Source organism: Ursus maritimus, unplaced genomic scaffold (assembly GCF_017311325.1).
Source record: "Ursus maritimus isolate PB19 unplaced genomic scaffold, ASM1731132v1 scaffold_7, whole genome shotgun sequence".
Lineage (NCBI taxonomy): Eukaryota > Metazoa > Chordata > Mammalia > Carnivora > Ursidae > Ursus > Ursus maritimus.
This window is the reverse complement of record NW_024426885.1, coordinates 5,058,546-5,130,305: the sequence shown is the minus strand read 5'-3', so window position 1 is coordinate 5,130,305 and position 71,760 is coordinate 5,058,546. Positions and strand designations below refer to the sequence as shown.

At 47.2% G+C, this 71,760-nt stretch overlaps 1 protein-coding gene and 1 long non-coding RNA gene across 2 annotated transcripts in view; both read left to right on the top strand.

Moving 5' to 3' along the window:
• The window catches only part of DOCK1 (dedicator of cytokinesis 1), a 495,125-nt gene extending 491,633 nt beyond the window's left edge, over positions 1–3,492 (top strand). The window contains 1 exon segment of the mRNA XM_040623969.1: positions 2,328–3,492. Coding sequence (XP_040479903.1) covers positions 2,328–2,423 — 96 coding nt within the window. The 3' untranslated portion in view covers positions 2,424–3,492.
• Positions 3,493–24,890: 21,398 nt separating this feature from the next.
• Positions 24,891–33,385, top strand: LOC121101194. The gene is made up of 3 exons (XR_005833120.1): positions 24,891–25,009; positions 31,772–31,854; positions 32,586–33,385. It is a non-coding gene; the product is annotated as an uncharacterized LOC121101194 (long non-coding RNA).
• The last annotated feature ends 38,375 nt before the right edge of the window (positions 33,386–71,760 follow it).

Genomic DNA, 71,760 nt, shown 5'->3' with positions numbered 1-71,760 from the left:
ACTTTTAACTCTAAGTCAGAAGGAAAGAGGCCCAGGGAGTCGAGTGAGCATTGATTGGTTGGGGTGTTGTTTTCCTAACAGCTTAGTTAACCGATCACACCTTTGTTTTCATACCTTTATTTAATTGGAAAAGCAGGAATGTCCCTCGGGTCTCCCTACACCAATGAACTGAAAATTCTGAACTTGGAAATATGACCAAATCTATTTTGTTACAGACCCATGCAGGGGCAACATTTTCCCATGTCCAGTGCTGTTGCTACATCGTTTGAAGTGACTGATGCCACGTACTCTTGGGTCAGGAAGGAACACGTGCGAGCCTTGGCTCCCTTTATAAACGGGTTATGAATTCGATTAGATTCATTACCCAAGTATCGTTGCTGTTTGTTTCTTGTTTGATNTCCCTACAGCACGAGAGTGAGTTCCGGTGACACGCCTGTGGATTAGTGTGTCATAATCAGTTGGAGGCAGTGGTGTTTGCAGGGTGTTCCCTTCTGCAGGCGGTGCGGGCTGTTGTAGGAGAATGACGGCTCGTCTGTCTCGGGTGGGGTGGGGTCGATATCTCCTGTCCCTGTCATTGATCCGACCTCGGGCTTGTGGTCAACCTTGTCTCTGGTTGTCGCCACTTTAAGCTGTCATTTCTAACCAGATGGCTCTTACAAGCAGTGATCTGACCTGTCATTTTGCTTCATAGCGATAAACCCCCCATCTTCCTCTCTGGCACAAAGGGGCGTCTGCAGCACTGGGCCCGCATCTGACGGTGTTAGCCTGGCTCGCTCTGACCCACCACTGTGGCTTTGCACGTGGACAGAAGCAATCATTTTATCACATCTCGAAATAGGTGTTTGCTTTTGTCTGTTTTTAACTGTTCTTACCGACCTTGAGACGACTCAGAGTCTGTTCCTCTACTTCATTTCTTATCATGTCTCAATGTCAGTACCTCAGTTCTCTGTTTTCCTATTTATTCTCTTCTGTGTGCTAGGCACTAGGGCGTCTTAGCATTTCCTTGTCTGCGAACCGGGAGGAAATCTGGTCACCAGGGGAGAGACTGCTGCGTCACCGTTCTGTCCTTGAAACTTCTTCCCTCACGTTGCGTTACACGTGAGCCTTCACGTCTGCTTGTCTCTTCATCCGTCCGTTCATCGGTGCTCCATTTACTCACCACGTTCATTCATTCGTCCACTCGCTCACTCATTCACTTACTTGATCGGCCCACGCACATTTACAGAGCATCTCCTGCGAGGCAGGTGTCTGTGATGGGCGGGGTTGCCAAAGGCTGCCCTCCGTCCCTCCCGCCCTGGCAGGTCCATTTAGCAGGGGTCTTCCTATCACCTTGGCAATGGTCAAATCATTTGCAGGACTCTAAGGGCAAACGATGGCCCACGGACCAAGTACAGCCTGCTGCCTTTTCTTTTCTTCTTTTCCAGAGAGACAGAGTGTGTGGCGAGAGGGCAGAGGGAGAGGGGGAGAGAGAATCCCAAGCCGACTCCCCACTGAGCACAGAGCCCAAAGTGGCTCAATCTCATGACCGTGAGATCATGACCTGAGCCGAAATCAAGAGTCAGACGCCTAACCGAATGAGCCATCCAGGCGCCCTGACCCACTACCTTTTTTTGTAAATAGTTTCGTTGAGACACAGCTGCGTTCCTTCTGTGTATATAATGTGTTTCCCTCACAAAGAGCTCACACATTTCCCTGCTGTTGCTCGCCCCCCCTCAGTCTGCAGTTTGGGAAGAGACTGCACAACAAACTGCATTTAAACAGGTCCCTGGGGTAGGGGGATCACAGGTACCCAGCTAACTCTCTTTCGTGAGGTTTTTCTAGTTCCGAGGACAAGGGAGGGCTTCTCGCCCACCCCTGGAGAGCCTGTCCAAGGCCCTGTTTGTCCCCGGACGGTTGAGGGACATCTTCAGGGGGCACGAGCCAAGGCCCGTGGATCCTCACCGAGGAGCTCTCAGCAGGGACAGCGCCAGGCGCCGGGGTGGCCCTGGGTCTGCTCTGCCCCGTACCCTGGCTCTTCACCATTTAAACTGTCCAGTTCTGAAACCAGTCCGTTTCCGGGGGCCCCGGGGTCACAAGCACCTGGAATTAAAGCCGCCGCACCAAGAGCAGTGCTTTCCCTTCTCGAGGGCTGTGCAGACGTCTCAGGCGCTTTGTGAAAAGCAGCCTATCGGAGATGCCAGAAAGGCCCGTCGCCACCAGCTGCCCAGCCCCGGGTCACGCAGAGAGGGCCCCCGCCCCCGGGGGTGCAGAGTCACTTTGCGTGCCCGCCGCTCAGGCCCCACCTGGTGCACGTCAGTAACGTGACGTCTGCCTTCTGTCTCTTCTAGCATGTGCCGCCCCCGCTGCCCAGCAAAACCCCGCCTCCGCCCCCCCCAAAGACAACACGCAAGCAGACGTCGGTGGACTCCGGCATCGTGCAGTGAGGGCCGCAGGCCCGCGCCGAGAGCCAGCCGCCGCCCGCCCCCTCCGCGTCTCCTCCCGCGTCTGCTGGTTACTCGTGGGGCCTGTGGTGTCGGACACGCAGTGCAGTTGCTTGTCCTGAAAAGGAGTTTCTTTCCAGCTGCGGCGTGAGTGGCCTTGCTTATTGGGGAGCAAGGTGCATGTGGGTCTGGAACGTACTGTTATGCTCATCAAAAGTGGGGGTTTCTGACTGTGTCTGTCTTGAGAGAGCCCGAGTCTTGCCCGAAAGCCCTCCGTTTGTGCCGAATGACACGTGAGCAGGGAACACGGTGGACCGGGGTTGGCGCTGTCGGAGGGGAGAGGCCATCGCCCGTGAGACCGTGTAGCGAGTGAGCGCTCGTCTTCTCCCGAGGCTGACCCCCAGCGGACCCCCACGGGTGTTTTCACAGCCCTCCTCCTGCGGGTGTGACTGTGTGGTCAAGCGTATCTTCAACCTGTGTCGGGCAGTAAGGCCAACCCTTTCAGGGAAGTTCCTGATTTCCTTTGGTATAATTTAAAATAGGATTATTTCTCAGATAACTGCACAGTTACTAATTTATGGAGTGGAAACACCATTAGAAATCCTGGATCAAGTGGGAAAGCAAATACAAATATAGGAAGATCCGTTTTCTTTCTTTTTAAAAAGAGAAGGCCTTTGGGCGGAGACGGTTTTCATGGGGCGAGTTCCTTCTGTCCTCGTTCTGTACAGAAGTTTGTATATATCATGGTTCCTAGAACTCAAGTTTTAAATGTTTTTGATCCTTCCGTTTATTGTAACAGACATCTGCAAATGATTCTCCATATGTGTTCCTAATTTTTAACTGCTGGAAGTGTAAAAAACACGAATTAAATTTTGTTGATTTTTTTTCCCTAAGCTCCAAAGTCCTGCCAGTGTTGGTGGACGATGATTAAGAAAACAAAACAACTAACTTGTATAACCTAATATCTTTATTCTGTCATCTGTATTTTTTTATCCGCAGTAATCATGATATTTTTCTAGTAGGCTCAAAAGTCATTCATTGACAGCAAAAAATAAAAAGCCATTTAAAAAGACTCAGTGTCTGAACACTACCGTTTTTATCCCTTGACGTAAAAATATATATGTATAAATGCCATTGTTGTCCTCTTTCTTAAAGAGCTTTGTGACTTGCGTTTCTGTATGTGTGTATCTGCCTTCGTCACCTCTGTGGTCTCTCACTTGGGACCCAGATCGACAGCGCCTGTGTCGCTCCGTGTGTCTGCACGTCCTTGCAGAGAGCGCAGGGCAGGGCCTAGCTTGCTGACGCTGTCTCCCCTCGGCCCAACCCGGCTCTCTGGCTGCACGTCCTTTCTGCCCCTGCAGCCTTTCAGCTGCTGACTTGAGAGAGGGTTTTGTTTAGTGCGATGCGTCATTCAGCGTCAGACTCCAGAGCTCTGTGGGTCTCAGGTGCGAGAAACAAAGGCGGCAGTGAGTTCCTCTTTCCATGTACAGCACACTTCTCTGCTCCTTCCAGACATGTCCCTGTTGCAACCACGGGATGTGCCGCCCTACAGCCCCGTTAACCAGACCTCCAGGAAACCTGCTGCAGAACCCAGGAAACTCAGGATCCTTCTCTCCCGCGCCATCACTGCCCCCCCACCCCGTTTATTCGGCCTTACTATAAATATCCAGTCCACCACCTGGAAATGTGAGACTCATGTGAATATAGAATGTTTTCCTTTGTGAACTCTTACTCTTTAACTGAGAGAAATATTCCTCCTCCGTTGAGTATATTGGAAACTGCATACCGTCCAGGACCCTAAAAGAAGTGCATTGGGCATTCCAACCTGGGAGAGGAGAGCTCGGGAGAGGCCAGGCCCTGGCGGTGGGTCCTTGTCGGGTAGCCAGCATTGCACACTGCAGAAGCTGTTGCCCCAAATCGTAAAAAGAGTTCCTGGCCCCACAAAAAAAATTGTTATTTTTCTTCTAGAATGGCATCTGGGTTCCAGCTCTCTCCCTGCACAGCCTCCTCCTGAAAGTCTTCCTGGATAATACCCAGACTTCACACTTCAGGGGACACCCCCCCCCGCTAGATGCTCCCCAACTGCTGGGAATCCCACACTGGGGTCCAGAGCTGGAAAATATGCAGACCCAAGATGTCTTCACCTTTCCAGTCAAGGGCTGGACTGCAAAACTCTAGTCAAGAAAGAGCTAACTCCTGTGTCAAGTGTCTTCTCAAGACACTCCTGGGATGAGGTCAAGGGGCACTGCTTGCCTATCTAGATGCAATGATAGATGTTTTGCTCAGGAAAAATCATATATATGGATATATTTCTCAACCTTTCTTTCATCATTAGCTTCCCAGGAGCCTTTTTAGATATTTTTTCCTAATCTTTTCCCCATCAAGAAATGTTAGCAGTACAGGTACACTATGAATGTATTTTATGTACGTTATGTGTATCTGTGCTTTTTACACAAGCAATGTAAGATTTTTTTGTTCCCTGAGCACCGATTTTCACCCCCTTAGAGGTGATATTGCCTCGTTGAGAGTGCATGCTCTAAAACAGAAATGGTGAGGATCTTATGTTCTATTTTTGCTTTGGGTGCCAGGAAGCTCAAAGCCAAACTTAGCTCTCACACATTCAGCTACATTTTGGTTTTATCCTCCTGCCTTCCAAAATGCTCTCCAGTCTATTACAAATCCATCTTTATTTAACCCTATTTAACTTTATTTTATTTTTAACTACCCAGTTTAATATATATTTTCCTCAAATCTTTGTTAAAAGAAGATAGCTCATGAGCTGTATTTTACAAGTGTAGAAGTCTTTTTCTTTTTTAAAAACCACCCTTGGTGCTTGAAGAGTGCTGGCTAGTATTTTAAGAAATTCATTTTTAATCAATGTTAGATTACTCTTTCTTGTGGGGATTTGATCATTTCACGTCCTTACTGATTTCTGCGGCTCTGATTCTTTTATGGTGTCGGGCATTACAGTCCACGTCCCCCGGAGTCTTGGCTGGCATCATGAATTTTGGCTCTCGTGTTTTTGTTCTCTGATTACTTTTTAGCATTTTGCTTACTTTTTAAGGGTTTTCTCAGGACTTTTTTTTTTTTTTTTTCCAATCTGCCCTCTGAATTGAACGTCTACTGTTTAGGTGGTGATGCCTCCGAAAAGCCTAACAGGGAACCTGATGAGGCAATAACCCTTTGCACCCGAATAAGCCAAACTGGGGCTCCTCGTTTGTCTCCCACGAGCACAGAGAAGCCTGTGCTCCCTCCGCGTCCGGTGACGGCCTGAACGCAGCAGCCGGGCGTGAGAGGGGAGCAGGGACTGTGTGGGGCGTGATGCACATCAAAGCTCTTTTTGCCGATACTGGTGGGTCCAGTTCAGCCCAGAGCAAAAGACTTGGGATCATTAATCTTACGTGTCAGCTTGGCCAAGCTATAGCGTCCAGTGAGTCAAACACTCATCTAGCTATTGGGGTGAAGGCATTTGGAAGATGCGGTTCACATCTACAGTCGGTTGACTTGAAGTAAAGGAAATCACCCTCAATGATGTGGGTGGGCCTCATCCAATCAGTTGAAGTCTTTAAGAGCAAGACTTGAGGTTTCCTGGAGAAGAAATTCTGCCTTAAGGCTACGGTGTGAAAACCCTGCCTGAGCTTCCAGCCTGTGCTGTGACAGTGGGATTTGCCAGTCTAGAATCACATGTGCCAATTCCTTTAAATCTCTCAATCTCTGTGTACACATATCTCCTCTTGGTTCAGTTTCTATGAAGAACTGTGATACAAGAGTTTTAGGACATATTCAAAGCAAAAATGTTCGCACAAAAGACAAGAGGGGGAGCACAGCAAATTTCCTCTAGGAAAGTGGTATTCTGACCGACAGAGGTGGCTTTAGAGTAGAAATTCCTGGATAGACGCCCAGAGTCTAGAGACCCCTGACGGTCCCTTTAGCTTCTCCAGTTCATCAGTCCAATGATAGTAATACCAGTTGCCCACATTGTCCTTTGTGTCCTGAGGCTGGAGTTCCCAGTGGCTTCCTCCACGGGTCTGGCACTGGGGCTGCCTCTCTCTTTCTAACTCTCTTTCTCTGTGTCCGTCTGTTTGTCCCAACCCCACTGCACTGTCTTTTGTCCTCTAGGGCCATTTTATCTGTAGGAGGAGACTGCATGGCCAAGTTTCTCCCTGTTTAAACTCTGCACAGAATGTACCTTCGTGAAGCCATTGTGAGGTTGTCATGTGACCTTCCCTGTGGCCCGGCAGCAGTGCTGGGTGCCCGTCCTCTAAGCCCACCCATTCGGGTTCTGCACTTTCCCTCTGAGTCCCAGCCTCTTCCTTTGAATCCCAGCCTCTCCTGGGCTCCCGGAGGCCAGTTCTGCCTGACCCTCTGCAGGTCAGCTGTGGAGCTGGGCGGTGCTAGAAATGGCCTCCCACAGCAGCCCTGCTTCCGTTGCATGGTCTTCTCTTCACTACCTTTGCAATGTCTGAAGTCTCCACGATGTGTCCTGTAATCCAGCCATCTTGCTGCCCTTTCTGACCCCAGGAACGAATCCCATCCCTCTTTCCAGCCTCGGCAGCGTTTCCACATCTCCCTGGTTTCCTGTTAGTTTAGTTCACTTATGGCCGCCCATCTAGCTGTTGCTACTAATGTTTATTTTCAGTATCGGGAAGTGCTGGATTTCATCTGCTGTTTGTCCCTTCTCTTCTCTTAACTGGGTGTGCCATTTTATATTCATTTGGATGGTGTCTCTAGCGATATGCCACGTACTTTGTCAGGCACAGTGGTGGATAGTGATGGAGCATGAGGAACACGGGAGCACGTTGGAGCATAAGGAGCATGGTGGAGCAGGAAGAGCATGTTGGAGCATAGGGAGCATGATGGAGCGTGAAGAATATAAGGAGAGCATGGTGGAGCATGAAGAGCATGGTGGAGCATGACGGAGTGTGGTAGAGCATGATGGAGCATGATGGAGCTTGATGGACCATGGTGGAGCATGATGGACCATGGTGGAGCTTGGTGGAGCATGGTGGAGCTTGGTGGAGCATGATGGACCATGGTGGAGCATGGTGGAGCATGGTGGAGCTTGGTGGAGCATGGTGGAGCTTGGTGGAGCATGAAGAGCATGATGGAGCTTGGTGGAGCATGGTGGAGCTTGGTGGAGCATGAAGAGCATGGTGGAGCATGAAGAGCATGGTGGAGCATGGTAGAGCTTGGTGGAGCATGGTGGAGCATGACGGAGCATGGTGGAGCATGATGGCGCATGACGGAGCATGGCTGATGGAAGCCGATGTGGGTGGTGTGAGCCAGGGCTGCGGTGTGTTGAGCGGACTTGCCAGCCACTCCAGAGCACATGCGGGACCATGGTGGCCTGGGCATGTCAGGGACAGTGAGTGTTCCAGCGCACATGGATCCCATATCCCTGGAGGACCTGCGGTGAAGGGGCCCCTGGCCAGACTTCTGCTCGTCAGCAGTGTCCGAACAACCCTCAGCTGCACTTCCAGGAAAGGGTCTCTGGGCCGTGGCCCCACTCGCTCTGTGGGCTTTGATTAGCCTTCAGGCGGAGCCACAGCCTCGAAGCAGCAGGACCATCTTGCTTCCTGGCACCGCTCCCCCATCACCAAGCGGACTCGCTCCTCATCACGGACTGTTTGGGGGCACAGACGCCTTCTTCGGATCTTCCACTAATTTCACAGCTCAGAAAGTAAAGCTCAGCTCCTCTTTCTCTTCTTTCCCCTTGCCTTCCTTCCTGAACAGTTGAGCCCTAAGGCAAGCCTCCATGCTGGAGAAGGGGCTGGGGAGTCACGGAGCCAAATGCAGCAGGAGGGAGACACGACCCGCTTTCCCCTGGGTGAGGGGCAAGGGGGAGCGCTGTCCTTGTGAAGGACGGAAGCGAGCTGGCAGGTGTGGCTGCGGGGGCTCCCGAAATGCACCCCATTAGATGAAGCGGATGGCCACGCTTCACCGTAGCAGGGGGTTTGGGTCTGTGTCGCCAGGAGAGTCCGTGATGTTCTCACTGGGGGGAACAGGGAGAGAGAGAGAGAGACACCCCCGGGAGGGGTCAGCAAGCATGAAGCCAGATCAGGCAGGAGCAGCCAGCAGCCGGCTTTCTCCCGTGCTGCCCTGACCTTGAGAGATGACGCTTACGTCAGCCAGGGCTGGTGGCGTCCTTCATCCCACCCAGATCATGACGGGTCATAGCCGTCGCATACGGTACCCAGCTGTGCCAGGGCGGCATGGAAACCACCCGTGGAAATGGCCAGGAGTCTAGAAGCCGCTCTGGAAGATTCTGCGTTGCGGCGCCTTGAGTCCTCAGCCGCTATGCACAAGTGCAGAGACTGGGGAGGTAAAAATAATCAGTTTTGGAAAAGGAATAGTTGCGAATTAGCATAAATTATACTATTTAAAAATACTTGTTAACAGTTAATTTAGCATTATCAACACTTGCGCTGGAGAGGAGGGCACTTCATATCGAATAAGGAGCTACCTGCGAAAGGCAGGGTTATTTTTAAGCCCCTGCATATTTGGGCTTTCTCCGCGGGGAGCAGACGACCTCCATGGGCGTTCACTGCCTCGCGAAAGCTCTTTCACATGAAAAGCAAATTTTGGAAAGGGAAGCAATTATAATGGAAAAGCAACATCGGAATCATCCCTCAGTTTTTCAGAAATGTTGGGGAAATGAATGTTCTTCTCTACAAAGGAAGGCCGTAGTTTTCAGCCTGGGAGGGAAGAGGCTGCTGCCTCTGGTTGCCAGCCTGGAGGCCGAGTGGGTAGAAGAGACTGGTGGCTGCAGCTTTTCCTCCTTTGACCACCTCTTGGATAAGGCCACCTCGGGGGAGGAAGTCCCAGGAGAAACTGCGGCGACTGGAGGCAAGGACTGTTTGGGCCTCCTTGCTGGGACGAGAGACGGCTTGCCTGGAATGATGGAGGACGTTGGGTGGTCTGGGAACCATCCCAGGCCGGCGCCCAGCAGCTCGGGGTTAGGCATGTGTCGGCAGAGCTGGAACGGGACATCCGGAGCCCTGGAATCTTCGAACCTTGAGGACCCTCTCTAAGATGCCTTGCTCCTGGTCCGCTCCTGCTCCCGGGGAGCACTGCCATCAGGAGAAATGGAACTGGGGGCCCCCACAACTGGCACAGGCTCGTGTTTTGCAAAAGTAGAAAAGAAATTCTAGAATTTGGTCTCAGTAAAGACCCTTAGAGCTCCTATGACTCAATCTCAGCTTTGAGATTCTTCACTTGTTGGAATGCTTTCTGTAAGCCTGGCAGGTGCAGAGCATGGGGCTGGAGCACAGAATGGTCATGAGATTGACCAACATCACACAGCAGGCTTGCTGTCTGGGACTCGCTTTGGATTAGAAATGGACAGTTTATGTGGAGAAAGGGGATCCCTCCTACATTGTTGGTGGGAATGCAAGTTGGTACAGCCACTTTGGAAAACAGTGTGGAGTTCCCTTAAAAAGTTAAAAATTGAGCTACCCTATGATCCAGCAATTGCATTACTGGGTATTTACCCCAAAGACACGGATGTAGTGAAGAGAAGGGCCATATGCACCCCAATGTTCATAGCAGCATTGTCCACAATAGCTAAATTGTAGAAGGAGCCAAGATGCCCTTCAACAGATGACTGGATTAGGAAGATGTGGTCCATATATATAATGGAATATTACTCAGCCATCAAAAAGAATGATTTCTCAACATTTGCTGCAACATGGACGGGAGTAGAGGAGATAATGCTAAGCGAAATAAGTCAAGCAGAGAAAGAAAATTATCATATGGTTTCACTCATTTATGGAACATAAGAAGTAGGAAGATCGGTAGAAGAAAGGGAAGAAGAAAGGGGGGGTAATCAGAAGGGGGAATGAAGCATGAGAGACTATGGACTCTGAGAAACAAACTGAGGGCTTCAGAGGGGAGGGGGTGGGGGACTGGGATAGGCCGGCGATGGGTAGTGAGGAGGGCACGTATTGCATGGTGCACTGGGTGTTATATGCAACTAATGAATCATGGAACTTTACATCAAAAACTAGGGATGTACTGTATGGTGACTAATATAATATAATAAAAAATTATTATAAAAAAAAAAGAAATGGACAATTTAGGAGGCATCTCTTATGTCTTTCTTAAGGCTCCAAGCCTTCGCAGACGCATGTTGAGCACAACTCAGTACCAAAACTCGGCAGCCGATCGTGCTGCTTTCTGGGGCCACTGCGTTTTTCTCTGTGCAGTAGGACAAAACGGCCCACGGGGCTGGGGTTGCTTTTCTAACAACGGTGCTATTAGGAGCCAGAGTTGTGGCTCCCAGAGATGATTGTTTATGCTACAGTTACCAAATTGGGTACATATTAATTACTCAAAGTTATTATCCCGCTAGTAGTTTGGATAGCAGTCATTTCACATCACCTCTCGTGGATAACCACGTGACACCGAGAAGACTTACGCATGAGTGTGGGTCTTCCCCGCGCTCGGCGTGGCTTCCCTTTGCTGGCGGAAGGGGGCACATCCTGCACTGGTTTCATGCTGTGGCTAAGGCCCTAGGTGAGCCAGTCTTTGGGAAAAGTGGATTCAAAGACACAAGATTTGGATAGAAAAATAATTGAAACCAACAGTCTTGCAGAAATCCACTGAATTTAAGGGAAGAGGGAGAGCAACAGGTATGTATTTTGAAGCCCCCACAACACAGTTTGAAAATACCCTGTCCCCAACCCTGTCACTCTTTATCCTCAACCCAATAGCAGCTGTGCCCCCAACACTCTCCCCTTTCCCAGTTCCCTCCACAACCCCCTGGGAAAGCCCACGCCTTGCCGTTCCATTCGCTTGTCCATGCATTTCAGCTTGTCACTCTGCTTGCTTCGGGAAGGGTCTCCTTCTTCCAAGTCTCAGCAATGTGTGCACAGGCTCCTGTCAGCCTTCCTGAAGCCCACAGAGGCTGTCTCACGACCAGAGAGCCTTCCCAGTTGGGGATGGGGGAAGCGTGGAAGAGCCGTACATTCCTCAATGCGATTCCTGCTACGTGATTATGGCACATATGTGCCCTAACCCTAACCCTAGAGAAGATGGGATGATGCCTCCGGGGAAGGAGCTAGGCATCCCGCTTTCCCCACCTGCTTCAAGGACCACCGGCCCCTTCCTGCCAGACATGGCCCTTCTCCCCCTGGGCATCCCTCCCCTCCCCTCGGGGCAGGGACCTCCTGCAAATCCTCAAGCTCCTGCTAGGGATGCCAAGCGGCCACCTCTCCATCGTGTGCCTTTGCCTCTCCTCCCCTCATCGCAAAAATCACCTGCTCCTTCTCCAGGGGTAGGAGCACATTGGATGCAGGGAGAGTCCATCCATGTGCCCGGGCTTGGGTCACCTGCAGCCAGTCACCAAATCGGCGAACCCTCCTGACCGCAGTAAGGCCAGCAGGTACCAGCCATCTTGCCCCTTTGGAGGCCAGCGATTTGCCTTATTCTCATTTCCCCAGTTGGAGGTACCCCGAACCGAGAGTCTGGGGGGCATTTAGCATCCAGTTCCCATTGGTTTTTACTGCTGCCTCAACCTCCAAGCTTGGGGAAAGGCTGAGCAGCTTCGGAGATGCCCCTGAGGCCTAAAAGCCAAGGGCCCCAGGGCGGGCACATTCCTTTAAAAAGTCCCATCCCCACAAAGCTGTTCTCAGAGGAACATTGGCGGAAATCTGAGAAGGGAGAAGGGGATGGGGGAGGAGAGGACGGACAGAACAGGTAGGGAGAAAAGGGACATCTTGCCCAAATGCAGGACTGCAGTCTACGGAATTTGCACATGCTGGGGAAATTCCATCCACTTCCCAGACGCAGAGAAGGAGCCTCCAGAGAGATGACAAGCAAACAGTTAGTCCCAAGCAGCGTCCACCCCATGCTGTGCCCTTTCCACAGGCTAATCCCCACCACGCCCGAGCCCTGCTCCCTCTCGCAGAGATTGCTTTGGTGGGACTCTCAAGTCTGGGGAAAAGGAGAACAATTTGAACCCAACTTTAATCCTTGCTTCTCAGGGATACCTAGTAGTGGGCCAAGAAAACTATAATGTTGGAGAATTATTGTCATAAATAAAATATAGTAATAATGGGGCACCTGGGTGGCTCAGTCATTTAAGTGGCTGCCTTCAGCTCAGGTCATAATCTCAGTGTCCTGGGATCAAGTCCCGCATCAGGCTCCCTGCTCATTGGGGAGCCTGCTTCTCCCTCTCCCTCTGCCTGCTGCTCTGCCTACTTGTGCTCTCTTTCTGATAAATAAATAAAATCTTTGAAAAAAATATATAATAGTAATTTATTTTTAATATTTTTACTTTCCAGAATACTTTCATATTTACTATGACATCAGACCTCAAAACTGCCTTGTATTAGAATAAGAGGAGTCACGGGTCTCCCCTCCCATTTTATGGAGGCAGAACTGAGGCCTGGAGAAGCTGAGTGCGGGCGGGTGGGCGACAGCAGCCTGGGTCCTCCCACGTGTGGGTGGCCTGCCCGACCAGGCGTCTGAGGAAGCTGGGGTTCCCAGTATCTTGTCTGATGCTCTCAACACCCCCATGGGAGCTTCACTCATTCAACACCTGTCTGTTTTGCAGGTGCTGGGGACAAAGTAACAACCCAGTAGACAGCTCCTGCCTTGGCGCGGGGCTTCCATCGTCAAAGGGCGCAGGCTCTAGAACCTTCTAGCTCTTCCACTTACTAAATTTGTGCAGATACTTGATCTTGAGCAGGTTAAGCATCCCTGGGATAATGTCGGAGTTCCGTGCACCTGTCACCCTGCGACCTGAGTAGCTTACAACCACACACGGGTCATTCTCACTCATGCTGTAGGACCCACCCACCCGGAGCTGGAGGGGGACCTGCTCATGGCCATCACTCAGCAACCCAGGCAGGTGGAAGCCCCATTTCAATACCAGCTTCCACAGTTGTCAGAGCAGAAGAAAAGAGCATGAGCTCTTAACCCAACCTCCCAGGAGTGACCCATGCTGTTCTTCTTCCATTTTCTCAACCAAAGCAAGTCACAAGGACGGGGTTGGGTAATCCTACCACGTGCTGGGAAGGCAGAGCGCAGAGAAATACTTGGGGAACACGGAGTGGAGAAGCAGAGAAAAGACGGGTCCTTGAAGGCCTTGCTGAGTGTCCTCCCTGTGCCTGGCCCTGCCTCTGGACCCACCGTTCCATAAAGTAATACTTTTGCTTGTTCTTTGAACTGAATGTTGGTTTCTGTAGGGTTAGTAACGTCCTCTCTTGCCTCCCTGATGACAATAGTTTGAGCCTTCTCCCTTTCATTATTCGTCCATTCTAGCTAAAGGCTTGTCAATTTTGTTGTTCTTCCCAAAGAACAAACTTGTTTTTGGTGACTTTCTGTATTGTTTTTCTACTCTCCGTTTCATTTATTTCTGCTCTCATCTTCCCCCCTTCCCCCTTCCTTCTGCTTGCTTCGGCTTAGCTTGCTCTTCTCTCAGGTGTTCGTTGCTTACGGTGGTGATGGTGGTGAGATGCTCCCTGGTCGTCTACCTCATGGTGACGGTTGACAAGGCTAGGTGACGTAAGGTACACGGAGTGCCCCGTCCGTGCCAGGCACAACGGACGGCAGCCGTCATGGTGACTATCTATCTACCTTTGGAGATCAACACCCAGGACGTAGGTGCTACGATTAACCCCATTTTACAGCAGGGGCAGCTGCGTCTGGGAAATCCACGCGCCAAGATCCTAGAGCTCCTTGGGGAGGATCTGGGATTCAAAGCTGGATCGAGCTCCGCAGTTAGACTCTCCAGGCCCGTGACCTGGTGCAGCACCGTGCCCCACGCGTCCCTTGCCTTTGTTACGGGAGGAGCGTCCCTGAGCCCGATGACAGCTTCCCTTGCAGATGGCCGCTGACGGGCGCTGATGGGAGGGCGGCATCCCTAATGGGGAGCCTCGTGCTGCTGAGCTTCCCACCGCGCTTGCTAACCCATCATCACGTGCCTTCCCCGGAACAGTTGCTTGTTCTTCAGGTCACAGTCGCACTAAAGAAACAATTTTCCTCTTAGAACTGCTTTGCCTCCACTGCTCTTATTTCTGCCTGACAAAGAGCATTAAGTGACGGGGCCGCATAATTGAAAGTGACTAGTCACCATGCAGTCGTGTGTGGGTGGGGGTCCTTTCCCAAATGCTGGGGCGCAGGGAGCACACCTCTCTTTGTGGGATGTTGGGGTGGCTGCAGGTCTTCTGTTGTCTGAGATGGGAAAAGGCTGTTATGGGGCCACCGCCGCCCCATGCTTGACCCAGGCTGGTGGACAAAGGTGTCCCTGGGCCTGGGGCAGCTCAGCCCCCCTTGTCCTGAAAGCACTGAGTCTCGTATCAGTGATTTTTTCCAAATTATCTTGATAATTCCAGCACTGCATCGTTGGTATTTGCACACTTAGGAAATCATGGGAAACCACTCGGGGCTTCCCTAACTCTCATTTAATCACATTTTTTCCCTGGGTTGTGCCCACGGTTCCCATTCACGTGCCAACATGCTGGGTGATGTTCCACTCAAGGCGCACATGTCCCCACGATGCAGCAAAGGACTACAGGAAGTTTGGCTCGAGTTCATGTTTCTGGACTCCAGAGCGACGCCTGCCCCAGCAGCTCCCAGTATGCCTCCGCCCAGGGGCGTGCTCCCTGCAGAGTGGGCAGAATGTTTCGGAACGTTCAACCATCTCCACTCCGCTTCCTTTGTAAATGAAGATGACAGGGGAGAGGCAGTGGCTTTGGGCAATAGCTGAAGACCCAGTAGATCCACAGCTCCCCTGGCTTCGCTCCTGGGAAGCACTGCAGCAGCTCATATACTGTGACCTGGGGCATTTGGGAGTGTGTGTGATCGTGTGTGTGTATGTGTGTGTGTGTGTGTGTGTGTGTGTGTGTGTGTGTGCGTGCACCCAGGATGCTTTAGAAATCACGGATAACAAACACCTATTAAAATAGAAAGGCCATTTGTGGAGTGCCAACTTTATGTTTCTCGGCGCACTAGACACTTTCTCTACATTATTAGACAAGACTATTGCCCTCGACCGGAGAGGAAGCTAAGTGTAGACCTGGCATTTCAATCCAGATCTCACCAGCTTCAAGTGGGACCCTCCGCTCTCGCCCCTCCCGCCCCCATCCCGGGTTGTTTTCAGGAAGTGATACAGATGTTCTAAACCCAGCTGGCACTCAATGGGGCTTCAGCCCCCTCCCCGCCCCCCCAGGGCTTGGGCCCGACACACAGCGCCACACAGGAGACCTTTCATCCCCTGCGGTTGGAAGTGCAGGAAAACAGCCTGTGCGCTGTGCGATAGCGTGTGTGACCTGCCTGGGTCGTGCACGCTCACACCCGAGACCGGGCATGGGGGGCCGGCTCCATCATCTCCTATGTGAGCACAGATCACTTCCCCGAATCAACTCCCTGTCCCAGGCCCTGCTTGCGGGGGGAGCTTGGACTAAAACAGAGGCTGTGGGCCCGATGAATTAGAGGGTAAATGTAGAGGGGAGTCGCAGGGACCCCACCCACCAGGAAAGCGCAGAGTATAGGGAACTGAGGCCAACCCGGCCAGATCAGGGGCAGCTGGGAGCAGCGACCAGCACGGGACAGCGAGCCAGCTGGCAGCCTGAAGCGACTCTGGAGCTCCTGCACTTGCGTGCTGGGCCAGCGAGCGGTCCGCCCTTCGGTTTTCACAGAGGACCGAGTCACCCGCCTTCTGAGACCAGCAAGCTGTCACACCACCTGATAACCCTGCAGCGCGTGTGGACCCTGAGAGGCGCGGCCGTCGTGTTCCTGGCGGTGGATGGGGGTCCTGGCTCGGGGCTTGGGCTCCTTTGGGTCCCTCCAACTCCTGCATGTCTCCACAGCCCTACTCCACACCCTGGCTCATGCCTTCCTATCTTGTGTCCATCACTCCACGCCCCTGACTTCCTTTCAAATTCGATTCAAACTGAGCCCGGCCCCTGGTCCAGCCTGTCTCCAGACGCGCGGCTCGTCCCTGCTCCGCTCTTGTTCAAAGTCTGCTTGACGTTCCTCTGGCTTGGTTTTCGATTACTTTAACTTTCTTGGGCTCCCCTTAGCTCCTCGTTCCTAGTTCTTTATACGGTAAGTACACAGCTAGTAACTGCTGAATGAGTTAAACCACTGCCCTAAGTTTCTAGAATAAAAAAAGAAGTCAGTAGAAACCTGAGTCAGGAGTAATAACAAGAAAAAACCTTCTAAAATACATAATCTTTAATATATAGCTCTCTCCTGAGCATATCGACTTTGGAAACCTCCGGCAAGCCTATCTTGCTGAACTTCTTATAATAAACTGTTAAGCTCCTTAGTAATGAATTCCAGAACCTAAAATGTGTCTGTATGGAGCCCTGCCCTGCTGTAAGAGTTTATGTGAGTCTTACCAAGCACAGGGGGATACGCTGGACAGAGAGTCTGCTCTTCTGTTTTGGCTCTTGCAGCAATTCATGGTCAACTCCCTGTGTCCAGGGAGATACTCTGGACTTTGATCTGGAGCCGTTTCATCTAACAAACTGAGATAAGGTCCAGCTCTGGTCCTTTCTCTGCCCATCCTAGAAACTGTTTGCTGGAGGGGGGTCTTGCTTCAAGGCCTGAGTGGATGACAGCTGGATACCCAAAGCAGGCTGGATCGAGCCACGGATGGAGTGTGTCCCTGACTGTCCCGATGACAGCCATCCTGGCCAATGCCAGCCGGGATCCTCACATCTGCATTGTTTGAGCTTGTGTGCACGGACTCCTGTTTCCCTCTGAAGTCTCCTGCAGGGCCCAGGGCAGATCCTTCTCAGTCTGGTTATAGAGCAGGCTTTCAGGAGGCCGGGTCCCTGAGTCAGGAAGTTCCCCAAGGGTGGTTTAGAATCCTGCAGGGAAAGCCACCCCCAGGAGGGTTCAGCATAGAGAAAGAACTCACCCCACACCTTGGAGATCCTGGCACGGATTCACCAGCTCAACTCACAGGCAGCAAAGTTTTCCCGGCCTCCAGTGGTCCCTGATCTCAAATCCGGCCTTCCCTCATAGCCCCCAGACTGATCGTTCGTGTGTGCCCAACACAAAAGCAGGGCTCTTAGGAAGTCTGCAACCGTATCCTCAGACGGTATGAACAGACCTAGTCTGCAGGGAAGCTGTGCAGGCTACTAGGGCCTGGGTAGCATTTGTCAGTGAGAACAGGGTTTGGTTGCCCCCAGCGTGTGCCCTACTCTGTTATTAGAGGACAGAGGGCACGCAGTTGCCTGGAGTTTTGGCCTCCAAGGGCGGGGTCTACCTATCAGGGTGGGCCAGGCGCTCTTCTGTCTTCACGGCTCCGCAGCGCCTGGCTCTCCGCCAGTAATGGGTGCTTGGTCAGAATGATGGAGGGGTGGGTGAATGGATCAACGGTTCGAATAGCATCCTTCAAAGTGGAAGACGTTAGAGAGGAGGAATCCTTCCCTGGAACTAGAAATAATGAGCAGAGTGGAAATGCAGGCTTGAGTCAGAGGACCACGTGGATGGCCACTTGGGAAGAATTTCCTGCTCTCATCTCTGTTCTGGGAATTAATACAACCTGGACTCAAAACCTTCCTCCTCGGTCCCCACGGGCAAACGACCTAGGGAATGCCTTGCTGCAGGGACGCCGTTCCCTGGTCTGTGGCACCACTGGAAGCAGAGGGGTGCTCTTTGCACGCCCCTCCCGCCCCGACACGTGCAGGGAGCCAGAGTGCCAACGCACAGAGCTTCCTCTGAGGATAGCCGGTGCTTATTGAACAACTGGGGTTCCCCCCTTTTTAATTCAGGTGTAATTAACCTACAGTGTTATATGAGTTTTAGGGGTACAGTACAGTGATGGGACAATTCTCTACTTTCCTCTGTGCTCCTCAACTGGTTTTAAAGAGAAGCAGCTTGTGGCTGCAGATGTGTTCCTGGAAATCTGCGTGTAAAGCAAGTCTGGATAAATCAAAGCAAGTCTGGTCATGGAAATAATGGTAAGTGAATTGTCGTGGGGACATCCCTCACGCTCGCTGACACGGCTGCATACATCTCCCTGGCTCGTTTCAGCACAATGATTCATTCGTTGTAAAATAAACCAAGACCGAAATTCTAAAAAAGAAGAATGTAGACTAACTTCTATAAAATAAGAAATTAGATGCACACACGCAATGTCTCTCACTTGTTGAAGTGTGTGGGGCCGGATCCAGAGGGCTGTAAAGGAGACTGCTGGAGAGACAGGCTCTGGTCACGGATGGTGGCGTTGCTGGAATGGAGATGGGCACGGGAGAGACTCGGGAGAGGGGGAGGGGGAGGGCAGGGAGAGAGGGGGGAGGGGCGAGAGGTAGAGCAGCCGCTTCTGTGGGGAACATAATTATTCGTGGTAGACGGTGATGGAATTACACACACTGGACAGCCTTGCTTGACAGCGCCAGAGCTTGATGGCTTCGAAGACTCTTCCTGGGGTTCCAGAAAGCATCAAACATCACACTACTCTCCCCACGTTAATTCCAGAATGATGGTTGTAGCGCAGTTTCAGGATTGCCCAAGGCATGCCTGATGGCTGCTGAATGTTAGAAGGAAAAAACCCGTCTTCTCAGAGATTTTACAGCGTGGGTCCCTCTCGCTGCTCTTCTCTTAACCTCTTTTCTAGGTTGTGATTACTAAGCCCTCCAAATGTATTTTCCCTCATTTCTTTTTCAAAATCAATTTTGAGATAATGGAGTCAATTTGTTGGGGGGAAAAAGATGTTCATTACTTTTCACTCCTGCTTGCACCTTCCTTGGTCCTGGAGTAGCATTCATACTCATTTAATACACTTGCGGATTCCATGTGCCAATATTGTGGTGAGAATTTGCGATGTTATCTTTATAAGTGAGATTTGTTTACGGTCTTGTGCGGGTAAGCCATGTCCCGTTGGTTCCACACTTTGTTGGTGTAGGACTTGGTGGCGTTATGTTGTATGATGTGGCTAGGTTGAACTGGATTTTTCCAAAGTCTTTGACTTGTATGCTTTGAGCTAAGGTGAGCCGCGAGATGTGTCTGTATAAGGTTTGGGAGGTAGAAATGAAGCAGCAGCCGTGTGTGTGTGTGTGTGTGTGTGTGTACACTTGAAAGGTCAGGCAGCTTCTTTTGTGGCTCGCACACATTCTCATTTATCTGCTGACTCACCTCGTTGGCCCGGGGCAGCCGCCGGACCGGCAGCTTCTCTACTCTCCCCTGAACCCTCCTTAGCGCCTGTGACTGACTCCAGGGCCAGGTGTGTGACTGATTAGGGTTGCGATGCAGGGTCCCAGCTTCCCCCAAGGGAAGAGACAAGGCAGGAAGCCTGACAAGGGTTCCAGTCTGTCCTCGCGGTTTGGAGCTGTCTTGTGCACATGGACTCAAGTTCACCTTAGCTGTTCTGCACTTGACTTACACCCATTTGCTCTTCCCAACCGCCCGCACGGTGGACCTCAGGCTCCGCCAGCAGCCATGGAAACAGTAGCCTTACAGAGACTGTTGAGCCAGCTTTCACACTGGCAGGGTCAAGTCCCTTTATCTATGTTCTGGTGGCCCGCTTCTCTGGCTGAACCATCGTTGATACAAAATTTGGTACCGAGGATAGAGTACTGTCATAACAGAAGCTGAAAAGGCCAGAGTGGCTTTGGAACTGGACAGTGGGCAGAAGCTGGAAGGCTTTGAGGAGAGCTGGTGAGAGCTTCGAAAGCCTTAAAGGGGCTGCTTGTGGAAGCATGATGGCCTTCGATGGGTGAGTGCGTAACAGAAAGTGAGGACAACCTTTGAACGCCAGAGTAACGGAGATCCCTGTTACAGAGTGGTAGAAAATTATATAACTGTGAACGCACTGTAGATCCTTGTATGGGACACTGCCCCTGTGGTCATGTCAAAAGTAGAAAACTGAACTGGATGATCGAGCTAAGGAAATTTCCAGGCCAAGTGGTGAAAGATGCAGTCTGGTTTCTTATTGCTGTTTATACTCAAATATGAGAGGAGAAATAGCCTAAGGGAAGATCATAAACGTGAAAGGAGGTAGGATTTCATGTTTTCAAAACTTCTTAGCCTCTCCAGATGGCAAATGATGCTGGAATTAAGAAATGGTCCAAGTAAAGATCAAATTCAGAGCACTGGTAGGAAAGCATTGCTTCAAGATGAAGTCAAGGGTATCGCCGAGCATCCTTTGGTAGACCTCAGAAATATGGAATGTGGTGCCTCAGAGAATTATTTAGTCAATTAATAAATAGAATCTTAATAAACAAGAATCTTAAGGGAGTTTTCCCTTAGCAGAAGCTCAAGGAGAGCAGGATTTATCTCAAAGCTATTTACGACTATGGCTTTTGTCTGATGGAATAAATCTCCAATAAGATTTGTAGGAGAACTACAAACTTAAAAAAAAAAAAGGTATATTGGCAAGATAACACCAACTTGGACTGGAAGGGATAGAGACAATACAAAATGAAAAGAGGCAATGTGACCCCCAAAGTTCCACTGGCAGGAAACAAACTGAGAAAATTTTGTGACTGTAAACGTGGTAGCCTTTTACAGAAGAAGAAAGGATGACTCAGAAGGAAGAGCCCAGAGCCCAGAGGATGGAGCCAAGAACCCAGACAGTAGTAGGACTGAGTCCTAATTTTAAAAACTGCCAGCATTTTCCTGGCTGGATTTCAAAATTGGTATGCTGACTTCTCTGTGCTTTCCATTTTCTCCTTTTGAACGAGAGTGTCAATAGCATTTTTTCCATCCTGTTGCTGTATGTTGGGTGTGTGAGGGCCGGATAGCTCTTCTCTGTCCAGGTCCCAAGTTCACAAGTCTCCAGAACAGGAAGTGTCCTTGAAGAGCCCTCTTAAGGAACTGCACGGGAAGAGCCTTATCAGATCTGAACCCGACTCAGATGACAACATTCTGGATTTAGAGCTAATGCTCTAAAGAAATGGGCTTTGGGGGAGAATTTAGGGAAGGGCTGAGGCTATTTTGCATGTGGGAGAAATGTAAATAACTTGGGGCTGGAAGACAGACTACGTTTGTTTTAAAAATCCTTTGATGCCCCTTCCTTCGAGATGTAAGAATAATTCCCCTCCCCTCGAATGTGGGCAGTGACTCCTGTTGAAAGAATAGAGTAAGGTAGACATGGCAGTGTGTGACTTCTGAGCCTACGTCAGATAAGCCACTGCGACCCCCTCCGTGTACTCTCTCAGATCGCTCATTCTAGAAGCCATCGGTCTTGTTGTGAACGCACTCGAGCAGCCCTATGGAGGGCCCTACACAGTGAGGAGTTGAGGCCACCAGCGAAAAGCCAGAAAAAGGAAAACCATCTTGAAAAGGGGGCCTCTGGGGGCGCCTGGGTAGCGCAGTCGTTAAAGCGTCTGCCTTCGGCTCAGGGCGTGATCCCGGCGTTCGGGGATCGAGTCCCACATCGGGCTCCTCTGCTAGGAGCCTGCTTCTTCCTCTCTCACTCGCCTGCTGTGTTCCCTCTCTCGCTGGCTGTCTCTCTGTCACATAAATAAATAAAATCTTTAAAAAAAAAAAAAAAAAAGAAAAGAAAAGGGGGCCTCTGAGCGCCAGGGAAGGCTTCAGAGGACTGTCTTGGCTGCAGCCTCACGAGGGACCGAGCCACAGAACGACGCACCAGGGTTGCTTTTGAACTCCTGACTCGCAGAAACCGTGAGATAAGAAGTGTTGGTTGTTTAAAGCCCCTAAGTCTTGGGCGAATGGATTAAGCGGTCCTGGGGAACTAACGTAGCTCGGTTATGCCGGACAATTAAATTGGGACACTTTCCAGGGCTCTGGAGGGTTAAAAGCCCATCAAAATTATCTGTTTCTTGGGAATTCGATAGAAGTCACTCACAAATCCATTTGTTGCAAGAGGCTTTATGGCTGCGTTTTTTACATTTTGGAAGCAGCTCCTTGACAGATTTTAGACTTCCCCTTTGGCTTATTTGGGTTTTTGACTTTTTGGTGGCTCCTTGATCAGTTTAAAAATTACTTCAGATTCTTTTAAAAATGATTTGGGTTTATTCGTGTTTTCCTAAAACATCCATCATTTCATTTAAGTTTTAAAATGTCTTATCTTAGAGTTGCTCGTATTATCCCTTTACAGTTATTAGAGTTGTATGCATACCCTTTTCTCATTCATAATGATGTGCTTCAATCATTTTCCCTGCTTAGATTTTTTAGAAGTTTGTCTGTTTTACTGTTTTGTTTTGTTTTTTATTAGAAACATTGCCTGGACCCATCAATGTCTTTTTATATATTCCAGTTCCATTATTTGGTTTTTACCTTGATCCATTTCTCTACTATGCTTTCCTCAGGTTCCCCCCCTTTCAGTTCTTTAGTTGAATGCTAAGTGTATTTAAAGTTTTGTGACTTAATAATGAAAAGCATATGAGCATATGACTAAGGTTTTTACCTTCAGAGTTTCCATTGTCATTATTACATAAACATCCTGTAATTACAATTCTTTTAATTATACATTTGTAATTTTATTACACTGTGGTCTGAGAAGGTAACTTCTCAGAATAACTTTACTTCTTAGAATATTTTTCATTTTTGTACGTGGTCCATGGATTATTTTTATTAGTTTCAGAGGTAGAGCTGCATAGAACACCCAGCGCTCATTCCATCACATGCCCTCCTTAAAGCCCATCCCCCAGTTACCCCACCCCCCCATCCCTCTCCCCTCCAGCAACCCTCAGTTTGTTTCCTGGAGTTTGACATCTCCTGTGGTCTGCCTCCCTCTCTGTTTTCATCTTATTTTATTTTCCCTTCCTTTCACTATGTCCATCTGTTTTGTTTCTTAAATTCCACGTGTTAAAATGTCTATGCTACCCAAAGCAATTATACATTCAATGCAGCCCTTATCAAAACACCATGAGCATTTTTCACAGAGCTGGGCCGTGGATATTTTGAAATAATGTGTATTATCTGGAGAGTATCAAGTTTTATATATTTATATATTATTTTACATATTTAGATATACATACATGTATATAAATTTAAGTACATAAAAACATTGACAAAATTAATATATTGTGTATAAATTGTATATATGAAATATTATATATACAATTTATGTGTATGTGTATATACACACATATATATAATACCATCCTTTCCCTCCTGCCTCAAATACTGCTCCTCCCCACTCTATCTGCCATACTCTCAACGTTTCCAGAGACAGAACCATAGGTAATCTCCTCTACAAAGCTTTTCCCGGTGCCACGGCCTGGAGACGGCTCTCCCTGATCCCCTGTCGCCCTGTCACTGTCGATACGCAGCCGGGTCTCTCTTTGACTCCTGGGCGTTAGCACTGTGCTCAGCACAGAGGAGTAAATGTCTTTTGAACAATGTAGTGTTCTCATGCATACATCAGTAAGTGTTTATTGAATAATGTATTTCCAAAGCCAGCCACTCTAGTGTCAGTTGGGTACACATTTTCTCTGTGAAGTGTTGTGTTTTCTAGAAGAACACAGATTTGCTACCTTTTCAATCAATGCACAATATTACCTTTCGTGTTAAAATTCAGCCCTTGTCCCAGATCCATTGTTATGAACCCTTTTCCAACTTCAGTCTTGCCAAGCTTCATTATTCTCAACTTGGTCTGACAGTTGGAGGTGAAGAAGATATCCGCTGCCTTGCGCAAATTACCTGGCTCCTACAGGTGGCAATCTGGGGGGGAGTGGCTGCTCCCCGAGAAGATCTAGCTTACACAGTAGGTTTAAACTCCTCAGAGCTTTCAGTTTGCAACTATTTACCCAATGCTTACCTACTGGCATGAACTGATGTTCCATATGTTATATGCAAGATACCATATGGTATATGCAAGACATTTTCTAAGGAAGAATATGTACCATTTTCTTAAATGTTACATGAGTCTAATTCTTTTTATATTATATTTTAATTCTATTAGGAACACCTTAGGTTGTAACTTGTTTTCTTTACACTACTCATCATCGAGGATTTTTAAAATTCAGAATTTCTAATTGAGATTGCTTTATTTTTTTTAATTGTATTTATTTATTTATTTAGAGAGCAGGTGGGGAGTGGGGGCAGAGAGAGAGGGAGAGAGAGAATCTCAAGCAGACTCCCAGCTAAGTATTGACTCCGAGCTAAGCTTGACGTGGGCCTTGATCTTACAACCCTGAGAGGAGGACCTGAGCTGAAATCAAGAGTCGGACACTTAACTCACTGAGCCACCCAGGCACCCCTTGAGATTGCTTTAACTTGCAAAAAGGTCCATGGGCCAAAACATTGAAAGGCTGCTGATATCCTGTTGACTCTCTGACTGCTCATTGGATCAACGTTGTCAGGGATAGAAAAACATAATTAGGGGCGCTGTGCGTGGAAAGTATCTAATCATTGCTTAACAACTTGAGAGCTTTCATCCTGCAGGAGAAAAAGGGAAACTCTTTGGCTAAATGATCATATTCTAATTCCCATCCTCAAGGCTCATATGAGAGATGATGACATTTAAAAGCAAAAGGAAATGTTTCAATTGACCTCATTGTGTAATAAAGCCATCGTGGGGTGTAGAATCCTCTTCCCTGTTTCAGAGCGCGCTGACAGGGATTACCGTCCGAAGAGGACCGTGTCATCAGCTTGTTGGACACGTATTTTGTCTTCTAGGAGTTTATAATGGTTGTAGTGATGTCCTCTACCGAATGCCAGAGGTGAGTCATGGTTAAGAAAAGGAGATTAACCGATAATAATTTTGGGGTGTTTTGACCAATGATGGAATGTAAAGTGCTTTAAAAATGTATCCATAAAGAGAACTTTATTTACTCTCCTTTTTTTTCTGTGGTCACTTCATTTCTTTCACTTTCATGGGTCAATAGCCATGACTAATCTCATGGTGCTTCATTCTATTTATTGTATTATGAAGATGACTTCTAAACGTCCTAAGTATTACGCTCCCATCTACAGACACAAGTGATGGTTCTTGCAAAGTTCTGAGGAGTGCGTCATCCTGCCGGGAGCCCTCCAGGGAGGGCGGGGGAGCTGCCACGTGAGAGTCTGCTTTGAACAATTTCTTCAAATTCTTCCACCAGAAAATGCTCCCCATGCAACAGAAAGAGGTTAAAATGGTTCATAAATTTGTAACAAATCTGTTGACAGTAAAATAATTCCTGTCGAACAAGAACAGTTAAGAGATGCTGAAAAACACAGAATGTGCCCTCTTCAATTGCTTGCTAGTAACTAAACGTCTTTTTAGCAGGCATGGTTTAATTTTGTCCTCTGAAAATTTAAGTAGCTAGAGCCTGAACTAATTAAAACCAACACTAAATAAGGATTGAATAACCTGCCAAAAACATTTATTCTGTTTTTATTTTAAATACCAGCTGAAATGCTATCTGATAAAGTACTTTTGTTTCTCTACATTACTAAAGATTTCCACCGTCGGGATGGCCGCAGGTTAGAACATTCCTCCCGGAGGGACACTTGAATGTGCTGTGGCGTTAGAAAGAGGTTGACCTATTCTCTTCCTCTGTCCCCTACCATGATACTCAAGTTATTCCCTTCGAACTTCCAGGTTTTAAGTCTTCTTTGTTGATGGAAGAGGCAAGATAAACATTTCAGAAAACATACAGGAGTGGGGAGGAGAAATCAAAATGTGCTGTGCATCTGCTATGTGCCAGTCACTTCTTGGGATTTGACAGTCACCATCCCATTGAATTGTCCCCATGACATTGTGGAGGAGTATTGCAATCTTCAGTTACTGGGTGAAGTCAGGGCGGGACCTGGAGGGGCCAAGGAATTTTCTCAAGGTCATATTATGTAGAAGTGGCCAGCACCCCTGGAAAATCTGTGTGTTACATGTCAGTGTCCTAACGTTCTCTATGTTCTCTCCGAGGCTATGTGCACCACCTCGCCCTTTGCTTCCACTTCCTCTGTGGCCCATGTACGGAAGCCCCTTGTTACCCCAGCTCCCCTCAGCACAGAAAATAGGAACTGGACAGAAAAGAAAATGTTCAAATGTCCTTTATGTAAGGTTCCAGTGCTTTACTCGGACCCAACCCACAGAGTTTGCTGGGCCAGGGAAATGGGGGTCTGTTAGGGCTTCTCTGCCCTGCTCAGCTCTCCAGTGAAATTGGGAACCTTATCCCTGACTCTGCCCAGACCCCTGGAGCCTCATGCTCCAGCATCAGAAAGATCCTTCCACTGTCTTTCAGTTCTGCCATCTTCCCCCTTTCACGACCAAACCACCCTGACACCTGTTCTGCCTTACCTCCCACTGCCACTGACCGTGGGGGAGTTTTTCCCTGCCAGCCAGGAAAATTCCTAGGGCTAAGGTCCCAAGTGGGGGGCTATAGCTGGTCTCTGCTGGTTTCTGCTCTTACCACCATTCTGCACACTAGACTTTTCCCTCCGAGGACCATCCTTTTGTCCTTGGTCTCCTGATTGTCTCCCCACCTCCCCGACGGCTCCGCTTGAGATCTTTTTGGGATCTTCCTCTGCCCATCCAGGGCCAGGCTCATGGCTCCTCTCACTGTGTCTTTGGCTCGGACCTTCTCCTGAGCTTCAGATGCTCATGTTCCGCTGCTCGGGAATGGCTCCTCCTGCGCACCCCTTCCAGGAACCCTTATGAGTTCCTAAGGGCCTTAGGATGAACCCCACAGGAGTCGTGGCTCTCCCAGGTCTGATGGACCCTCCAGCATCATGTCTCACATCTACCACTCCAGCCATGCTGAATTGGTTTCACACGTACCAGGGATATCTGTGACTGCCCAGGAGCTGTACTTCACCTGGTAGTACCAACTGATTCCTCAGATAACATCTTAGACATCACTTCTTCCAGGCAGCCTTCCCTGATGTCCCCTATAGTTGCTATTTCAGTGCTCCTTTAGCATCCTGGACATCTTGCTTCCTCCCTTCCTCCTCCTCCTCATATCATCGCTAGCTGTGGTTTATCAGACACTTACTCCATGACAAGAACTGTGCTAAGCACTCAATGTGAATTGTCTCCTCGAACACGGACAGACTCCCCTGGAGGGGCCGGGGTACCTGTACGCTTCTGTAACAGACATTGGCTCATACAGGGGCTAGATTGGCAAACTTTTCCTAAATGTAAGCACCCCAAGCTCTGTGGGCTCTACAGCCTCTGTTGCAAGGACGCAATGCTGCCAACTGCAGCCCAAAGCAGCCACCGGCCACACAGAAATACAGGAGCATGGCCGTGTGCCAGTAAAACTGTTTACAAAGACAGGATGTGGGGGGTTGTTGTTTGCTGAGCCTTGCTCCAAACTCTACAACTTGTGAAGACAGGCAGACTGTGTCTGCACTTGTCCCCACCATGCTCCCAGCGTGGGGACGAGCCCGTGACAGTACTTTGCCGTAGCCTCCAAAATGACACTCAGGGTAGGACAAGTAATGAGAAGAACCAGGTGTTTGTGATTGCTGGGCAAGCCGATTTCCCTGCTCAGCATACCATTGTCGCCCAAGAAAGCTCCCCTTTACTGAGCCCTGGTCCATGTGACTCCATGTGACTCTTACTCACTGGTCCTCCCCCAGGTCTCAGGAAGCTCTAAGGCCCCTCTGATGGGAGACCCTTCTCCTATTGCCATTGGTGTCCATCTGCACAGTGGCCAGACTCTCCTTCACCCTCTCTGCCACTCTGAGTCCCCTATTTGGCAAAGTCCCCCTTAAATGAAACTGACTCACTCTCTCTCTCTCTGTCTCGATAACCCCTCCAGATTCAGGGGATGCCTTGGTCTAGACCCCACCCAACCCCAGAGGCAGTCCCGCCTCTCTCCGGTGGACGATCTCCTTGCCTGGGGTCTCCCAGGGGCACCTCCCCATTCTAATAGAGTCCGTCTCTGCAATTCCCAGTCCTCTCTTAGGAGAGCTCCTTTGAAAGAAGGACTCCCCCACATTTTATTGAGAATGTTTCTCTGTTCCATCGATTCAAAAAAAAAAATTAAATGCAGAGTCACTGCAGGATTTTGATCTAGGAGTGACATAATGAAAACAATGTTTTAGGAAAACTCATTCTGCCAGCCCTGGAATTCAGGATGCCCTGTTCGCCACAGAGAGAGAGGCAGAGGGGTATCTAAATGCAAGATCACCCGTTCTTAGAGAGTGCTGTTAAAACAATTTCATGCTCGAGAAAAGGGAAAATCATCTCATATTTCAAAAAGTCTCCCTGCAACACCTCCCTGCACTTGAAATCACCTCACTGGCCAAGGGCTCAGCTGGAAAGCCCAGAGTCTCCCGAGACACATGGTCGCCATCAGACTCATCGTTCTTTGCTGTCTTAGCCCCTGTCACACGCGTGTCAGCACCTGACTTGGGCTGGAGCTTGTTCGATGTGGGGCTTTCGGATCTAATGGTCTGAGCTCCTTGAGAATGGGGACTGTTCCTTTTTAGTCCCTGGTGCCCTGCCCGGCCCAGGGCAGGGGTCCGTGCATAGTGATGGACCTGACTGGGCTCTCCAGAAAGGGGTGAGAAGCATCAGTGGGCAGAGAGCTTATGGTTGGTGGCACCAGCCGAAGGCTGCCTGGGAGTCTGCCCTGTGTCTCCTCGGAGCAGCTCGGCACTGCCCCTCGTCAGCACTTGGGCCTCTGATCTCGGGCCTCCTGGCCCGTCCAGCCTCCCCCTGGCTGTCCTCGGCGCTGTGCCAAGCCAGGTACATCACCCGAGCCTGTGGCCTCCCCCGAGCTCCAACACCCCCACTGCTGAATAGTACATAAGATTTAGGTTCTAAACTTCCTGGCACGAGTCTCTTGGCGAAATAGTTTTGTGAAGGTGACTTCTTTGTGTTCCCGGAATTAAATCCTACAATTCTGGATGCTTCTCAAAGTTCATAACAGCGCTTTCCAGTGTCCTCCAACGCCACCTGAATTTTCTCAGATTTCCTCTGCGGACAGTGTAGACGTGCTTGAAGTGTGCGGTTTAATCAGATCTTGTACACAGCCACACACCTGCCTGGTACCCAGTCAACCCTCACTAAATAGGACTGCAGTGAAGGAATTAATCAGTTCATGACCCAGTGAATAGTTTCTGAGGAGGGTCCAGACCCCCCCCCCCCCATGACGGCTCCCAGGGTTGAGCGGCCCCAGCTGCGTGGGGCACACCCATATCACTGAACAGTTCTAAGAGCCTTCATTTCTAAGGACTCTATTATTGTTCTCGAAATCCATTAACAAATATTTTCACTTATTTCCTGTCCTGGTATTTCTGCTTCTCATCTCTCTCCTTGGGCAATTGAGCTGCCGATTCGTTTTCCTGGAGTAGTTTCCATCCCAGGATGATAGGATTGCTCGTTCAAGCACCCAGCGGCCCCTCTGCCTAGCTGCTTGTCCTGCTCCAGGGACAAGTCCTTGAGGCGGCACTGTCTTGCCTGGCCACCATGCAGGCCTTAGTCCACCTGCTCCTTCCTCGTCTCTGCTGCCCGGTGGAGCCATTGCTCCTTCCCTGGAACTCCTCTGGTCTGACTGCCTCTGGGCCTCTGCTTGGGCTCCTCCCCCTGCTGAGGAGGCCGTGTCCGCCTCTCCATCACTGACACCGCCGGTGCTCACAGGACGCCTCCCCTGGTTCCCAGTCTCCCTCCAGGGGACCAGCTTCAGCTCTGGGTTTGTATCACTTTCGGGAATAGGGAATCAGGAGGACAGGGTTCCAGACCCAGGGGACTCAGAGCCCTTCTGCACGACACGGATGAGTCCCTTAGCCTCACGGGGGGAGGTTTTCTTCTATAGGAAGGACTGGCTGGGCCGCTCACGCGCGGTGCTCCATCTGTGTTCGAGAGATGCGGCCAATGGAGCACTTCTCTCATTAGGTTTTCTTGTTTTGTGTAGTTATAAAAGTAGTATGTGTTCATTTAAACATTCAGGAAGATCCAGAAGTTTCTAAAGAAGAAATTCCCCTTAAATGCCACCATCTCTGGTAATTATAGGAAACTGTTTCTAGGGCTTTCTCTATAAAGCCCTTGCATTTTTAAATTTTTTAATAAAGATTTTATTTATTTATCTTTATTTTTTTAATTTTTAATTTTTTAATAAAGATTTTATTTATTTGAGAGAGAAAAGAGAGACAGAGAGAGAGCACAAGAGCAGGGTGAGGGGCAGAAGGAGAAGCAGACTCCCCACTGAGCAGGAAGCCCGATGTGGGGCTCAATCCCAAGACCCTGGGATCATGACCTGAGCTGAAGGCAGACGCTTAACCGACTGAGCCACCCAGGTGCCCTGAAACTCTCTTTTTCTTTTTTAGCACAAAAAATGGGCTTAGGCTAGAACCTTTTCCTTCAGTCAAAACCAGCTTTTCACATTAGACCTTATGGGACTGCTGGTCTCTTGTGAGAGCTCGCCGTGGATGCCAGGCTATGCAGCCCCAAACCTCCTTCAGAAACAGGCCACTCATTCCCCCAGCTGCCCAGAGAGCTGCCTGCCCGCGGCTCACAGCACCGCGAAGCCCGACCAAGCACTGGCTTGGCGTGATACCCCGTGCTGTCCTGGTCCCACCCACTCTGGTGATGGATCCATGTGATGGAGAGTGGGGAGACCTGGGGTCCTTGCCCTTCGGTGCCTCTGAAACGTGTGATGAGCTAAGCCTCTTTTTCAAGAGCGTCTGCTCAATCCTGCTTCCTCCATGTTCTTACAGATGTTGCTCTCGAGGGTGCTTCCCAGCAAACAGGGTGCAAATCTCTGTGTCTTGTCTGGTCCCCTTGACACCCAGCCTGTTCTATTTTTCATTTCATGGATGCACCAACATGTTGTGTCCTCCTTAGAAACATTCAGACGATTTCAATTTTCCACTGTTTCAAAGGTGTTGAAACTGACATTCTTGACCATCCATCTTTGAATGAAGTTCTGATTGTCTCCTTAGAGTAAGCACAGCACAGTGTCTTCAAGTATAGACCCTGAGGGTCCCTGAGACTCTTACCAGAGATCTGCGAGGTCAAAACTGTTTTCAGAATTTTGCTAAGACCTCATTTCTCTCTTGCACTGTGTTGACATTGCAAAATGGTGCTACAAGTAGTGGTGGGTAAGCAGCTTGAGCCTTGGCAGGGATGGAAGCAGGGACAGCGAGCTGCGCTCACTCATGGTCGTTCTGTGTACTCGTAATTAGAAGAAGAAAAGTCGGGTTCACCGAAGAATGCCCTGGATGAAACAGCAAAAACTATTAATTTGATTACATCTCGACCTGACGCATGTCTCTTTCATATTCTGGAGAATGAGCAGGAGCACTTCTGCTACCTTCCCTGGTATAGGCCTCAACTCAAAGAACAGCACATCTGCGATAGTTTCTGTTTTGAGCCGAATGGGCTGCTTCTTCCTCGCAAACCATTCTGACTTCAAAGGATGACTGACAGACATGCTGTGGCTATTCAGACTGGGGTATTTGCTAGACATTTTCTCAAAAATGAACAAAGAGAGCCTGTCATTTTGAGGAAAGCTACTGACAGTGGTTTTTGTTTTTGTTTTTGTTTTTTTCCCCAGGGATAAAATTCAAGCTTTCAAGTGAAAATTGGGATTTTGGACCACTTACATTAGCCACCATGGGCTTGACGGCTTCCCAGAACGTAAGGGCCTCCCCAGTGAGACTGGTGATGAGCTTAACAAATATAATTTTTGAATATTGTCTAAAGAAATGTTTCAACATTTGGAAGATCTGCATAGCTCAGTGAACCAACATTTTTCCAAATGACCAGTGGACGATGATACAAAATCACATGTAGCTTAAAAAATCCATTGAAAGTACAAAATGGACTGGAGTGTTTAATTTAGCAGGGTAGAAAAATGTCATCGATGCATTGATGGGGTTTGTGTTTCTACATTGCAACTAACTTTAAGAACCTATAACTTTTTGAGTTTTAGTGTCTTATGCAAGAATATCTGATTATGTGCAACATTGCTCTTTTCTCTAATTACATGTCTTTGGGAGGTCAACCAAAACAACATATGACCACACATCTCATGTAGCAGTAACCCAGGAGTCTTCTGGGAATTCAGACAGGAAAGACATATACAGAAACATACTCTTCTCATTACCCTCTTGTTTTGAAATACACAGCTAATTTTTATAAATTGTTTCTGTTAACACATAATGGCTTTATTATTCTTCTTTTAAAATATATCATAAACACTTAGAAGCATTCTTAGTTTTGATTTCTAATATAGTAACTATGGGTAGATATAATCCATTAAAAAAAAAAGCTATTTGGTCTTCAATATTTTTTTAGAGTGTAAAGAGCTTCTGAGACTAAAAGGCTTGAGAACGGATAGCATATACATCTTTCTCCTCATTCCCCAGTCTTATCCGAGGAGGTGAAGACAGTAATCTCATAGACCACTGATCACATCGCATTAACTGCCAAGCCGGGTCACCATGCCGTGAGCTAACTGCACAAGGAGAGGATGCTCCCTGCTGCTCCCGCTCTGTGTGGCTGGACCGTGGGCAGCTAGTGTCGAAGCCTTCTGCCTGCTCACTTCCTGTCTTTCTTCCCTGCAGTTTCAACATCCACATGGTGCTGCCACCCCCACCTTCTCAGTTCCTGGATGTCCCAAGATTCAACAGTTCCTGCCCCTTTCTCTGTCGCTTCCCAACCCTTGGACGGTGTTTCTTGTGGGTTCCATTGTTTACCAACTATGTTGCAATCTTTCCAAGTTTGTTGCTTATTTTAAAACTCTTTTTGATGACACCTTTTGATATATAAGTTGTTTGAAATATTTTATAAAACATAAACTTTTAATATTTTAATTATGCCCCTGCTTAACTGTCATGAAACTTGAATTATTTTTTACCATAAGGTTATAAGAATGTTCTCCTAAATTTTCTTTTGACATTTTAATGTCCATTTTAATGTTTTATTTTAGTTTTGTCCCTTGAATAAAATTAGGATTTAAGTGATTTTATTTAAGTATAATTTACATACAATAAAATGAATGCATCTGTATTAAGTATAGGTTTATAAGTTTTATGCTCTTAATGAATATATTTTTAAATATAAGTATGTATGCCCCACATGTTCACCATCGTATGACTGTGCCACTCTTCAGACATTCCACAGTTGATGGACATTTGAGTTGTTTCTATTTGGGGGCTATTGTTAATAAAGCTGATACAAATGTTCGTATATGAGTCTTTCTGTGTATGTAGTCCTCAAAATTATATATTCAAATTGGTTATTACTGATATCAAGGAAAGCTGTTTTGGAAAATATTTAATGTGTATGCAGGAATCTTAAGGAATTGTCTTCTTGGTTTTGAAGGTGTTTCAGTTAATGCTCTTTGATTTTCTATGTAGAAAATAAGATAATGTTCCAGGGACAATACTCTTGCCTTTTTTAATTTTTAATTTCAGAGAATTATCTTGTCTTTCCCTTTCCAGTCTTTAAAGATTTTGCTTCTTTGTCTTGCCTTATGACATTAGTTAGAACTTTCAGAACAAAAGTTGAATGATAGCACTTGTTCTTACTCCCAACTGTAGAAGTCCTTTATTGCTGCGTAATGTTACAGGTTGAACAAATTCATCTGTTGATGTTCTAACTCCCAGTCCCTCAAATGTGGCCTTAGTTGGAGCTAGGGTCTTTACGGAGGTCATCAAATTAAAATGAGGTCATTAGGGTGGACACTAATCCAGTATGACTAATGTCCTTATAAAAAGGGGAAATTTAGACGTAGACATACAGGGAGAAAGGGATGTGAACATGAAGACAGCCATCTACAAGCCAAGCAGAGAAGCCTGGGATAGACTCTTCCCTCCCAGTCCTCAGAAGGAATCAACCCAACTGACACCTTGACTTCAGACTTCTGGTTTCCAGAACTGTGAGACAATACATTTTGGTTGTTTACCTTTATTTATTTATTTAATTTATTTTTATTTTTAATTTTTTATTATGTTATGTTAGTCACCATACAGTACATCCTTAGTTTTTGATGTAGTGTTCCATGATTCACTGTTTGCGTATAACACCCAGTGCTCCATACAATATATGCCCTCCTTAATACCCATCACCAGCCTATCCCAATCCCCCACCCCCTCCCCTCTGAAACCCTTGGTTTGTTTCCCAGAGTCCATAGTCTCTCGTGGTCCATTCCCCCTTCTGTTTCCCCCCCCTTCATTTTTCCCCTCCTTCTCCTACCGATCTCCCTGCTATTCTTTATGTTCCATAAATGAGTGAAACCATATGATAATTGTATTTCTCTGCTTGACTTATTTCAGTCAGCATAATTTCCTCTAGTCCCATCCATGTTGCTGCAAATGTTCGGTAATCGTTCTTTCTGATGGCTGAGTAATATTCCATTGTATATATGGACCACATCTTCTTGATCCAGTTGTCTGTTGAAGGGCATCTCGGCTCCCTCCACAGGTTGTTTATGTTTAAGCCAAAGTATGGGTACTTTGTTATGGCAGCCCTGGCAAAGTAATAACGCATAGCCAATTACCCCAGCACCTAGTGGCTTGGAAGAGCCCCTGTTTTATTCGGTCCCTGTGTGGTGGGTCAGCGGGTTGTGCTGGCTTAACTGGATTGCCCCTTGCTAGTCTCACCCAGGATCCTTTATGTGGCTATGGTCATTTGTGGTTCTACTAAGACAGAGTGGCTTAAGATGGCCCACTCAGGTGTTGAATGGTTGTGCTACCCTCAGCAGACACAGCTCAACTTTGCTCCATGTGGCCTCACAACCTCCTGTAGGTGAGATAGGGTTTCTTCACGTGGTGTTCTCAGAGCAGCGCCCCCAGGGGGCATGGGCAGGAACTGCAAGGTCTCCAGGGTCCTCGGTTTGGACTCACATCATGTCACTTCCAGCAAGTTCCTTTGTCAAAACATGTCACAAGGCCAGCCAGTGTCAAGAGGTGGGGCCAGAGACTCCAGCACTTATAGGACAAGAGGCAAAGCAACACTAGAAATGTGTGTGCACACAGGGTGAGGCAAATGTGCGGCCATTACAGCCATCTACCACTCTGACTGTAATGGGAATATCTAATGATTTATTATTAGTATGATATCCTGCTCAATGTTTCTAATAGATACTCTTAATTTTAGAAAATTTATGTCTACTCTCCAGTTACTTAGAACTTTTATCAGAAGCAGATGTGCAATTTTAGTAAATGTCTTTTTGGCATCCCTATAGATGACCATATGGTTTTCCCATTTGACCTCTTAATATAAGAAATGGCAGCAATGGGATTCTTGATGTTCTGCTCTTGTCTGTATACAGTTGATTTTATCTCTCCATTGAGGAGTGAGCTCCTCGAGGGCATAGACATCTCTGTATCTGTGTGCTGGCACACAGTAGACCCACAATTAGTGTCTGTTGAAGTGAGTCGTATCAATGATCATTTAAATTCAAGGCATGTTCTGTCAGTTAGATTGGACAGGGCGCTGGAGGTGGCCTTTCCTTCCCTCAAGTTCACACAGCGTATTCCTGGACTTCTCATGAACATTGTAGGGGCCACTGCAATTCTTCCTTCTTCTCCCACCCCACCGCTGCTGTTCCCCTTCCCACTGTGGTACTCCACTGGCTGGCCAACTCAGAACTAGGCCTCCTTGTCATCATTATCCAGTCTATAGAAGCAGAAAGGGGGATTACATATCTTCACAATGGCCGCTCCTTCTCCTCTGCGGGTGCATGCTTTTCCCCTGCTAGTTTCGGGTAACAAGTCATCCTCTCAAGTAGTCCCACATTCACAAAGAAGGAGCCTCTAGGTGGATTTAATGGTAGTTTTGGTTCCCAGGTTTTAATTATATCCTTATGATTGCACTGTTTTCAAAATTTCACAGGAAAAAAATTGGGGGCAAAATAATATAATTTCAAACTCTCTCTCTTGCAGTGGAATTACTGCTGTAACTTCATTAGAAGAATAGAATATTATTTCATCATCGTGAGTCACTACAACAGCTGAGGCAAAGCTTTCTGGAAAGACGCAGGCCTCGGGCTTCACACAGCTCAGCTGGCTGCACAAACCAGCCCTTGACCCGGAATAACAGCTGAGGCCCAGGAAGGTGTTGATGCTGATTATGTCCCATGGTCAGAGCAGGGGCTGGAACCCCAGCATCCTGGTTCCACAGCTGCACGCCGTTGGACATCATGAACTCCTGCTGAGCTAAGAGATGTGGACCGAAGATGGAGTTGGAGGAGGGATGATATGCTGTGGGCCTGTGGGCCTGTGGAAATATCAGGCAGCAAGAGAAGACCACAGCTAAGAGAGGGTCCTGGGGAACCAGGAGCCAGGGTCCAGGGCTCCACCTGCTGGGATGCCGGGCATGCGCTGTACACTCTGTCTCCTCCTGTCCACGCATCTCACTGTCTTGAAGCGTCAGAGTCCCTGGGATGGCGGTAGGCCTTCCCAACTTCTTCCTTCTCTCTAACTGCAAATGTTTGGTGGGAAACAGGTAGACTCCATAAACCCACTTTCAGATTCTGGTCCTGGCACCTCTTTACTTTAAACAATAACCTGCATATGACTCAGTTTCTCCACCTCTAAAATGGGGTGAAGAAAGGTGCTCTCCTTCTAGGGTAGTTGTAAGGCTGGAATAAGAAAGCCCATATGTGCCTGGTCCATGGAGGCTGCTCAGTAAACGTGTGTTGGGTAAATGTCGTGTCTTGTCTATTCATTTTTTGTTGTTGCAGTAACAACGTACCACCAACATAGTGGCATAAAGACAAACAAATAAATAAAACACATATTATCTGACGGTCCTGTAGGCTGGAAGCCCCACCAGGCCAAAATCAAGGTGTCAGCAGGGCTGCGTTCCCTTCTGGAAGGTCCGGAGGAGAACCCATGCACTTATTTTCTCAGCTTTTAGAGGCTTCCTGCATTCCTTGGGCCCTTTCCTCCATCTTCAAAGCCAGAAACACAGCCAAGTTTTTCTCAAAGAATTTCTCTGATCTCCTCTGCTGCTTCCATGAAATAATAGAAAACGCCTATGTTGGTCTCTGCCCCACCCCCTCCGTTCCTGGCATAGATCTCCGAACACCTTCATAATTTCCTAGTGATAAGAGCACAAGGAGCATCTTCTGTTCTAGTATTTGATCTTTGACCCGGTTCCTGACACAGAGCTCCTAAGTCCTTGGAATTTTCTGGGTGATGGGAGTGTTTTTTGTTCTAACGCAGTGACTCTTGGTGGATAGCTTCAGGACGGGGGCCGGCCACCAGAAAGACCACACCTTGGTGAGAAGCTTGGAACTTTCAGCCCCCTCCCCATCCTCCAGGGAGGGAAGAAGGGCTGGAGATTGAGTTGATAATCATACCTACGTGATGAAGCCTTCATGAAAAACAACCTCACCCAAGTACAGGATTCGGAGAGTTTCTGGGTTGGTGCACACAGGGAGGCAATGGGAGAGGCCCGGAGGGGCCCAGGGGCTCCACGCCGTCTCCCCACACCGCACCCTCTGCAGCTCGTCCATCTGGCCCTTCCTGAGTCACATCCTTTTTATAATAAACTGGCAATTAGTAAACTGTTCTTTCGAGTTCTGTGAGCTGGTTTAGCAAATTACTTGAACTTGAGGGAGGGTCATGGGAACTTCTGATTGATAACCAAGTCTGCCAGAAGTTGTGGGTAACCTGAGGCTCTGCTACTTGCAATTCATGTCTTAGGTGAGGGCAGTCTTGTGGGACTGTGCCCTTCACCTGTGGGGTCTGGCTAACTCCAGGTAACGTCAGGATTGAATTGAATTATAGGTCACCCAGCCAGTGTTGCAGAGAATTGCTTGGTGAGGGGAGACCCCCCCATCTGATGTCCAAGTGTTGAGTGTGGTAGGTGTGGGACGGTGAGGAAGAACCAAGGGAGGAGGAGTGGAGGTTTATCTGATACTGCCTCCCCTTTTAAGGACCCTTGTGATCACATCCAGTGCTCCCAAATAATCCGAGCTAATTTCCCTATTTTATTTTTTTTAATTTTTAATTTTTATTTTTTTAAAGATTTTATTTATTTATTTGACAGAGAGAGAGACAGCCGGCAAGAGAGGGAACACAAGCAGGGGGAGTGGGAGAGGAAGAAGCAGGCTCTCAGCGGAGGAGCCCGATGCGGGGCTCGATCCCAGGACTCCGGGATCATGCCCTGAGTCGAAGGCAGACGCTCAACGACTGAGCCATCCAGGCGCCTCTAATTTCCCTATTTTAAGGTCAGCTGATTAGCAACCTTAATTCCTTTTGCCGTGTAAACTAACCCAGCCACAGGTCCCAGAGATTAGGACATGGACGTATTTGGTGGCGAGCACTCTTCTGCCCACCATACCGTACAACTGTTTCTATAATTGCTAAAAGAAAATAATAAAAATTGCATAATAAATATGGTCAGAATTACGTTGGGCCAAGCTCCTGGCACGGGGCTACGATTCATGGTGTGATGGCTGAGGGTGAAGATGCAGGGCCAAGCGGAGACATGGGGTTGGAATCCCAGCTCACAGGGTCTCTGGCTGTCCAGTTTGAATGATTCGTTGAATCCGTTTGTGACTCTGTTTCCCGGTTTGTAGAATGGGGTGACAATCACAGCTCCTGACAAGGATCACATGAAAAGCTCTCGAAGTGTCTGACATTTGCTAAGTACTTTGTAAGGATTAGTTATTATGTGTTAAATGAATGAAACTTAGCTCCTTTATTTATCATCCTTTGTTCACTATAATGTTTTGGGGCCTTGCTCTGCTGTGTTGATGGGCTACGTGTACTTTCTTGCTCTTTTCTTTTGCTAGATATGTTTTTTGCTTTTTATCTTTATCCAAATATGCACCACATTTCTGACATTATTCCCTAGAAAGCTAGACTCTGGCCTCGACTCTCTTCCGTCAGCTCTGGCGTCTTTTGCAGAGGGCCTGGCCCCTGTGCCCACCCCATAGCCTCCGGGAGCAGCTCAGAGCAGCAGTTCCTGATGTTTCTTCAGCAAATTTTCAAGAGACACACTTGGCTTCTCTGCATTCCGCTCAGCGTCACTGTCCTCGTCGCTAATTCCAGTTCCCCTCAGCAGGTTCTTGTGGTTCTATCATATTTGAATCAAAATTCTTGCCATTCCCAAGAGTCAACAGGACTCTTACATTCATACCCACGGATGCCCCTTCTAACGACCGTCGCCAGGACCCCAGGGCCATGTCTGGGCGTAATGTATAATAAGTGTGCGTATACACATACACGAGCACACCCTGTTCTCACCACTGTTCACTTGGAAAATCATCTCTACGATTATTTCCATCATAACCATACTCATTGCAAGTCTCAGCTTCTGCTTAGGCTCTGATTGCCTTCGTGCTTATCCAACACTAGGAAGGTAAAGCTGTTGAAACACCCCTCAAACCGGAGCCCCAACTCATCCAGCTGAAAGGAAGCCAGTGGAAGAGGGGTTAAAGACAGAGTGTGGCCGCTGACGCCCTCTGTTGGTGGCGGGCGAGTCTGCACAGACGCTAGTTTCGGTCCTTCCGTGACTGAGCCTGCCTGCAGGAGCCTTGGCCTCAGATCTCACAGCGGGGGCTTGGGGCATTGCTTCAACGGGCTGCCTGTTAGGGTCCTGAGCAGCTCCGGATGTATTTGTAGCAGGGCACTGAAGAGCGTTGTCTCCTCGCCAGGGCTCTGGGGGAAGCGGGGGATCTTACTGTCAGGTTCCAATCGTGTTCCCTCTGCCACAGACGTGTCTCATCGGCACCGTCACCCCCAGTGGGTCCGAGGTGAAGGACAAAGGAAAGCTGCAGTGCAATCTAAGCTCAGAAGCGTAAAACCAGACCTGTGGATTTAACCACACCCGTGGGTTACCAGAAACAAAACTGCTTCTTTGAGACAATCACCGAAAAGAAGTCCTCAGTACAGAAGACAGGCTTTTCATTCTCTCCAGCTGCTTTCAGCAAATTCGGAGTATGCCAGGTCTTCTCTGTGTGCATGTCTGAGTTGACTACAGACCTAACGTCATGAAAGTTCTAGAATTTTGCTAAATTGCTAGTCTTGTTCATGATTCCAAATGAAAAGTTCCACGATAAGGTACTGTTTTAACAAGATACTTGGCGGGAGGAATTTCATGGGCTTTTGGGGAAGAGTTCTGTCTCCTTCCAGCAGATGGAAAAAAATGATGCCACTATTTTGTGAAACTCACCCTTGTTTAGGTGTTATCTAACCCACAACAACACGAACACCAGGTGAACGAAGGCCTTCACCCAACAGGGAAACACAAGTGCGAAATCTCCATAAGAGAGTTGCAGAAGCTGTAAGAGAGGAGGCCGAGGTAAGTTCGTGTCTTCAAACATGGGGCAGTTTTCCTAATAAGATGATGGTGAGTGAAGTTTCCTTGGAACTGTGGGATGACTCAGGGGTCACTGGGTGAGGACTCGGCTTCTATGCCCACATCACCTTGTCACGTTTAACTGCTGGATGCAGGAGATCCTCTTCCTTCCCTTAAGGCTGCCTGTTTAATTTACTTTTTAAATTAATAGACTTAATTTCTTTTTTAAAAAGATTTTATTTATTTATTTGAGAGAGAATGAGAGCACGAGTGGGGGGGGGCAGGGGCAGAGGGAGAAACAGACTCTCTGTTGAGCAGGGAGCCCGCCACAGGACTCGATCCCAGAACCTGAGATCATGACCTGAGCCAAAGGCAGACGCTTAACCAACTGAGCCCCTCAGGCGCCCCTAGGCTTTATTTCTTGGAGGAGTTTTGCGTTTACAGAAAATTTGAACAGAAAGTATAGAGAGTTTCCCTCTGCCCTCCCCTCCCTGATGTCACCCCTCTAACTGCCACCTGCACTGGTGTGATGCGTTTTTACGGCTGATGACCAACGTCGGCCCATTATTAGCAACTCAAGTCCATCGTTTGCATTAGGGTCCTTCTGTGTGCTGGGAACCCTGTGGGTTTTGACAAATGTATATGTCACGTATCCACCCTTCCAGGATCACTCTGGATACCTTCACTGCCCTAAAGATCCTCTGTGTGGGCTGCCCTTTTTAGGGTCCCAGTGGTTAGTGTCCCCATTTGTTTTGTCTTTATCTGGTGACGATCGTCCATCTAGGGCCTTTGTTCCTTCAGGACCCTACTGTTTCATCTTCCATCCCCATCCTTCTTTGGTCCTGGCACCTCACACTCCGGTTCAGTCCTCCCCACATTATTCAGAGGCTCAATCTTCTACCCTGGCTCGAGGGTGATTACTTTGGTCCCTGCCGGCCACTCGGCACCCCCGACCCGGCTCCCCTGGGTGGCTGGCCCTCGCTGGCTTGCCCTGACGGCCTGCTGGCATCGATTCCGTCCAGGCCTCGCTGGTGCTCCTGGCAGCGGCCGTGGCCAAGCTCCTTGGGCTCCTGCGTGAGTGAGAAACATCTGCTTCATGTAATGAACCAATACTTTCTCGCCTCTCATGTCCCTGCTTGTGTCTCCCGGGCTCAGTTCCTACCACGGGAGCCTGCCCTCGAGAACAGTCTATGAACGTCTCCTCTGAAGGATCACTAAAGCTGCTTCTGTATGTATCGTCACTGCCGCGCTCAGAGCCCACTTCCGAGCCTGGGGACATTCACTGGGCTCTCCACGCCACCCGGGGCCCTTCCTGGCAGGCGACAGACCTGTGCCCTCCCCGGCCCTCTGCAGCAGACCGGAGGGCTTTAATTGTTTTTTCATGATGTGGGGAAGTCAGTGGCGGGGCCTGAATGTATTCTGGAAGTGCACGCGGGGGCCATGGCTGGAGGTGGCTTCCCTCTGCCGAGTCCCATCTGTCGGAGTCTGACCGTTCTGCTCTGGGGCTGGGCCTCGGGGTCCGGAGTTGGGACCCTGGGAATGGTCTCGGCACTTAAAGGATTCGTGCCCTGTAACTGATCAGCTCTTCTGAGAGCCGCAGTCTCTGGAAGAGTCCTTCTTTCCCCAGTGGGCTTTTCCTCTCGAAAATTAATCTTGTCTGTTTGGAGAGGCTTGTGGGCTTCCCAGACCGGCAGCATCTGCGGGCTGCAGAGGTTCGGCGAGCCGCTCGGTTTCCCGGTGCACACAGCACGATCGCAGCGGCTTTAAGGAACACTCCTTATGTCTTCGGCGAGCTTCGGCTGGTGGGACCCCAGGCAGCTGGGCCTGAGTGGAGAGCGGACGCGGCCGAACCCAGACTTCACCTCTTCATGCTCGCTGAGCCCTGATGTGACGTTTCCAGAGAGGACACCATCTGTCTCTCTGCTAATCCGCGTGGCACCGGGAGCAGCCTCTTCATATGACCCTGCCAGAACACCCCGCGGGGCCGGAGCAGCTGGTGCAGCGGTCAAGGGGACAGACACCCACAATGAAGAACCCTGAGCTGGCCGATGCCCACCCCGCAGATGCAAGTAGACGTGTCTGCAGTGAGGGGAGGGGGAATTCAGGGCTGGCGAGATTTGCCGTCTCAGCGCTCCTCGGGTGAAATTCTGTGCCAAAAGCAGGACAGAAGTAGCTTGTCAGGGAGATGTGGGAGGCAAGAGGCGTTCTCCACAGGACTTTGCAGGTGAAGGAATGAGGGCAGGTGTCCGAGTCAAGATGGAAGATGTTCTGGATCTCTCTTTTTTAAACCAGAAAACACCAACACATTTTTATGACGGGAAAGGATTCAAGGGTGTGTGTGCTCTTCCCTCAGTGGCTTTCTAAGTGAGCGGTGAAACCAGGACTCCTGTTCTCCACATTCCCTCCAGCAGCTGGTTGGGGGCTGAGCAGACAAGGGAGAGGACAGGGGCCCTCCTCAGGGGTCTGCCTGGGCCATAAGACTCAAACACCAGCAGATATATTCTAGCAGGAGGTTGGCATAATCTACACGGCGTTCCAGAGATTTCACCGGGTAGGAGTATGCAGGGTCAGTCGGAGGCAGGAAGACAGACGGCAAACACCTGAGCAAATGCGGGAAGGAAGGTGCGGTCTCGGGAGCCACCGGGGGCAGTTCTACTGCACTCACAGATATTATGGGGACAGGTGGTTTGATGAGGAAGATGGCAAGGCCATTACCAAAATACGTAACTCGGGATGAGGGGAGGGATAGGACAGGACAGTAGTACAAGTGAGGCACTGAAGGCTCTGCCTGTGGGAACGTGAGCTAGGCCACCAGAAAGGTGGTCCTGGAGTTCAGAAGACACGTCAGGGGCAGGACCTGTGGGGGCCAGGGGGAGGAGTGGAGCTCACGGCTGAAACTGCGGGCTGGGCCTGTGACTGTCAGTGACTGTAGACGAGCAAGCAAAGCTGATGGACAAGGGCACAAAGTACAGAAGGCCTCCAGGAAGGGGAAGCAATGACCGGGGGGTGGGGGGGACACAGTCAGAGGAGGAGAATCTAGGCAGGGAGGTTCCGAGGAGCCAGGGCTCAGCCGTGTCCTGTGTCTTTTGTGGGTCAGGAAGTCAGGCTCATGAGGGACCATGGAGAGCACCGTCGCAGCCTGTTTCGGGATCCTAATGCTGGTGGGCTGAGGGCTGGGGACGCGGGACTGGAACTCTGAGGTGACATGTTGCCTGAGTCCCCAGCGAATGTCAAGTGAGCACTTCGGAATCACGCGAATCACTGCAAAATCGAAGGAGAAGATGAACACGTGGTGGCCCTGCCTCTCAAGGGCTTCCATCCAGAAAGACAGACATCAAAACAAAGAGACCAGCGCACAGGGAAGAGTGGGACCCCGGCACCAAGGCGGGCCGTTCCCTTTGGGGGAATCGTAGGAGCATCTGTTGAGCTGAATGTTTCAGATTTCTAGCAAAACTGGAATGAACAAGGCTACCTGCCAGTAATACAGGTCTTGGCCGGGTGAGCGTGTCCACGTGTCCCACCCTCTGAAGACTGACTTGCCTCGTTTAAAATATGCAGGGCCTGCCCTGGGCCCCACATGGGCATGTCTGCCTCCAACAGTCAGTTGTTCCAAAAGTCTTTGAAATACGGAAAACAGTATGGTAGTCCCTCAAAATAGTCAAGTAGAATTACCATACGATCCCCTAATTCCACTTCGAGGCCTACATCCCAAGGAATTAAAAGTCAGGTCTTGAAAGGGTGTGTAGATACGTACAGCCACGTTCGCAGCAGCATTATTCACAGGAGCCAAAAGGCAGAAGGAGCCCAGGTGTCCCTCTGCAGATGAACAGAGAGACGACACATGTCAGAGCCGCACACTCTGTACTCAGCCTGGGGAGGACGGGGCTTCTGACACCTGCTACGACACGGATGAACCTTGAGGACATGATGCTACGGGAAATAAGCCCGTCCTAAAATCAACTGCACGATTCCACTTATACGAGGTGTTTCTACTTGTTGATTCATAGAGATGGCAGGCAGAGTGGTGGTTGTCAGGAGCCGGGGGAGGGGAAAACAGGGGTGGTTTCATGGACTCAGCGCCCCAGTTTTGCCACACGAAAAGAGTTCTGGAGACGGTTAGTGGTGGGCGCACAACAGCGTGAGTATTCTTCATGCCCCTGAGCTGCACGCTTACAAATGATTAAAATGGTACATTTCATGCGATGTGTATTTTACCACAATTTAAGAAAAGTGATATGAATACAGATATAACTCATTAAAAGTTCTAAATGTTTTTATAAAATTGGAATTTTGAATTTTTACAAAACGTAAGGCCATTGGGAAAGGCAAACCACATCAGACTGGGTGTCAGAGATCGGAGCTTTATTTAGGTTCATTTGAAAAAACCACCTTTGAAATGAGCAGTGGGGGGAATCTACACGAGGCAGGACTGGCCAGCTCTCTCACTGGTGGGTTGACTGGCCGTGGCTCCAGGCTATGGGTCGGGTTCAGGTCTGCTTAGCGGGTTTCTCCTTGAACCAGCAGCTACCTGGGGCATGACTTTGCATGGCAATGGCAAGAGTACAAGGGACCAGAGCCAATTGTGCCACACAGTTGTGGCTTCTGCTCATGTCATACCAACCAACAGTCCATCAGCTCCCTCAGTCTAACTCGGGCCAAGGCTAAAATAATGCACAGGGGAAGAATATTGTTCTGACAGCCAGAGGGGACTGAAACGGCTCTGGCTGTGTATGCATGTGATTCCAAAACAGAGTGGAAGAGAGGGGTTAATGCTCCAATCTACATCAATCAAATTCCAGAACTGAAGCCCATTTCAGAGTGACAATGACCATTTCTTAATGTTGCTCCATACTTATTTGATTTCTCGCAAAATCCTCTCTATAATGAGCCCATGTTTTCATGACTGGGTTTGTATTGCTATTTGGGTAAACAAATCACAGCCTTTCTGAGAAGTCTTGCTTCTCTGTTTGTTCTATTTCTGTCGATGAAAGTGGTTCACAGGATCTGAACTCTTCTGACTCGCATGCATTCTGCCAGCATCTTTCCTGTGTGCTGGAGTCACACTTTTTAATTTTTGCCAATAGAAGTTTTTTTTTTTTATTTCCACCCTACATCAATTTCATCACTGTGCAGTAGCCCGACCCTGTGTCTAGCTCTCGCTAATTTCCTAAGACCATCTTGGTCATTAGTTGGAAACAGATCTGGACATTAAGCATTCCTGATAATGCCTCCGACATGTAATCATTGACTGCAGCCATCACATCCACTTTCATTACGCCATGTGTCAGGAAAGTTCCCCAATTAACACAGCGAAAGTTGAAATCAGACATATTGTCATCACGGGCAAGTTGTCTTATCAGGGCTCTCCTGTTTCAATGTAACTACACGGGGACACATGCAGACAGCAGAGTTTTTATTAGAGAGTATGGCCCAATTTTCTTGGCTCACAGGAAATAACAGAAGTGGAAACTCTCAGGAAGAGCATAAAGTGCTAATACTCCTACTCAGTTTATCATCAATGACAAACACTGGCAAACGTCCAGATGCCATTTTGGGTTTCAGTACTTAGAGTCTCACCTGTTAATTCTGGGCTTCAAAGCAATGTTTTTGGAAGTGTTGCCTTGGTTCTTTGTAAAATGAGTGGATTGCCAGTGAGAAAGCTTTCTTTTTGCCAGGATGCAAGCATCGCTTATGGAGGCACGCACCTGTATGCCTGCTAGTTGAGTGGCAGGAGAATGCGTGTGGATGCCAAGAAAGAGCCCAACTCTGCAATGTTGCGCAGCGAACCAGGTTCTGCAGGACCAAGTGGCCAAACTGTGGCATCATGGGCTCTGGTGGAGCATCCCTGAGCATGCTGTGACATCATACGGTTCCAGGAGAGGCAGGACTGAAGCAGGATGCATGCAGACATAGCATCTCCGTAAGAAGATTGTTTGAGTGTTAAGTGTAAGGTATTAAGAGAGACAGTTGGTGGTGCTCAGCTCTGCAGCTGTTGATTTCAGTCAGCAGAAAAGACGTAACCCTTAAGTTACCACCAGAAGGATCTGCTGTGTCCTGGCTTCTCTGTGAGCCAAGCAAAGCTCCTGCTTGCCCACAGCAGACATGTGTCTGGAGGGCAGATTACCCAGTGGGTAGGACAGTGTTCTTCAGCTCCTGTCCTAACTTGCTCTCCTGGCCCACCCTCCACGCTGTATTTGAGCAAGTGGCGGGCCTTGAAAGGACTCACTTAGAGATGAATAGCAACCAAAAAGGAATAGACGTGGATCTCAGAAGTAAAAGTGTAAAATAAAATGATACAAAGAATGTATTAAACCAAATGTAGGTCCAAAATACACAACTGAAGAAGAATTATGCCATGGGATGGTGGGTATTTGTGGACAAACACTTCTCTATGATAACAAACACATAAAAGATGGCACGGTCACTCTGAAACAAACACAACTAAATAAGTTATAAAAACTCAAAAGCAGATTATAAGACAAAAGAAGGTGGAGAAGACTGAGCTGGAAGAGCTTAGGAAAGAAATGGAGAAGAAAAATCAAGTAATTACAGAAATCAATGCCAAGTCAGAATGAGTATAGAGGAGATTGAGAAGGAGAAACTTGAGGCAATAAAATGGAAAGGAACAGAGTTTAAAAATCATAGAGAACATGTCACAAATGGAAGATAGAGAGAGGAGACGAGGGGAAATACACACTACAAAAATGGCATCCTTGAAGAAGGGAAAAAATGAAATGGAACTGAAAACATATCCAAAGATCTAACAGAAGAAAACTTCCCTGTGGTGATGGGATTCCTGCATATGAACCTGGAAAGAACAAGAAGAACTGGTATGGAATGAAAACTTGAGAGAGATGCCCAGAAATTTAATGATAAAGAATAAATTGTGTGGGTATCAGACAAAAGAGAATAAAAATCAAGTTCACAAGGACATAGGGACTATTTGAGCCTTTCTTGAAAACATAACATGATAACAAAATTCAGCAAAATGAAAAAATCGTGGTGAAGGGATTGGTGGTGAGCACTGAATTTATGTCAATGTGATAATTATGCGTATAGAACAAAGTAAATACTGCAAATCTTGAAATGTAGAACAATCCGAGTACACATATCAGGAGGTTGAGGGTGTAGAGGAGGTGGGAGAGGTGTAAATGTGTGGAGTCCTTATTTTTCAATGATGCTTGGAAAGATGATAAATCAAGCAAAGATGATAAGGACATCAAGGTTTAGACTGGTTAAGGATATAGGTAACTTCTAAAAGAATTAAAAAGCAATATAACTAATTACATTTCCAAAAAGGTGGAAATTATACACAATGCAAATGCTGATGAAAATTAAGTAAAACTAAGCATTAATAAAGAATCATTTCTTTCCTGGGTATTTAAGAACTCTGTTAAACACAGTGGAAGAGAGGATTATAGCCAAAATGACCTTGGAAATTATAATAGGTAAACAATTATATACCAAAACTTACAAGTAGTTAAAGGATGAACAAATTGATAGCTTTAAATACAAGTATTATGAACAAAAAAGGCTGAAAATAAATTATTATTTAAATAGTGAAGTGTAAAAACAAACAGTAAGACAAAAGGAAATTAGAATGTTAATAAAGATAAATGTAGAAATTAATGTGTTATAAATAGAAAAGCAGTAGAAAGAATACATTACTTCAAAAGATGGCTCTTTACGTTGGGAGGGATAGACTGTGGCTAACATAATTAAGAGAAAAGGGCACAAGCATAAATATAAAAAATTTTTAAAAAGAAAAATTAGGGCAAGTAAATATAACTATTGCCTCAATGGAATAATGGATGGCTTATTATGGGAAAACATTACCAAACTTGATAATTAATTCCCAGAGGATTGTGGTAGGATATCTACAATGGTCTCCAAAGATATTCTACTCTAATACTTGGAATCAGTGACTATGATGAAGTATCACTGTCACGACTGTGTTGTAGGTGGACTTGATCTAATCACCTGAGCCCTTAAAACAGAGAACTTCCTCCAGCTGGTGGTGGAAGAGAAAGTCAGGAAGAATTAAAGCGTGGGAAGGACTCAGTGCACTGTTGCTGGATTGGAGAGGGAGGGACCACATGACAAGGAATGCAGATGGCCTCCAGGAACAGAGTGGACTTCCACTGACAGCCAGTGAGGAAATGTGGGCAGCAGTCCTACAAACACAAGGGGCTGAATTCTTCTGACGACCCGAATATTCTTGGAAGCAGATTCTTCCCAATAGTTTCCAGTTAAGAGCCTGGGCCAGGTGACACCTCAATGGCAGTTTTGTGCAGCCCTGGCCGAAGACCAGATAGAGCCTGCATGGACGTTTGGCCAACAGAACTATGAGATAGCGAATGGATGTGGTTTTAAGCTGCTACATGTGTGCCCATTTGTTACAGCAGGAAGAAGGAACACATACAAAGATACAGAAATCAAAGTAGCCAGACTTCCATAAAAGAAACAGGATTGTCAGCAAGTGTCAGAGACAAATTCTGTCAACACTTCAAAGTACACATAATCTAAATTATTTATTGAAGCCAGAATAACATAGAAAATAGAACTTGACCCATACAGCATAACAACAAAGACTGAAGGCAACCTCAGGTATGAATACTGATGCGGTAAATTTAAAATGAAATATTAGCAATAGATGACAAAAACTTAAATCTACTACTATCAAATGTTTTCCCCCCAGGAATGCATGGATGATTTGACATTAGGCAATCTGTTAATTTAATTCAAGATATCCATTGATCAAAGAAGAATGACTAAATGACGTTCATGGGTGGTAAAATATATATATGTTAAGAAAATTCACACTGTCTTGCCAAGATCAAAAAATCTTAATGAACTAGAAAACCATAGCAGGTCTTTCTATAATATAAGGCCAAAAGCAAGTATCCAGCTAGTAGGGACACTAGAAACTTTTCCAATAAAGCCAAAATAAAGGTGATTTTAAGAAATCATATAAATAATAAATATGTAATGAAAAAATAAATAAGTAAATAAATAAATAATAAAAATCATTTGAGTTTTGAACATAAAATAAAATATGGGACTGACATGCTAAGGAACAGACCTTTCTCTGCAACACTTTGGAGGGGGGTTTGAAGGGCAGGGTAGGTCATACTTCCCAACTTGGGCCTCATTCCAAAAACAAAATAATAATATAATAACCACCTTTTATTACTGAGCACTGACTAGGAGCCTGTTGCTGTGCTCAACACCTTATTTTCATCCTCCCAGAGACTTTGTAAGCAGTCCGTGCTATTCCCTGTCTGCCAGTCAGGGAATTGAGGCACCAGGACAGGTTAGGGGACACGCCTGAGGCCATCTAGCTAGCGTTTGATGCAGACGGGATTTTAAAGATTTTGTTTACTGTATTTGAGAGAGAGAGACAGAGCACTTGAGCAGGGGGAGGGGCAAAGGGAGGGAGAGAGAGAGAGAGAGAGAGAGAATCTTAAGCAGTCTCCACACCCAGCATGGAGTCTGACTTGGGGCCTTGATGCCACAACCCTGAGATCATGATCTGAGCCGAATTCAAGAGCCTGAGCCACCCAGGCGAGCCAATGGAGATAGGATTTTAACCTCCAGTTAATTTAACCCCCAAATCTAAACCTTTCCCCTCTGGGCTATTTCCTCTTAATTTGAAAGAGAAATTGTAGACCTGAGTGGCAATTTTCCAGTAAAAATGACGTCAGGGTCCATCTGGGCTTCTGACCACCCGTGGTGTTGAAACATCGTGGTGGCAGGCACCTGCAAGATGACACGGACCCTGCTGCCGAGGAGCCACGGAGAGTCAAAAGGAAGCGGGGGGGCTGTGGGGCCAAGGGGAGCAGCTGTGGCTGGGGGTTCCCTGAGCCAGGTGTGCCTGAGACAGGTGTGCTCGGGGCTGGGGGCGGGGCTGGCTCGAGGGGGTGGGGAGCAAGCAGAATGAGGATTTTGATGCTTTTCTCTTTCATCTACACTCTTCAGTGCGGCCTCGGAGTCGGGAAGCGCAGAGCTCTGGGGCCAGCCAGCCTAGGTGTGAGTCCGCTTCCACCCCCTCCCGCACCTCCAGCTCGTGACTCAGCCTCTCTGTTTACAGGAGAGGGTCAGGGTGCTGTTGCTTATGCTGTAATCTACGAACACGGCCTAGCACTGCTACCTGAATCATAGCAATCACTCCAGAAGGCTCCTGCTGGGTTAAACAAAAGTGTGTATTTGAAAAGCTTGCATAGACTTAATGGCCTTGGGACGCAGGTGGTCCTCACCCCCACCATTAGGCAGCACAAGCCCTTTTATTTTTTTTAAATTTTTTATTATGCTATGTTAGTCACCATACAGTACATCCTTAGTTTTTGATGTAGTGTTCCATGATTCATTGTTTGCGTATAACACCAGTGCTCCCTCCTTAATACCCATCACCGGCCTAGACCATCCCCCCACCCCTCCTCTCTGAAGCCCTCAGTTTGTTTCCCAGAGTTGGTAGTCTCTCCAGGCAGCACAGGCCTTCAGGGCACTGGAGGGTGAAGACAGGTCGCTGGCTTTCTGTGGAGGAAAGGATGGTTGACCAGGTGTCCACGCCTGTCCTCTCCCAGCTGTCACAATCACCTGGATGCAGGTATTACTATTCCCATCTTACACGTGATTTTTCTCCTCTGGGTCACCAGGGGGATGACTGGCAAATCCAGAACTATTTCCAACGCAAAGCTGCCTCTAGACGTTCGAGATCCATATTCATATTTCAAGATCATTTCCCCAGATCTTATTTAGCGCTACTCAGCGAGGCTCAGGGAAATTTACTTATGTTATCATATTTTATTTCATCTTGACAAAAATATGGAGGTAGGAGGTTTTTTTTTTTTTTACTGCTACACTGCAAGTTCAACTCCATTTTGATGATGAGAAAAAGTAGATCTCAGCAAAGATAAGTGACTTGCCCAAGCGAAATAGCTAACGAGGGCAGGGGCGTGATTTCAATCCTGAGGGTTCTAATCATGAACCTGGTAATCTTTCTTTTTTCTGAGCATTTATTGATTGATTGAATAGCTTGGTGAATGATTTTAATGCAAATAATTTGCAACCGTTGCGTGTCAGTCAGGAAATAGAACTTGGCCAGCCTCCCTAGAAATCCCGCCACGTGCCCCATTCCAGTCACAGACCCTCCTTTGCTCCCAAAGTCATGACCCACTTACTTCTTTAACAGCCACATCCTTAGAGGTCTCTGTGTTTTTATCATCCAAGTTGTTTCCACATTACAGTTTAATCTTGCCCATATTTTTGAAGTTTTGTGTAATCGACATCCCTTTTTTTTTTCCTTATTATTTTGTGACCATTTGTCCTATGGTTTCCCATAGGCTGGACTTTGCTGGCCGCCTGATCCCAGGCTGGTTCGACATGCTCCTGTGCCTCTGTTTCTCCTGCAATTTGGCATCTGGATTCCAAAGCCGGTTCAGACTCAGGCTGGACCTCTTTGGCAAGACCACAGGTTGTATTCTTTCATCAGGAGGAACAGAGGGTCTGGCTTATGCTCTTTTGGGGCGTTAGCAGCCATAATACTCAATGCATTGATCCATTCGTCCACTGGAGGTTGTCCTGACTCTACCATTTCATTGCATGTATTCCCTGGAATAATTTTAAAAGGATATACTTCTTTCACCTGCTATTTGGTCATTCAGTGGCATAATTCTTACAGAAATAACAGACTAAATGCTTGATTCTTTTATCTATTTTTCCTGTCATCCACGACAATGAATTAGGTCCTATCATTGATTCCTGGACTTAAACATATTTGTTATAGTTCAACCCACTGCCATTCTTACTCCTGCTGAAGCTTTCACTCTAATTGTCTCGCATGTGGTCAGTAGTAAGAAGTAGTCTTAGGAGTTTCTTTGCTATCTGGGATTTCAACATGTCCCAGGTTCATCTTATACATATTCTATTCCAGACCCGAAACCCATCCTTTCTCTAAACCATGGTTTCTTTCACTGAGAAAAATTTCAAGACCACAGTCCGTGTTCTTGGAATGATCATTGCTACTCGATGTCATAGTGGATAGAGTTAGGAGATATATGTGTTTCTCCCCCAAAATAAAGGTACAACAACATGGGAGTTCACACTCATATTTCCAAATTATATTCAAGGCTACAGAGGTTTAATTTGACCTCGACTATATTATAACTGAATCTCTCCCTTTTTTACGCTAAGCATGTTGGTTCTGAAGGACACGGGGGATGATACAAGAAGAATACTCCATAATTATTGATTTGCTCAGCTCACTTACACACACTGGCATCTCTTGACGACCGTTCTAATGCTACCACCACCAACTATAACTGCAAACATCCGAATTCTTTCATTATGCTTTTACTCTACCTATATATTCAGGTCATATATCAATTACACACCATGATACTTCCCTTTTTGCTTATTTATTCTTGTTTCTACAAGTAACTACATGGTTAATGCTCACTGTGCTCATACTCATGATTCTCTGATCATTTGCACTATCTAAAGCTTGTCTTCTACTAGATTCCTTAGGAAGATCTCACGTGAACATTATTCTCTGAGTTCTTTTATCTTGGTAACCATTTGTCTGTGCTTTTGATTCTTGAAGATAAGCTTTGCTGGATATAAAATCCTGGCTCACATTAATATTTTCTTCAATATCTTAAATATCCTACTTCATTTTCTGGCATAAAAACAGTGCTGGGAAAATTCTCTGCTAATAATCTAATTTTATTTTCCTTATAAATCACATTTTCTTTTTGCCAAAGGATTTTTCTCACACTTCTTCTTTTAATAAATCTAGTAATTTTACTAGAAGGTATCTTTTTATTGGTTCTATGTTAATATTGTCTTGCTTCCATGTAGCATTTCATATCTTTCTCTTTATTTCAGGAAGGTTTCCTTGCATTCCAGTTCGTCTTATTTTCTTCATCCTTCAGGTAGCATTTTCCTTCAAATACTGCTGTAATCTGCGTGTTGGATCTTCTTTGCCTGTCTTCAATAGTTGTGCTCTCTTGCATCTTTTTAAAATCTCTTGCTTCATATCTTGTTTATTTACACCTACTATTTTTATTAAGACATTATTTATGCTTGTTTATGCTTCCATTCCTTCTGGTTTAGTCCTCCTTTCCGACAATATTTTTTAATTATTGTTTTTAATTGTTTCTGAGTGCTGTTAACCTCATTCTGAGTTTTTCTAATTCTGATTAATGTTGTTCTTTTATGTCTTGTGTTGTTTTTAAAATATCTTTTAGCTCCTTTTGGAATAGTTTTCCTTTTTTCTTAGTATGGTTCCTGGGAGTGCGTTCATTGTCTGCAGGGATGTTATTCTGTTCTGTAATCTATTTTTCCTTATTGTAACTTCATACAGGGTCTGATAGTGATTGTCTTCTGTGGTTTTTATATATATGTATGAGATTAGTTTTCCTGAACTTTTAGAAAGAGGATTGGTTCGAATGTAGCTTTTCTAGCTTCACAGACTCCTTCTCCTGTCCTTTAAATATGATGTTCAAAATAGGGCTGCTTGCTTTCTGATATTTTTCTGGCACTGTTTCCTCCACCTACACTTTCTATTTATTACTTTCTATTTCTACTATCCTGGGACCCTTTCCTCCTCAGTTTTGATGACACTTCTAACAGCTTCTTCTCAACTTGGAGCTCTGTCCTAGTTGTCAGTTTCAAGAGTTCACAGGGGCTCAACAGCGTCAGGCCCTTCAAACCTTCTTAACTTCAATCTAGCCCTCACTCATTACTAGAACAGTCAAAACCCCTCCACCTTCTAGCTGCGGTTCTTGAATGGGCACACATTGCTTATCAGGAAATATCTGTTAACTATTTTGAGGTCTTCTTCATTCTCTGGTCTTCTGCTTTCTTTTACACTGACACCAAAAGTCTGATGGCTTTTGGAGATTTTCCTCTACTTGCTTGCATTTTGGGGTTTGCAAGAATATCTTACTGTCTAGTTTTGTTATGAATTTTATCCCTGAGTTTTGACTTGCAATGTAGTTGTTCTATCTGTATCTATACACAGATTTTGGAAAATCCCAAAAATATACCTCTTGCCATCTTTCTTTTTATAAAAGAAATAGTATTAGGGTTCTTGAGAGAAACAGAACCATTAGGAGATTCATACACACACACACACACACACACACACACACACACACGTATATGAAGAGATTTATTATAGAAATTGGCTCACATGGTTATGGAAGCTGAGAAGTCCCACGATCTGCCATCAGCAAGCTGGAGCCCCAGGAAAACCGGTGGTAGAATTCCATCTGAGTCCGAAGGCCTGAGAACAGGAGGCTGCTGGTGTCTCAGTGTCAGCCAGAAAGCCTGAGAACCAAAAGCATCATGCACAGGAGAAGATGAATGTCTCAGCTCAGGCAGAGAGAGCACGCCCTCACCCTTCCTCTGCCTTTTTGTTCTACTTGGGCCCTCGACAGATGGGATGGGGTCCACCCACATTGGGGAGAGCTGTCTGCTTCACTCAGTTCACCAATTCAAATGCTAATCTCTTCTACAAACACCCCAGAAATCGTATTTTACCAGCTATCTGGGCATCCCTTAGCCCAGTCAAATTGACACATAAAATTAGCCATCACAGTAATTATAAATTATTTCAGATGAACAAAAATATGGAGAATCACACAACAAATATTTTATAGTCACCATCCAGGTTAAGAAGTAAAGCATCACTAATCCAGTAGAAACCCACCAGGTATTCTCCTTCAAGTACATGGCACTCAACCCACGCCAGTGTTCACCACTCCCCAGAGGCAGCCACTAATCAGTAAACTTTTCTACATGCATAGACTAGAATACACAGCCATGCAAATGAATGGCTGAACCATCGTATCAACCTGGATAGATCTCAAATACTCTGGTGCTTTTTCCACAATAAAATGCACGTTTCTATCTTTGTTGGGCAAGGGAGCAGCTGTTTTCATATTTCCTCCAATGGCAGTGCTCTCCAGCCATGTGGGAAGCTGATGAACTGACCAGTAGTTTCCTTCAGGGAGGGCTCACGGTGCCAGCTAAGTCACTTAGATTGGAATTTTTAATAGGCCAAATTTGGTATTTTCCCATTAGAAACACAGACCTTTCTTACACTTCATGGTTTGTAATTTCCACAGGTTACTATGCTTTGCACCAAGAAAAAAACACCATTACTTTGCACCAAGCTGTAAGGCGCTGTACCGACTCAAGAACATAATTACTGCTGTGTTGAGAGCACAACAGAGCTGATTCTTATTTGTGATCCTGAGTTATTATGCTGCAAGTCTGCAAAATTATTTAGACAGAAATAATTATACCCAATGTAGTCAGATTCAGAGTACTACAGATTGCAGTAAATTAGAAAGCCTGATCCTAAATATATATATTATCTTGTTTTCGTTCTCTCTTTCCCTGAGTCATTTAGTCTTTTCCTTGCAAACTTTTGATTCACTTAACCGCTTGTCTTTGAAGACTTTTTTCTTTTTATATCGTATTTTAATAAGATGTAAATTCTGAGCATCACAGAAAATCAGTCCATCCTTGGCTGTCTGTCTTCTATGAGGGTATGTGGCTATGGTGATCCTTTCTCCCCCATCCTGGACCCTTACCTGACACTCAAAGTCAAGCTGAGAGACTCACAAGGGTCTTTAAAAGACCATCACCAGATAACCTCTAACCCGAGGGAGGTCAAACTTAACAGGAAAGTTTTAAACGTGTGCAGGTCATGTGGCGTGATGACAAGACCATGGACTTGAGCCAGTTCTGTGATGTGCAGCTGTGCTAACTTGTGTATTGCTTTTCTGAGCATCGCTCTCTTCCTCTGAAAAATGGAGTTGGTAAGAGCAGCCCTACCTAATTCAGACTATGACTGTGTACTTTGCAAAGTATAGACCATTATTAAGGTAACTGACAAGCAAGTGGGACCAACTGACATGAATTTCAACAGGGTTTTATTTAACTCAGTCATCCTCAACCTTGGCTGCTCTAGAATCTTCTGGGAGAAGCTCTAAAAAAAATAATGATGCCTAGGTCCCACCACAGGGATTCTGACTTAAGTGGTCTGGAAAGAGGGCAAAGCATCCTGTTTTTAAAAAGTTCTCCCAAGGGGGCGCCTGGGTGGCTCAGTCGTTAAGCGTCTGCCTTTGGCCCAGGGCATGATCTTGGCGTTCTGGGATCGAGCCCCACATCAGGCTCCTTTGCTGGAAGCCTGCTTCTTCCTCTCCCACTCCCCCTGCTTGTGTTCCCTCTCTCGCTGGCTGTCTCCCTCTCTGTCAAATAAATAAATAAAATCTTTAAAAAAAAAAGAAAAACTCTCCTAAGTGACTGGACTGTGCAGGCAGGACCAAGATGCTTTAACTGCTTGACTCCCCCTCTGAGATGATCTAACTTTTGTCTTGCAATGAATGAATTCTCCTTCAAAGTATGCTGACCTTACTGCTGACTTGGAATAATTATAAGTTTGTGGTTCCCAAAACAGGCTTGCTCGGAACCATCCCAAAAGGTATTTAAAAGTGGAGATTTCTGTGAGGTGCCCGAGTCGTTCAGTTGGTTAAGCGTCTACCTTTGGCTCAGGTCATGATCTCAAGGTCCTAGGATCGAGCCCCACGTTGGGCTCCCTGCTCATCGGGGAGTCTGTTTCTCCCTCTGCCTCTGCCCCTCCCCCTGCTTGTGTTCTCACTCTCTCAAATAAATAAATAAATAAATAAATAAATAAATAAATATCTTTTAAAAATATAAAAGAAAAGTGGAGATTTCTGAGCAAAGTCCCAGATTTGCTGAATCAGCATGTCTAGGAGAGAAGACCAGCAGTGAAAGCTTTTTTATACGTTCCACGGCTCTAAATGAGTATCTCAATGCTAACAGGACTTGCTTAGTTACCCATGCAGGGATTGCCTATCAGGATAAAAAAAAATGAACACGGATCTAGATTTTTCCTTTGAAAAACCAAACAATGTGGGTGAAATTGAGTGGCTTATTTGAGTCCTTGCTAAATCATTCCTTTATATCTCGATTTCTCCTAAGAACCGTCACTTACTCGATGTGGTTTTATCAAGCACCTGAACGCCTGGGCTAGGCAGACAGCTTGTGGGTCTTTACTGGAAAACACCAATCAGACATAAACTTTTCCTCACAGCATCGTGGTGGAGAAATAGTGATCAAGGAACCTTAAGAGTATTTGTGCATTCCTTTCCTTTCTGATGTCCTCAGGAGAAAATAAGCACATAAAATATTTTAATATGTCCTGAAAACGCACACTGTTTGATGCCTACGTACATCTCTAATTATGAGCAGCGTGGAGTCGTTGCTCTAAGTCACCGTGAGCTTAGAGTACCTACCGTGCTGAATTCCAAAGCACCCACTTCTTGTCATCCGATCAGGAAGGCAGAAGTTCATGACTGCTGCGTGGGTGCCCTCTACCTCTGTCCTCCTGAGATTTATGGGAGAATTATTTTCTCGTCAACACTCCTTTTACAAGTGCTCCAGCTGCAGAAGGATTGACTTGTCCTCGTTCTTCCAAGTCAGCGTCTAAGGTGCCAAGATTGTAAGGGACAGTGGGAGGAAACATCTTACTTTAGAGAAAATGTTTTAGTAAGTGAGAATCTGTGACAGGCTTTAAGCATCAAAGCTACTCTCGCCTTTGTGATATACTGTGTGAAAGTCTTGTGATGTTTGCAAAAGGATTACAAGATTACAGCCAGCTCAGTGCCACCACTCGTGGGATAGACAAGTCCTCCTGTAGGACAACCTGGGCTTACCAGGTGTTAAAACTGGTCCTAAATCTAGTGTTTTCACGAAGCACAAAGGCTGAGTTGACCCAAAAGATGGCCATTAATTCACTCACTCATTCATTCCAGAAATACGTGTCTCGTGTGCCGGTCATCCTTACAGGCTAGGGCAGAGGGCTAGCTTCACTCCGCATGCACGTTTCTGAGTCTGCAGTGCATGTGCTGGGAGTCTAGAGAGGCGAAAACGTGATGTCATCCCCAAAGAGCCTGGGTTCTGGCGGGTACACAGGCGTCAGGCGTAGAGCTTCTTGGACTTTGGAGACAGAGTAAGAATTCCGGGGCAACAACCTACTCGTAACCTGGAGCAAACGACTAACCACTTCAAAAGCTAGTGTCCTCATTTGCAAAATGGATATAATGAAAGTGTCAGATGTCTTCCTTAGAAGTTGCTGTGAGGATTCCATAAGACGATGCAGGTAATGCACTTAGCATAGTTATCTGGCTCAATGTAACTTCCTATCCTTCTCGTCATAATCCTATATAAATGGTGTAGATTTTTTAAAATATGCACATTAAAAATATGAATTATGAAAGCTTGGTAATCCTTTGATAAGGAACACATTAAGCCACACTTAAGAAAACAATCAAACAAACCCAGAACATGGGGCATTCTTCAAGACAATGGGCTTGTCTTTTCAAAGAGTCAACTTCATTACAAACAAATGACAGACTTTTAATTTAGTGACATAACAACTATAGGCAGTACACACAACGTGGTGGGATCATGTTAGAAAACAGACTGGCTCTAAAAGACATTTGGAGACCATGGATTAAATATGAACATGAACTGGGCTTTGGACAAGATCAGGAAATTATCAGTCATACTCTCAGTTGTGATAATGATTCATATTTTCAGTGTTTATATTTTCAAGAGATACAAGTTGAACTATTTAATCATAAAGTGTCAGTAAGTGACATATTTATTTATTTATTTATTTTTAAATATTTTATTTATCTATTTGAGAGAGAAAGTGTGTGAGCTCGGGGAGGGAGGGGCAAAGGGAAAGGAAGAGAGAAGCAGGCTCCCCGCTGAGCAGGGAGCCCCACGCAGGGCTCGACCCCAGGACCCTGAGATCATGACCTGAGCCAAAATCAAAAGTCGGACCCTTAACTGACTGAGCCACCCAGGTACCCCAAGACTTACTTTTTAATGGTTCAACAGCAGTAACTCCTGTCTGGATAGGTAACTATAGACAATTGTTGGTTTAGATGGTGGTTATTCGTTTGGACATTTCACTTTTCCATTTGTTGGTTTTGCTCAAGCTTTTTGTATTCTTGATTTTATTCTTAAGAAAACACTGAAATTATTTTCTGATTAATACTTAATTGTCCTCTATCACATCTTGGAGGAAGATTGGTGCTAAGGAAGATGTGCAATGTTTATTTGGAAACTTTCAGAACCACCCCTTTGCCCCAAGGCCAGTGCAGTGATGTCAGAAGCAGGGAGTAGATGGCTAATTGTTGAGGTCCAGATGGGGCTTCACATCACCAGGACTGAGGGAAATTAAACCTGAAGCCTCAACTCCAGGTCCATCCACCTCCTTCCAGGCTCCCCAGTGTGGTCCTGGCCAGCTGCTCTCTTCAGAACTGTGATTATAAAACCACAAAGAAGACCCCAGGTCTTAGTTCCCACATCCCTCCTCTCGGGGGACCCTTTGTGGATCTGTGTAGACCAGAATCTCTCCTGAACACCCAGCACAATTTGCAAGAATTGTGACTTTATCACCTGTGATTTATGTGTTTTCTGTAACCAAACCACCTGTCCCCCTCATTTCCCCTTAGTCCCAGTCAAGGTAACCAGTCGCCTCTTGATTGAAATTTGGTCAAAATGAGGCTGATGCTTAAACATCCCAAGATCTTCTCCTTCCTTTTCCATGTCTAGGCTTCCGGCCAGATGCCATCAGGGTGGAGGAGCTCCGGTGTCACTTGGAACCAGAGGTGGCCCCTGGGGCCTGGGCTACCTTTGTTCATGCTCTGGTCCAGTCCTTATGCATCAATGGCTGCCCCTGAAGGCTCACTATCCTCTTGTCCCTAAACTTGGGGCCCATTGGTTCCTTTTCAGGGCCTTCTGCTCCTATTTGGGGGGAAACAAGAATATCTCAGGTGCCTTCCTGCCCCACTGAGGGGTGCACAGAACTGCAGAACCCGGGAGGACAGGAGAGGTGGGAGAGCCCACAGGCACAGCGGGTCACACCGCTCTCCTTTCTTCTGGAGTTTCGATCTTAGCAGTGAGTCAGGGCTGCAGACATCTCAGGGGCCCATGGTTCCTAAATTCACACCAGTTGCCTCTGTGATCTCTCTTGTGACCAGCTGGGCAAACTTTCTCCCCTTTTGGACAGAAACCAGTGAGTTCTCTTTCTAATCTATTTTATGTGGATTAACTTTTTGCCCTCATCCTTCAGACTTCAGCTTTGATTTTCCAAATGGAGGTTTTTAGAATTCAAATCAGCTTTTCTCTCCCAAGAGCCTGGCCCTTGCAACTGAACCCCATAGCTTTCGAGATCATCATCTCATGGCTGCTCTGGGTGGGGGAAGGGAGTTCATAGAGAAAGCCCTTCTTGCTGCTGGAATGTTGGAAGGGAGGGAAGGAGTAAAAGGAATTCAAAGGAAAACGGGTAATAATTACTCTAGGCTGAATAGCGGCCACCCGAAGATGAGCACATCCTTCTCGCTGTGACAGGGATGTCACCCTAGATGGTGAAAGGGACTTGGCAGCTGTGATTAAGCTACGTATCTTGAGATGGGAACATTCTTTTGGACTATCTGGGTGGGCCCAATGTAATCACAAGGGTCTTTGCAAAGGAGAGACAGGAGGGTCAGAATCAGGAAAAGATGTGACAAGAGAAACGGTAGTTGGGAGTGACGAGCATTGCGGGTAGAAAAAAGGGCCTGGAGCTAAGGAATTCGGGTGTCTCTGGAAGGTGGAAAAGGCAAGGAAATAGATCCTCTCCAGTCTCCAGAAGGAGCATAGACTTTAAAAAAATAAGTGTGTTTTAATTTATTCTTTATGTATTTGTCTTTATTGAGATGTAATTGACATATAACGTTGTGTGAGTCTAAGATACACAGCACGTTGATCTGATACATTTATTCACTGCAGTATGACTGCCTCTGCAGTGTTAACTGACGCCTCTACCACATCACATAAATACCATTCCTTTTTTGTGGCGATAACAATTAAGAACTTTCAGCTTTATAATATAGTACTGTTGGCGATAATCACTATGCTGTGCATTTGCTATCCAGGACTTATTTATCTACTATTCGTACTAATTTGTACCTTAAACAACATCCCTCCCCCGCCGCCACCCGCCTTGCTACCGTTCTACTCTCTGTCTTTATGAGTTTGCCTATTTTAGATTCCACATAGAAGCGATATCATGCGGTATTTGTCTTTCTCTGACTTACTGCACTTAGCATAATGCTGTCAAAGTCCGTCCATATCGTGGTAAATGGCAGGATTCCCTTCTTTCTCATTCTGCTGACACCTTAATTTTAGCCCGGTAAGACTCATTTTAGACTTGTGGCCTCAGAACTCGAAGTTAATAAATTTGAATTGTTTTAAACCGCTACTTTCGTGGTGATTTGTTAGAGCAGAAATAAGAAACTAGTAAGGTAATATATCAAGATATTACCCAGTGATCTGTCACCATTAGTGGGGTTGGGTGAAGAATGCCGTCTCTCTTGAGCGTGCCATAAACCCCACGAGTGAACCCCGATCTATTTTGCTTGTTATAGTGATCTGTCTGTGGCAGACACACAGAAGGTATTTGTTGAACGAATGAATAAATAGCTTCCTTTCTTCAAACCTCTGCTCTGAAGATAACCATCTGTCCATCTCAAGGACCCATTATCTTTTCACTCTGGCAATTCTGGCCCCTGGTCTCTAAAACAAAGGAGTAACTTACTTCCTGCTGTGTTGCCTGTTTTTTAAGGTCAAACACACCCATGTCAGCCTTACCTTTCAGTTTTTGTTTTTGTCCCAAACATGCTTTATCTCAGCTTGACATGGCAATGAAAATGCCCCTTCCAGGCAAGACTATACTCTCTGCCCATCTTTGTAATTATTTATGGGGACTGAGGTAAAACCCCCCTCATTCTATCCCGCACTGAATGGCTTAGAACGGTGTCCTCATCTCTCACCAAGAGGGAACCACACCTCAGACCTCCCCCGCTTAATGCCAGGGAATCTGAGCTTATCCAGAGGAGTCGTGGTAACTCTTCCACACTCAGGCGTTTTGCTCCTAAGGACTTTAACTGTTCTCTGTAATTTCTGGTTCATCTCTGAAAAGATGGGCAGACTGGCCTTTGCCGTGTCAGCAGATATGAACCCATCCATGGAGGCACGTCCCTCTCCTCCCCAGCATAGACCATCCGCACCAGGGAGGGCATACAGGTGCCCTTGTATGTGGCCACTGTAACTGATCGGTTGTTGCCTGGAGGTCCATGCTGGGAAAAATCCTGAGGCTACATCTCAGTTCAGATAAAAAGAGTACTGTGATCGATTAGTGATGCCTGCTGGGGGCAGTAAAGGTGGGAGCAGCAGCATCGTCAATTTCCCATTCCTATGCCATCCTGCTGGCATTTCTATGCAGTTTGAACCACCCATTTTCTTAGTGTGTGCCTCTCTCCAGCTATATTATAAACCTTTTGAGGACAGAAATTAAGACGCAGACTTCTTTGAGTCCCCAGCACCAGGCATAGTGCTTGGCATATAGTGGGGCTTTTACAGACAAATGTTGTTTTATCGCTCTCAGAATATTGAAATAGTCACTTAAACAGAGACAAAATTTCTTACTCTATGTTATTAAGCCCCTACGAGAGCAGCCTTTTCTGGTGTCTCTCCTCCCTTCCCTGCAGAGAGCCCCAGGCACATGAGTGAACCCGCCTTGATCACTCTTGCTAACGTCCTCCTGCTGATTTTTCCCAGCCCTACTTGGGCTCCTTTTCTTCTGCCCTCCATAAGTTAGAAGCCTCTCCTCTTAGGGTTTAAGACGTGCACAACTAGCTGTTATCTAATTCTGGCATTGAAGTAGTTGTGAACAGGTTAATTTTCTAGGATAACATCTCTAAATCGGGCAGAGGCACTGGTAGTTAGCAATTTGGGGAAACAACCGCTGAAAATTTATGTACATACTAATAGAGTTTTTTATTACACACTTTTGAATTGAGTATGTGGAACGGGATGCTGATAAAATGGCAATTGTGATTCTGGATTTAGCTGAAATAATGATCCCAACTTCTTAACCATGTTGTGGGTAAGAATGAATCGACTATCATACAAATTTCAATGAGGAAATTCTCTTCTTAATGATCCTTCCATATTTAACCAGCATTCACAGATGACTCAGCTAAATGAATCGATGGAGTTTAATTCCCCCCAACCTTTCTTTGGAGTGACTACTAACCAGCTGTCTTATCTCATAGAAGTTCTTTCTGGTTTACTGGGAATGCACCAGATGGTTTAAACCCCTATTCCTGCCACCCCCATCCCCCACCCAATACAAATTGGGAAGTGAGGGAGGCAGGTCTGTAACTGAGATGTTGTATTAGCTTTTGAAATGAGTTGTACTCGTGCCTAAAGCTTTTAGCGTTGCTGTGGGTGTCAGAAAATGACAGTTAACGCTAAAAAGGGTTAATCGGATTTAGTGGATTGCCATCCAAGTTTTATCAAATGTCAGGGTTTTCTCAATATGCTGCATGCCAGCAAGATGAGAATATCATTGAGAGGAAAATGTATAGAATATGTCTTTGCTGATCCCAGGACACAAAGGGAGCTGTTTCCCGGGCAACAGAAATGTCTTCCAGCTCACCGGGTTCAGGGTGCTCTCTGACTCTCTTCCCTCCCCGGACTTGCAGGTTTTGTCAGGGGCAGGACACAGCCTCTTTATGGAGGGAGCCTGGGTCTGTCCTGGCTGAACTGGTCCGGGATCCCAGCTGTCTCTCCTCCACCTTTCTCGCAGATGAGACAGAGAGGATGGCGGCTGGGCAGAGTGTGGGGTGGATTGAATCCAGCCCAGGAAGGTTATTACCCTCTTGGTCAACTGTAGATAAGTGAACTTTGGAAACAGATGGTGCCATCTGCAGCCCAAATTATAGGAGGCAGATTCAATGGAGAGGTAAATAGTACCTACCTTCTTTGCCAACAGATGGACAGCCTTCCACTTATTTCCCAGCTACAAGATACGGTTTCAATTACCTATATTTAAAATTCCAACTGGGAATGGTTATACGAGTATAAAAACCGGGGAACCAATAGCAAGCGAGAGCTTAAGCATTTAGGAACAAAGAAGAACTTTAAAATTAATGCTACTCATTAACCATTTCAACTGCTGATTTTTTTTTTTTTTAAGGGACAACCAGAGAGAGGGATTTCATGACAACAGTCAAAAGACCAGCGTTAAGGAAGCACTGCCCTAAGCCCTTCTGGATGTTTCTGAGGTATACCAAACATTGACCATGGTTTCTTCGAGCATAGACTTCGTCTCCCAAGGTAAAATTCTCCCGGCCTTTGGTGGGTAGTGAACTTACAACTCATCCTGGGGCAGAGATGGCTAGTCTTTGTGCAAACCCACTTCCTCACCTAGGCTCCTCTCCCAGCCCCCTGGCAGCCTCCTGGCTGAGTTCTAGGAGTGCACGATGAATGCCAGTTCAAGACCCAGACTTTCACACGGTGAATGGCTCCTCTGTGTGCTTTTCCTCTTCAGCCAGCAGAATACATTGACAAGGCTCTAGATGATTCTGGAGTTCTGGGATGCAAAGAGATTCGGCCGCTTCATCACCACATGGAGGAAAGCCGCCGACTGACCAGGAACACCCTGTGGGTGACTGCATGAGCGAGATCTGTTGTGTTTGATCCGACGTACACAGCTGGGTCTGTTACTGCGGCGTAGCCCAAGCCAATGAATACACACATCATGTTATATACGTGAGTGGTATCCAAAGGCATTTGTTTAACAAATGTTTGCTGAGTGTTATTTTGATTTGTTCTGGGGATACCCAGGCCTGTAAAGAGGATATAGTTTCTGCCCCCGTGGACTTGTGAGTTACGTGGGGGCAGTCAGATGAAACTCATGTCAATGAAAAAACATTACAAACTGCTGTAAGATCTATAAAGGAATCGGAGGGGGGCTGAGAGCGCTTCAGATGGGGAATTCAGAGAAGGCATTTTCAAAGAAATAGTATCTATACTTCCATAAAGGATGGGAAAAACCAGACCTATGGAGAGAGAGGCAAAAGTATTTCTGGGAGAGAGAATTGTATGTGTAAAAGCTCAGGGGTGGAAAGGAGGAGGGCTTCTGAGGAGCACACAGAGGCAGGACGGGAACATACTGAGCATTGCAGACGTTGCAGGTCAGAGCACATCACAGGCACCCAGCTGAGCCATGGTGGGGCTTGGACTCCAGTGCCGCCGGCAGAGACAAGCATCAGCTGTATCTTGAGTTAAATGACCAGGACTTGTTGATGCATTGAGGGGGAAGAGAATAACTTTCAGATTTTAAGCACGAACAACTAGGTGGTTTATTTATAAAGAGAGAGAGAGAGACCGCAGAGCAGGAAGAAAGCTAAAGTTCAGTTTTGAACACATCAAATTAAGTCATCCCTTGTCAACATGCCAAGTAGGTAGTTTGAAATACGAGCCTGTAACTCAGAAGGGAGCTTGGGCTTTTGAGGCACTTCTGAGGCCATCAGTATGGGGGTCACAGATCCAGCTTTGGGAATGTGCACGGTCCCCTAGGAGAAGCTGCAGGTGGAAGAAAGACCGGGACCCAGCCAGAGGAGCGCTCACATCTTGAGGACATGCTGGCATGTGGAGTCAGCAGAGGTGACAGAAATAAAGAGAGGACAATTTGGACAACATGCTGTCTTTGAAACCAAGACAAAGCTGCAATTCCCAGAAAAGGAGCTTGTTCCTCTCTCAGGACTGGACAGGATGACACCAGGACACCTGGAGAAAGGGGCGGCTGGGAAGGGGATGAGGGTGTGCAGGAGGGCTGTAGGATGAGGCTGGAAAGCCTGGCGAGCTCCGGGCGAAGGGACCTACTGGCTGTGGTGAGGATTTTTCACATGACCCTCTAGCCAATGAGGAGCCAGCAGTCTTAGAACATGGAAGTGAGCGGTTCGCACCAGTGACTTTGGAAGATCACCTCGGTAGGTAAGGAGTATGTACATTAAGGAAGGACAAGTGTCGGGGTGCCTGGGTGGCACAGTCGTTAAGCGTCTGCCTTCGGCTCAGAGCGTGATCCCAGGGTCCTGGGCTCGAGCCCCGCATCAGGCTCCTCTGCTGGGAGCCTGCTTCTTCCTCTCCCACTCCCCCTGCTTGTGTTCCCTCTCTCGCTGGCTGTCTCTCTCTCTCTGCCAAATAAATAAATAAATAAAATCTTAAAAAAAAAAAAAAAGGAAGGACAAGTGTAGCAGCAGCTCTCACCGTCCAGATAGAAAGTGATGAGCATGGGAAGTGTGGCAGTGTCAAAGGAAGACGAGGCCAAGACAGGTGCAGAGATTCAGAAGAATCTGGGTTCAGTAGGGCTTGGGGTTAGGACCCAAGGAGGCAAAGACAACTGAGCATGGAAATGGGGTGCACTCTTGAAGCTGCAACCCCCAGAGTCTGATTTCAGAGAATCAAGCATCAGCTCAGCCACCAGAAAGTAATTTTGAACTCACCCGGATTCCTGCTTGTACGTTTCTCTCCTGTGAATGGAGCTGTAAGGTGCGTGGGGCCATTTCTCCAACGCCTCCTTCTTCGATCTGCTTGCCTCACGTGCTCCAGGCCCCAGCCTCTCTCCCCTTACACGCCTCTGCATAACCACTCCCTGTGCCTGTCCCGCCTCTTTCCTACTCTGCAGCGCAATGCAAACACCTAAAAACACTGGCTGGCAGTACAGAACATTCCTCAGGGAGAGCAAAGAAACCAAAGGCACAAATGAGAATCAAAGAGTGAGAGACGCTGTCCCAACCAAGTGAGCAACATTGCGCCGATGCTCCCACGTCCTCTGGGTAGAACAGAGGAGGCTCACTGGAGGGGCAGCCAGCAGCTGGTTTCCCCATCAGGCACAGGGTCCCCCTGAGAAGACAACCGCTCTCAGTATTTTCACATTGTTCAGCCGTGGGAGATGAAATGGCTGCAGGAGAATCAGCTTCCACAGGAAAAAGCCAAAGAAGATGCCTGAGAAGGTGTTTTGCTTCTTTCCGTGGGGGCTGCTTGCTGTTGCAAGCTGTCGATGTTTGGGGGAGAGGGAGTGCAGGAACCACGGTATTCCCAGGCAGCCAGACTTTCTGGAGAAGGGAGCCGATGGTGGGCAGGTTGGCAGCATTTCAGGGAGCCCAACGGCATGCACCTTACCCCTCAGGACGATCCTTGGAATATGTGGTCCTGCGAGCGCAGAAGTGCTACCCACAAAAGAAAGTAACACAGCAGTTGCATGAAATCACAAATTAGCGCTCCAGTGTGGAAATAAGACTTTGGAATGTCCAATAGCTACAATGGAGGAAAGAGCAGAAATTCCTAGTTGTAATCATTTGCCAAATTGGAATGAAGACTTAGTCATTGCAGGATCAAAAATGGCCTGCCCGCTGAATCAACAGAAAACCTTCCTGCCTGCCCGGCATCGCCGCTTGTGATCATGAAGCCTGATGAAGTGTGTGTGCGTGTGTGTGTGTGTGTGTGTGTGTGTGTGCATGTGAGCAGATTTCCACTTTACTACAGAAATAAGAAGTCAGAGTGGTCTCAGGTCCTTATTGGTGATTGCCGCTGTGTTTGAATAAACCGCAATTTTGTTGATTTAGTTAACTCTAAAAATTACGCCACGTTTGTAAAGAACTAGCAGATCAACACGTGCCACATTTCAGAGCTGCCACGAGGCATGATTACAATGGGATGAGAGTGTGATTTTTAATATAACCCTAAACGGATGCGTTCAAGAGCGTGCCATCCCTTCTCAAAATCATCACTTTGCGAGTCTACTCATGCTTTCCAGCACTTCTGTGATTGCTCAAACAATTGTTTGATCTGGTGTTCAGAACCACATTATTTGAAATTCCAGAAAATCATTCTTGTGGTTTCCCAGCCATGCTTCAGTTTTGTAACCCTAATAGTAGTGCTTGGTTTGATCCCCTACTGAATTCACAGCCCTGGTTCAAAATGACCTTTTTCTCTCCTTGAAAGTCATCACCATCCAAGGCAAAATGGTTGAGAACACCAAGGAATGCAAAGGAATAGTTTTTCTTATCTTCCCAACCTTGGAATTAAGGTTTAGATTTTTTCCAAATAATTGCTTTTGGGTTAGAAAAATGCCTGTGGACTTCAATTTATTACAAAGGGTTATTTGGGAATGAATGGATGGATGAAATTGACAAGCGTTCGGTGTTTGTTATGTGTCCTTTACTATGGGTCCAGGTAGGTATTGGGACGTGTCATTGGATAAGCACTGGCTGCTGGTCTCATGGAGTTCTCAGACTGATGGGAAGATAGACCCACAGGTGGAAAAGCAATGTGGGACACGTGCATGGGACATCTCGGGCAGGGGCGGTGAGTGTGGGCTGGGATGGCTCCCACAGAGACCAGTCGGCTGTGGGAAGCAGTGCCAGGGAAGAGAGGGAAGCCAGCAAAGGTGTGAGCACTGGTCAACATCCCATGGAGCCAACTATGACCAAGCAGTTCATCCAAGAAGCCCGGCAAGGGCAGTGGCTGGGGCCCACCATATGTTCAGGGCTCACAAAAATGTTTAATTTCTTTCAAAAATCAGAAGGATGTAAGCCAGTCTGTATTCCATTTGTCTATATAGAAATGCAGTTATAAAACACACCTTTTAATATTTCTTTAAAAGGAATTATTATTTCTTTTTGGAGGAAGGTGTCCATGAAGGCGAAAGTGCCTCGGGCCCCAGAAGGGCATAATATGGCCCCACTTCAGACTGATTCTCTTAAATGATGTCTTGGTGTTGCCCAAATAGGGACAGGACAGCCAGGTTGGCACCCTTGTGCAGGGACAGTTCCTGGTTAATGTCTGGAGTATCAGATCCTGGCACTTAACCCTTTGCTTCTGGGGTGCTGGCCATTAAAAGCTTGTTGGAAGCTTTGGGGTGAAGAATCCTCAAAGTGGGACAGGAGAGCTGTTGAGCAGAGAACTGACTCCTTGTTTGCAGTCGAAAGAGAAGCCCCCAGAAGTCAGGTGGGTATCAGGGAAGATGGCAGCAAAAAGGGGGTGCTGTGGCCACCAGGGAGCTTAGCCAGTGAGAACCAGAACTGAGCTTCAGAAGGGACCCCCCTTTGATTTTTCTTTCTTGAAAAACGGTGGGTTTAGGGATGTGGGAGAGGGAAAGATATGCATGGGTTCTCCCCTGCCTTGTCCCAAATTCCTAAGGCAGACAAAACGTGGCCAGGCCACCCAGGGTCAAGAGGAAGATGCCAGCAAAGCAAGGGCAAAGGGGGCTGAGGTGTGAAGCACTCTCTCCCCTGAGTGTCTACTATCCTCCAAGAGTCTGCACACCCATGGAAATCGGGCCAGGGGCTCCGTCCCAGCAAAGGCTCCTCACACGGGCTGCTGCTTCCTCTGGGAGGGAGCTCCTGCGGACCACGATGGGGATGATGGGCATGGGCTCCCGGGCTCCCGCTGACATTTACAGTCTCACCCGCAGGTGTCCCCTGCCAGTCACTTCTTAATAAAGCATGTCACCTGGAAATGGCATGGTGCTGAGCTCCTTCTGGCCTTTCTTCTTTGCATCTGGCCTTCTTTCCATCATCGAGGTCTGACTCTGCCACAATAGCGTTCTCCTCAGAACCACAGACCTTAGAGATTTCGAGGCGGCTGATTCTGATTCCTAGACCTTCACCAACGTCCGTTCTCGGTTGCCCGGGTTGGCCTGCTCACCTCTTTCCAAAGAGTGGGAAGACGTCAGCTTCATGCTCTGCCTCTCTGATATCTGCTAATTCCTGAGCTCCTAAGAGAACCCAGCTATTTCCTAGAGGCCGATCTTTAGAATGAGAAGACAAAGGCCCTAGGGAGGCGAGTTGGGGGCGACGGCAGCGTTGCGGTGCCTGTGTGGGCCAGCTGTGTGGTCCAGGCAGGGCTGCTCCACGCAGGGACATCAGTGCCGTCCCACGGGGCCCAGGGCTCAGGAGACCCTGTACTAGCTGCACCGCTCTCCTGCTGCTGCCTAGAAACTCCCACTACTTTTTGAACAAGGAGCCCCATATTTTCACTTTGCTCTGGGCTCTGCAACTATGTACTGGGTCCTGGATCTCAGGCAAGATCATGAGAACAACAGCAAATTCCATGGAACAGCGCCAGGCCCTGTCCTAACCCCTGCGTGCACGAACACATCTCACCCCAAGCCTATGAGGCAGTTACTAGGATTTATTGTTAGCTCCATACTACAGAGGAGGAAACAGAGGCACAGAGAGGTTAGGCCACTTGTCTAAGGTTACAGAGCTAGAATGTGGGGAGGACAAGGATCCATTCAGACTATTCTCATGGCCCTTTGTCCCACTGCTGCCCAGCCAGTGACTTGCTCTCCCCTGAGTCTGTCCCTGTGCCTCTGGGGGCCAGATATTCCAGGGCTCCATCTCCAGGGAAGGGCCCTGCTCTCTTTCCAGATGGTTCTGGTGCACCAATTCTCCCATACCCTGGACCCAATGGAGGGAGGTCTTCTGACCCAGCCAGGTCAATTCAACTTTCTCTTGTAGGAGACTTTCCCCAGGGCAACATCATCAAGCGGTCTCCCACATCCCGTTGCAGACCATGAGCTCCTGCTAGCTGGACGCTGGGTCTGCCTGGTCCCTGCCCCAGGCATCCTTGTTCAGCAACTCCTTGAATTCCATGCGCCTTGCTCTGGCTCTGAATTAGCCTGAGGCCCCCCACCCTGCCCGCATCGGTTTCTTACAACCATAGAACCCTAACAAGGCAGGACCGCAGGTGCTCCTCTGGGACATGGTGACCACACCTGCCACCCTGGGTTGTGGTGACAACGACGCTTGCTTCCTGCCGGCCACAGACCTGACACACAGTAGGCATTCAGAGAAAGGTGGTAGTAGCCATTCGAGCTGGAAGTTAAGAAAGATGCTCTTCCTGTTCTTGCAACTTCGTGTTTTCACAGTATTACTGGGAATTTGTTCTTGCGGCTGCGAGGAGAAATTACGTGTTTATCTACGCTCAGCTGAGAATCCAAAGGAGCTCTTTATTCTAAAGTGAAATGAGGTTTCATCTTTGACAGGTGTCTTTTTCGTAATGCTGACATCTTTCTCAAGTAGCAACTTCCTTTAGAATCTCTGCGAGCAGCTTGTGAATGGTGAGCCACGTTGGCAGACAGAGACAGCCCTCCGGCTTCTCCAATGGCTGCCAAGACAAGGTGGTGCAGTCCCGGCCTCATATGTCACGTTCAAAACATTGCACGATTGTCCTGTGTTCTGCTGCAAGCCCCCCACCCTCCTTCCACAGCATCATATATGAGTGTAAAGGAAATGAACGATCGCTATGGAGATGCGGTGATGCTCTGGGCTGAATCGG